Here is a 69,122-nt window from a genome sequence, read left to right as displayed (position 1 = left end):
TTGCAGAGGATTCGTGAAAGGAAGCTTGTTAACTTTATTGAGTGGGGCCCTGCAAGTATACAGGTCTTTTCCTATAGTACAATGAATAAAACCTTTTTCTTCATTCCATTTACTCTTTTCCTCTTCTAATCAGATTATAATATCTGCTCATGTTATATTTTTTCCTTTTCTTTTTGAAGGTTGCTTTGTCTAGAAAGTCTCCTTATGTTCAAACTGCGCACAGGGTAGGAACAAAATCTGCGCCCTTACTTTCTCGGTTTTGGTTTATTTTTCATTAGAATCTTACGAAAAACATAAATCTTTCTAGAGATTATGTTATTCAGTTTCATATGTCAATTTTGAAGATGTTGAATTTCTCATGTAATGTTTAGCGTAACTGGAATGTTATGCAAATTTTGTGAAAGAATAAATGAGCAAACTGCATTTGTAGGTAAGTGGGCTCATGCTAGCAAGCCACACTAGCATCCGCCACCTCTTCAGCAAATGTTTGAGCCAGTATGAGAAGCTGAGAAAAAAACAAGCTTTTCTTGATAACTATCGAAAATTTCCGATGTTTGCTGTAAGTTGCCTTTCTCATGTTTCTCACATGCCTCTGGTCAGTTGTCAATACATGGATTATACTATACAGTCCCTGTTTTATCTTCAGCTAGTAATCATGAAAAAGGAACCCATCTTTTCGATCAGAAACATTACGGTTTTATTGTTCACAATGCTCCATTTCAGATCAGCAACATGATTTTGTTAATCTCCACTAGCCCTTTTTGGCTGGAGTGTAGAATGCTTCGAGATAAGGTGCACTAGCTTTGTAGACTGCTTTTTTATTATCTGTTGCAAAATGTTTTTTCAGGACAATGATCTTTCTGAATTTGATGAATCACGGGACATAATTGAGAGTTTAGTTGATGAATACAAAGCCTGTGAGTCCCCAGATTACATAAAATGGGGAATGGAGGTACATGACTACTGGCCCTGACTTTCCCCAGATTACATCTTATCTGTATGCTGCTGATTTTATGTTATATTGCAGGATCCGGACAACCTTTTAACAGAAGAAGGTAATGCTAAAGGAACAGTGGATCCAAAATTGGCAATTTGAATTACCAAGTAAGTTAAAAAGTTTATGCTTCTAGGTAATTGCTATAATTATAGGTTCTATTTGTGTTTCCTCTCATTGAGAATTACTTCAGCGAGTTGAATTTTATCCGACGTATAGTTCAGTTAGATTTTTTTGCAAATTTTTTCTATATAGAATGCCTTTCTGAAGCATGTTTTTGTAACTTTAGCATGTATGAGACTGCAGGCTGTAAAATAGCACCTTTATGAATGTTTATGCAAAATAGATTGGAAGATCCTGTTAGCTTGTGGTAGTTTCACATTGAGTGAGTTGTTTGTGTCTTATTTTGTTCTCGGATCCCTGTATCTTGTATTCTTGTCTCTGTTTCCTTTCTGCAAAAAGGTGACTAGCTTTGAATTTTACTCATTTGCAGATTGTAGTTATGATGCTGAAAGCACAGTTGAAAACTGATTGTAAGTAAATATGACAAATTTATGGTTTGAGATCTTTTTTTTTGGGTGTGAAGATTGGTGATTTCGTGGTGTGTCGATTGCTTGGGTGTTTGATTTTGTTAGTCTTCAAAAAAAGAAAAGGAATCCCAACCCACTCCTTGCAGATTTTGAGTTTTGTTGGATCAGGTTTTTCATTATCTTTCAATTATTACTAAATTTCATGGAACCTAGAGGACAGAGACTACATTTGCAGTCAGATAATGAGATTTCCTGCTTGGATGTCTTTGATGCTTTGCAGGTGTTAATTCTATTCGGGACTAAATTTGCAGTATTGACAAGTAAAATTATTTTCGTGATTTATCACACCCTTTTTTGTGTAATATCTCAAAACATGGCATGTGAAGCATTTTCTGTGGTCCCGTCCACATGGTAGGTTGGTAATGGTCCAACAGTGTTTATTGATATGGTGGTTATCCATGCTACCGGGTGGCGTTGTGATTGTCCTGTACGGTTTGTATAAATTATGAAATTTATCTTGTGGTGTCAAAATTCCAGATGTGGTGTTTGGTGTTCCGTGCTTTCTGAATCCATTGCATGTGTTGTTATGGTGGTTTATTTCATGTGATTTTAAATCACCCGAGTTACAACTTACCCATGAATGGTGTTTGCTTTCTTCAACCTGTGCATATATGACTAGCATAGGATTGATAGAAGAAGGGAAAACAGATGTTTGATGATTAATTGCAGCAACCAGACTGGAAACTTTTGCCTTGAATTTTGGGCTGATTCCAAGTTTGTTTGCATGCAAGCAGAGCATTTATAACAGCATATACTAACACGATAATTTTTTTTATTTATGTAACCATCTCCTTCTTCATATTTCCTAGGAAGGTGAGAATATCCTGCTTGACATTATTGCTGTTGACTCAACATAAAAATTGAGTAAAGACCGGCCGCTTGAGTTTAGTTCGAAGCCAACTCTACGGTTTGCCCACCCACAAATTTGTGTGGCACTATTAGCTTAGCGCTTCTTTAACCACATACGGGCATGGTTCCGAATAAGCCAGTCAATTCCCTTTCTTTCAGTGTTAATCCGAGTAAAAAAAAAAAACATTGTTTTCCATTTAATTGTAGTCTTAGAATGTTGGATTCTTCCTACGTACATTCAAGTATTTTCGGTTTCAATTTCATATTTAGTAATCCACCCATATGTAATTAATATCCTTGTCAGAGTTTTCAAATTTAATATTGTCAGATAGAATACAAATCTGTTGTCAATTATTATTAGCTAATGAGATTCACAAGTTTTAAAAGTAATATTTTTATCCCAATTTCAAAAGTCATATCTAAAATTCAAATTTCCACGCTACCACATGTCAATATTAAAAAACCCCTCGGATGCCTCGCCAACGTTTCAAATCAAATTTTACAGATCTATGTATCTATCATAAATTCTGAAATATATATATATATATATATATATATATATATATATATATATATATATATATAAAAGTTGAAGAAATTAGCCGTTAAGTCCGTTACAAATTTAAACAACAGAAGGTGAGGTGGGGGTGGTTAGGTAACACAAACAAAAGGGTCAAGCGACAACTCGACTGACAGGCTGTTAAAATAAAAAGAAGTAGAAAGGTCCGACCATCACATGGCGCATTGTTAGCAAAGCCAAATTTAAAAAGAAAGATAGATACCCTCCATTTCTATGGACCCCGCACTCACTGCCCTCAATAGTAAACACTGCGACATGCCAATTCCGACTCTTATTACCAAATAGTGGCTTCCCTCTTTCCTCTCTCTCTCACACACTCACCAAGCCTTCTTTGTATTTATACTCTCCTCCCTCTATTCTCTCCTTATCCTCCCCATCTCTCTCTCGTAAGGACGAGCACATTGTTCTTTTTTCTGTTCTTTCTCTCTTTGCGAAGCTAGTTGTGGCTAGATCTCTCTGCTTTTTTCTTAGATCTTAAGAGTTAAAAAGCATAGCAATGGCAGTTTGTGCTTCATTCAAGGCTTTTATTGCCGTTTTGGCTGTTGTTTCTCTTATTTTGGCTGTTGTCTCCCCTTCTGTTGAGGCCCAGTCTCCCGCTCCCGCTCCTGCACCTACCAGCGATGGTAATCTCCTCTTCCCTCCGCTGGCTTTTATTTTTGTGGATTTTTTCTGCTTGGATTCAAAATTACGAAACCCATTGTAGTTTCCTTGCTACCCTCCCCTCTTCTTTTAGATTCTCCTTGGGGAGAGATTCTCATAAATGCCAGAGATTCTCTTAGATGGTCCATTTAAAACCTAAACAGGGAGGGGTCTTCCATTAATTAAGCGTGATAGTAGTTCTCTTTGAATGGTTTTTTTATATAGATTTTGCTTAATGTTTTTGCAGGGACTTCAATCGACCAAGGAATCGCATACCTGCTGATGCTTGTGGCTCTGGTGCTCACATACCTGATCCACCCGCTGGATGCTTCATCCTACACTTTCTTTTGAATTTTCTAGGACTTGTAGAGATGGATTGTGCTCACTTATCTGGTTTCAGAAGGAATTTCTTATGAGTGATTGATTGTGGTGGCGGCATTGGTTATCAAAAGATTGATTCAATTTTATTTTTTTCTCGAAGTTTAGTTTTTATTAAAGCTTTCAATTTGGTCTCTAAAATGTAAATACTACTCTACTCCATTGATATTAGACCGTGTTGAGTGGCCGCAAGGAACCCACTCATCGGGCAATCCATCTCATTATTATGCGTAAAAACTTGTTTAACAGGGTAACCTTTTCTCCAGATCTTTTTGCCCATACGATCACATCCTTCCAGTCCTGTATCTGGTAAGTGTTAAAAGAGGACAAAAACAATAAAACAAATCAAGGCATAGTTGCATCACTAGAAATAATTGTTGTGTGAATAAAAATCTATCCCTGGATTCCCAGGCCCTAAGAAGGGGATTCTAATTCTTATACTCTGTAGCTACCCTGTTGCCTTTTAAGCACTCAGATACTTGCCAAGTTGCCCAAGCTCACGAAATCCTTTCAATGGAGCCAGAGGATGACTCTTTTCCTATTTTTTTTTTTTTTTAAGACAAGACAATCAATGTCGTACGCTGCAATCACGCGTGCAAACGTTTCTTGCAAATGGGAATCACAACATTCTCAATTGACGAACAGAATCAATGCCGAGAAACGCGGGAACCAACTCTTGCAAACAGTCCCTTCACTCCCCCTGTTCTACAAGGAAGCTAGCAAGCTAATATCTAGAACACTTATCAGTTAAAAAGATTTCAATGAGCAATTTTTCTTCTTCGGCTTAGACTATCTGGCTCATGCACAAGTGGAGCCTCGGATACCAGGCAAATGTGTTCCGGGCAGACATTTATCACCACCTTCTCCAAATTACCTCAGATAAATCATGGATTTAATTGAATATTTCACTTAAAAGAAATAAAGAAATGGAAAATTGGCCATATGACAGTCCAGGCAGATTGTATGATATAATTGCTGCCATGAAAATTCAAAGGCAATAATTGATGGTAGACGTGGAGCATTCCAGTCAGCGGGAATGGACAAGGGAAACAAAACAAAAATGATCGGACCACTTGGTTCAAATTTGAAGTAAACTGGGAGGCACGGTTTACATCTGATCGTTCCTGCGAAACTATCCCACAGATGATGCTCTCTGCAGGTGCCTATGGTGTTTTTCACGTCTGGAAACATCTGGAATAACAATTTTAGATCAGAAATTAACACTGTTCAATATGCTATTTATCAGACTCCTCATTAAATCCAATTACAATAAAATAACAGCAATGAGCATACCGTATTCGATTCAAAACACGCCGTTCCACATAGATAGACCTTGGTAAGGAACTCCTGCTGCCTGAGCTTGCAACCTTGTCTACGAAAATACATAATGAATAAATCATCAATTAAAACATTATCAGTCATAGAAGAAGATTTAATTAGAAAAATGAAGAAATGAGTGGTAATAAAAAAAAAAAAAGGAAAAATTGGAATACAATTATCTGAAACTTGTGAAAGTATAACAATATCTAAAAAAAAAAAACATAATAATATCTAAAAGTAATGTATTATTCATCAAGGAAAAAAAAACATCAAATAAATTAAAATTATCACTACAAAATGATCATGTATTTGGAGAAGCATTATAACCAACAAAGAAGTATAGTTGTGAAGACAGATGTTTTTAATGTTTTTTTTTTTTACACAGTCTTACCAATCATTTCTAATTTTTTTTCTTTTGAAATATTTCATGTTTTAAATAATATTGTTTTAATAAAATAATATACCTAGATTAATCCAATAATTTCTTCTTTTTTTTCAGATTAGTCCTGAGTCGATGACAACTATATGGTTGTGAGGTGTGGAGACCATAATAATAGAAAATAGAAAATAGAAAATGACTGGCTCACAAAGCCGCATTAGTGGACTGGACTAAAGAAAGTGACCAGGAATTCTTTGATAATCTGGACTTGGCATTGGTTTGGTCTGTACAAGGAGAACACCGCTTAGCCCAGAAAATAAAATGCAAATCATTACATTCCGCTCTTGGAAGCAAGCTGGTCTCAGGAAATACGAATATTTTTTAAAATTACCATAGTTTTTGTTTTGTTTTTTATTTTAGCCGAATAATACTACCTTGTCATACTTTAAAATAACAATATTTAATAAATATTGCATTTCTAAAACGTGACAAGATAAAACTCCAGTTATCTGACTCAACCGGTTGGATCCAGTTATATAAACCAATCAACGGTTTCACACAAAAACCATAATTTTATGAACTTTTCTTCCAAACATGTTTTATGAGTAAAAATTTAAATATTTGTCCAACTTATAGACTAAAAAATAAATTTCAATTAAAATCTCAAAAAGTTATTGTTAACGTAATAGTTGTCCTTTATTTTTTTAATATCAATAATATAGTCAAGCTTGCGATAAGGGGTGATTCTGAGTAGTTAGGTGCGAGTTTACCATAACTAAATAAGGATCTACTCCAAAAAGATTACTTGAATGGCCTAACAGATGCATTTATCGACTAACAGAATAGATTTAGGCCTAAAAGAAGATATAGGCGTGTCTGACCAGAATAATAGTTCAAAAAAGCCATAACTTTTTTGTCTAGCTGTTGGATGACGTTCAAATTTTTACAAGAGTTTCCGGAAGTCATTTTCTCAATAGTAGCCACTATAACTCTACGCGGACTGTTGAATTTTTAAATATAAAAATTATCGCTGAGCGCCTTCAATTTTAGCACTTTCGAGATTTTTCTTGTTATTTTCAGAACTGGTCAACCGATTTCATTAACCGTTACGAAACAATCAATCGGTTAAGCTAATTAATTTGAGTTTCACCTTATTGCACTTCAGAAACACGAAATTTATTAAATATTCATATTTTAAAGTGGGACAAGATAAAAATATACTATTTTACCAAAACTTTTTTTTCCTATGTTAATTCTGTTTTGATTTTGTGTGCTGATTTTACAATTTATCCAAGATATAGCCAACTTTCTTCTCCCCAACTGAACTCCTGTAAATTCCCTAAAAACATGTTTGATACCCTAATCTCGTAAAGAAAGAAATGCTGTTGCATTCTGATTGCTGTTGTGTGATTTGTTTGGCCGACGTAATTGGCTAATTGCCGTTCAATCTTCACTATTTTATTATTTTTATGGAGGTCAGTGTTTCTAATTGTCTATCGACTAAAGTTTCAGCTGTTTTCTTTTTCTTTTTGCTTTATTTAGCAATGAAAAGAAACACACAGTTAATTACGTGTAAAGAACAAGGTGCTAAAGGAGTAAAGCAATTTCAGAATGCATAAAAGTGGAATGTGCAATAAGCACAACAACGTGATCCATGAAATTGATCCTATACGAAGTTTTACTTTCTGTTCGATTCTAAGGAGATAAAATCATATACTATTGAGGTTGAATCGAGTAGTGGTTAACCGAATTAAGCATAATAAAATCATCCCCTGCCATAAAAAACATCTAGAGGACTGTTTGAGGGGGATAATGCTGTACTGTTTTCTTTTGTTCTTGAATATACTGGTTCAACCAATGAAACAACTTTCCTTTGCGAACTGCAACAATGTAGCCTGCAATGGCAGAATTTTACTGTAGATGAAACGCTAGTTGAAACCAAAATCAGTTTTGCTGCAACTCCAATAGCTTTTTGCCACCTCCACTGGTTGAATAACATTCTAATCCAACAAACAACAAAACCTGCAGTTGCCATCCTCTTTTCCTCTTGAACATTGGAACCATCACCTTTGATCTTCCTTTTCTCACTCAACTTCCAGTCAAAAACAGTCTTTCCATTGCTAAAACAGGCGTTCAATTCTTCCACCACAGCAAGTGGTCTTCCTTGATATTGTGCCACCTTTTCCATGAGAATTAACCAGCTTCCTTCTAATCGTGTAATTGCCTCTTGCCTATCAATCGGTTGCCATGATCGTAATCTCTGCATAATGGTATTAGGGGAAGGAAGGTAAGCCTAGCAACTTCATGAGAAAAGGATATAGAGTTGTCCGCTGACATTTTGTGATTTCCAGTAAGGGAAAACAAGTAACGCTACTTTGCAGTTCATTACATCAAGAAATTTCCATAAGTATTCGATCTCAGTACCTTGACGTAGTCGGAGCCTGAAAATCAATTATGTACTCTGTATGTTTATTTCTTGTGCAGTCCTTCAAGTTCGAAATAAACAAGAAATTATCGAGTAGAATCTGGTTTTTGAAAGACTGCGCCTTTATTTATGGGACCCTGGTCTGCCTGGCTAACAATTTTTCAATAGTAGTTCAAGCTGTAACTGTTAAGTACGGTGCAATGTACAACTACTATATATGAAGAATGCCAGAGGACTTGGGTGCTGTATATACAACTATCAATATTAATTACCACAGAATTTTCATTTAAGTACTTGTTGATTCGAGGCGTAATGTCTCTAACATGGGATTGAAATGTCAAATTCTGATAAATCCAAATGAAACTATCTGAAAGACTAATTTCAGCACGCTAATTCTGAGCTAGCTATCTCGAAATAAGAAGAGGAAAAGAATGATCAACGTACCTGTAAAATCATAAGCACGTTCCCTACTTCCTTCAATGAATCCTTAATGGCAATCAATCCTTCCTTCTCCTGAAATGGGGTCTCCACTATGCTATAATAACGACCATGTTCTGAACAGAACCTGCAGAAGTAGATGTTAATGTTTTTGATTTCTTCAGCGAGCCCATCATGCAAACCCCATGCTCTCTCAATGAGAGTCCGCAGGTCCCTCCTTGATTCCATCGAAGAGGAACAGCAGAGCAATTAAAACCTTCTCTTTTAGTTTTTCCAGCAATGCTCACTAACACTTTTCAGACTTTGCCGGCTTTGGTTTTATTAGGTTTGTCGTGGGAATGGAAAGCTTGAGACTATATGATATAATGGAAACTGGAAGGCAGGCCTCTTCTTATTTTTTGTATGGTTGGCGATTCGGTTTCTTATCGAAACAAAACAGATCATACTGTTCCTTTTCCTTTCCTTCTTTTTTTGCGTGGGTTTGCTTTAAAGAGAAGTTTTGTTTGTAAGCGAGAGGCTTAGTTGTTTATACCCCACAACCTTGCTTTCCAGCACATGGCGCCAAAGCAATGCATCTGTGTCATCATTTGCATATGCACCATTATATATATATATATATATATATATATATATATATATATATATATATATGGATGGTTAGGGCCGAAGGACCATTAGCCAAGAAATTTGCTGTGGCAGTGCGAATTGTTCATTGGAGATCACGGAGTGTCAGCAGCAGGAGCATGCTAAAATTATGGCGTCCCATCATCGATCCCTCATCATTTAACCCGAAGATCATCCATAACATTGTTCTTTTCAAAGATTTGAAACACTGGCATCTCTTACTGAGAAGGTTACTCAGATCACTCGAAAATCAAAGGGTAAAAAACGGGTCCAATCCTATAAAGCTGGAAGCAAACTCATGACAAAATGGGATGGGCTGCACTTCATTGACAGAAAATTATGAAATCTTATTACCTACTCTCTCCCTTTACGTTGAGATTATCTTAGCAGTAACTGGCTCTTCGCAACGCCATAAGGCTTGGATTCTTAATTTATCATTACTAGCATTTCTAGATAAATCCTCGAGATTAATCTTATACTTAACCAACTCCAGTAACTTCACGGGATAATTGTTATCAATCCCAAACGAGGAAGATGGACGGAACGTTAATCCCTTGGATCTTGGCAGCCGGACAAGCCGATGACCAATAGCGGGACCACAACTATAAGGAAAGCGGACTTTAGAGTCATTGAAAACACCACGCCCATGGGCTGCGTCTGAAAATTGACTAGGCCCAAATTTGTACGACGCCAATAATTCGCGTCTAGCTCAGTTTACTCATTTGAATTTTAAAAGATAGTATTAGATGTTACAGTGATTATTGCAAATCAGCAAGGGCATAGAATGCTTAAACAAAATGAGGAAAACAGAATATTAGCCAATATGCTACCTGTTGTAGCAAATTCACTACGAGAAATAATTTAATTTCTGCACTTTTTTTTATATAGTTATCATCAATCTCACATTCTTAACACCAAGTCCTTTTGCAATTCGACAGTTGATACATGCGTGCTTTTGATTTTTTGTATTATCTATGATTAGTTGGTTAATCTGCAATTTGTTTATTGCCTCTTTGTTGTTTGGAAACATGCAAATGAGCAGAAATTGTTGCTTGCTGCCATGTTGTGGTTCTTTTTCCCCCTTTCTCTAGTGTTTTGAGGCATGATGATGAGTACGTACTAGGGCAGCATCTCTTGACTTGAAATAAATAAAAACAAATTTGCATGATCATCAAGCCAATTTCACACATGAGTATATATATACCTAGGTAAGATTTGATTATTATCCATAAACTTTTTTGACTTGTTATCACATGAAATTGAAGAGTTCATTAGGGCCGCTATCCACTTCTTTACGCATCACTTGGTGAAATGTCCCTTATGATGTCTGCTACGTATCCGGCATAAGGCTCAAGTCGTAGATTTGTGAAATTAATCTCAAAACTATATCATTTTAGCTTTTTTAAATGAAAATGCTTTGTTCAATTTGGACACAAAAAAAATTAAAAGATTTTGGGAGTTGATGTGGTAAAGTCTCACTTAGATTAATTTTAACGTACACGACGACTCATGTTTGTTGAGTGTTATTCTTTAAGTCCATGAGAGTTTTTTCTTCTTATTTAGATATCTATATTAAAAAACTGAATACCAAATTTTACTATTTTAACCCACTCTAAAAGTTGAACTCTCATAACTTTCTATGTTCAACTACATTTAATTTAATTTTTAATAAAAAAATGTATAAGTTCACACAATATTTAACATATCTTCTTAATTAATACGTGAAGAAAAAATCTAATAGAATTATTCTCAAGACGAGAGAGAGTGTATTAACTTTCTTACCCCTCCATTCGTTATACGATCAGTGTGATGGTTTGAGTACTTTTGCTAAGCAATGGGTGGCTGATTTTCTTTTCTATTATTCTAGATAATTGACCTTGCATTACGTTACATGTTGTATCAAGCTTTTTAAAATATAAAAATAAATATTTAGATATTGCTAATATTTTTTTCTAGTTAAAAAAATTGAATCGTGTGAGAGTTGTCTCGATATGACTCGGTTGACTTTCTGGATACAAAAGCAACACGAACGACCTATAAAAATATAATTTAACTAAAATAAATTCAAGATTACATCATTTTTTAACATTAAAATAACAATGTATTGGATTGGCTTGGGTCAACCCGGTTAACATGTCAAATCTACGACCCAAGTTGAGAGATTATAATAACCTTATAGAAAATAAATCAAATTAAATTATGAAGCTTAAATTTCAATCAATCCAATCTTGAATGATGAAATTGAAAAACAAAACTCAAATAAAGAAAGGAATTTGAAAAGAGACCAAGTTAACATGTTAAACCCGCAACCCGGGTCATAAGGACCGAGATAACCTTATAGAAAACAAATTAAAATAAATAACAAAATTCAATTCTTAATCAGCTCAATGTTGAAGAATGAGATTAAAAAAAACATAAAAAAATAACTTGAGTTAATCTATCAAACCCATAACCCGAGTCATGAAACCAAGATAACCTCGTAGAAAGAAAAAAACCGACCTGATTTAACCCGGGTTAACCTACTAAATATGTGTTTTTTATCATGAATTCAGATAACCCTATAGAGAGCAAATCAAAATAAATTATGAAACTCAATCCTCAATCGATTATGTCAGATCCAATGTTAAATGATGAAATATATAAATCAACCGGGTTAACCAGATAAACCCGAGATCCGTGTCATGAAAATAAAATAATTTAATAACAAAATAAATTTAATATTAAATAATGGTTTTTTTTAAAAAAAAAATAACATTGATAGAAAAGAAAATCAAAGATAAGGAAAAAAAAGCACTACTCTTGAATAGTGGCGAGGAATACAGTAAAAATCCCACGTTTTTTAGGGTTTTTTTTTTTTTTGTTAATATAACTTTTCCTTCGGCACCTTTTTTTCCCCATGATTTCCATACAAATGATGATTATTCACAGCAAGAAATTCTCGTGTCCCCATACCCACGCGAGAATGTCCAGAGAATTAATCCGAGTGCTTATTTAAAACTTTCTTTTATAACGGATCCAAGTTAGTTTCACCGTTAAAAAATCCTCATGCTAATACATGCGGCGGCCATCCCTGCAGGGTCAAAAAGATATCGAGCTTCTTTGCGATGTTTGTCGATATTATGTTTCTCCCACTTTTAAGTTTTCTCCTCTTCTTTATTTTCCTTGCCCATCTTTTTGTTTCTCGTAGTGGATCCTTTGAATTCTGTCTAGCCATTTGAATTCTTGAAACAATAATACTGTACATGGCTGTGTCTGTCTGTTATTAACCTTCCTTAACACCATTAATTTGAGAAGAAAAGAAAGTTTAGAAAATTAAAAAAAAAAAAAATTGAGAGAATCAGAAAATAATTAAGAGAAGAAGAAGTTATGTAAAACTTCGTAGAAATGTCAACTCATACTACCTGCCACTCCCGGAATTACACATTACAGTATCCATGCTATACATTCTAATTAACTATATTAACTTACTTTTCATTCCGACCACCTCTGATTGCCAGCTATCTACAAATCACGTGTAAACTGCTAACTCTGTTAGTGGGACCGTTTCTTTCTTCTTTGGTAGCTTCTTGATTGCTATGCGTGCCCACATCCTTTCCGACTGATGGAGTATTCAAGATTCCCTTGAAGTTAGCTCCAACTTCCCTCCCTGCCATCTGATTATTTTGCTCCATAGTCCATCAATTGTTCTTGCTATCGAGTTAATTTCATATCTAACTTTCAAATTCAAAATTACACTCGCTGGACGATTCTGTTCTTTTTTCTTTCTTTTTTTGCTTATAGAAGAACATTTAACACGTGTATAATGCCTCCTGTAGGCACAAAAAATAAACCCAGAACAAGCACATCGTCCGACAATGTTTGATCGTTACCATATGCGGGGAAGGGTTTTTTTAATCTGTACGGACTTCCGAGTCTAGGACAGAATTTGACAGATTATTACGGGTTGATTAATGATAAGAACGCAAAGAATCCATGGGTTCTAGCAACACGGCTTCACCCGTGACTCTGCCTTTTGCACAGAAACATTTGGACCAATTTTGCAGTTGCACTTAAGGATTGACTTCCAGACCAATAATTAAGTTCTTCTCCTTGCGCAGTGATTTTTTCTCAACAAAAAAAAAAGAATTCGGATAATCTAAGTAATGGATTTGTGGTCGACATTAAGAAAATCCCAACGAGAAATGAAAAGCAGTAACTGAAATCGTCAAGATACCATGTGATATACACTCGGCTACTGTAGGTAACTACAGTCCAGATGTCATGATAACCAGTACATAGTTTTGCCTTGCATGGTTAGGTCCTTCACAAATATCTCACCGCCCCAAGCATTTCACATGGGACGCCAAAATCTCAAGAAGCTAGACGATCGAGGAGAGAGTTTCCCACTTTCGACAACTAGACAATGTGTCAACCGCAAGAACCATAACTGCTGGTAAAAGTTGCGGGGAGCGAGGACTGTGACGTGAAATAAAACTTGGGTAAAATTATTTCCAGAAGTGACCAAAGACAGACTTGCAAATTGCTAGTGGGTCTGAGTCTGATTTTTTCACATCTTCTTTTAGATCTCTTGTTACAGGCTTGCAAGTGGGTCTCTTTTGTACACTAGAGTAATAAAAGCAAGCCTGCAATGCCAAATTACCTCCCGAAACTTTTTGCAATCTTTGACCAGTGGTACGGTCAGAAGATCCCTCTTGTTCAGTAAGGAGATCCCTATTTTGGGAGTGCGGTTTCAACGCAATTTTTAGATTTTTAAATTTTTTTAAAAAAGAATTAAATTAATAATCTTTTAGTTTTTTTATTGTTTTGATATACTTAATATTAAAAAATAATAATAATATTTTTTAAATAAAAAATACTTAAAAAAAAAAACAATTTACAGTTTTACACCACGGAGTCGAGGCACGCCGGGTCGTGATCAACATAAAAATAAAGCAAGTTAGAGGTGGCATGTCTTGGAATTTCTAAAAAGGCCACTGCTACCCTAGGCACCTACACCTTCCTTTCCGACGTGTTTTGTGGGGAAAGAATTTATGGTTCAATTAGTGCCTCGGACAGACCAAAGCTCCCTCCCGTCAGGAGAGAAGACAGTCTGTTGGTGGTTCTCGTCCAAGGATCACAATTGACCATTGTGTAATTTCAGTGGGCTCAAGTCATAGAAGTAAAAGCCAGGATTCTGTATTTTGAATTCAAAGTCCAAAGCTTGGTTTAAGTACACTGACATGTTTTATGTTTTTTTTTAAAAGAAATTATTAAAACATTATTTTTTTATTTTTAATATTAACATATAAAATAATACAAAAATACCTAAAAAATTAATTTAAAATTTAAAAAAATTAAAAACATGGGATAATCTGCTAGTACGAAACTATAGCTGGCATGCTCAGCTGGACAGTCACATTTTTCCCAGAAGGATTGTTAATAAATAAATGCCTTGTCAACAATCAGTCAATAAATTATATTATTGGAGACGTTACAAACAACATACTGATTTAGACCCCAACCATATCAAATTGATGCATGATATTTTTGTAACACTATCCACTAGACACCAGGAAAGGCAAAGCACGATTATAGGCAGGAATTTGGACTTGTTATCACTACCAATGAATGGTTAACAAAACGCAGAAGGAGCGGGTGGCTCTCGAGAGTTCAAGGTGGCCAGCCGTTGAACATGGAAACCACTTTAGACACTTGGTAGGCTTTTTTTAGTCCAGCAAGTAAAAATATCTCACTCTCCAAACCCATAATATTAAATCATGCACAAAAACATACAAAAAGTGACATAAAACAGTCAAAATAAACTCCCAATCTTGCCTGCAATCTTCGCAAACGAACACTTACCATAAAGAAACACTCAAGAGATTTAAAATCTTGAAAACATAAAGAAAGAGGAAAGGATTTACATATATTTCCAAATTGTAAGCTAAACCTTACAATCTTTAGACACAACCACTATAACTAAAATTGAAAACAGTACTAATCCAAAACTCCCCTCGGAATTTACCAAATCATCGTATCATTATGTAGATAGCTTGACCTTAAACCCCAAATAGAGAGTAATTAAGGTTTTTATGATCCTGGAATTATGCCTCAAAATACTTGTCAACATCCCATAAACAGGAACCAAAATCACAATCTAAATGTACCGGCATATCAGCATAATCTTCTCTCAAAACAGTACCCGGTACACTGCACTCCTCAAAAAAAATCGGTGCAGGACTTTCAAAGTCCCAAAACTCCTTCAAACACAGAGGATCCATCACCAAACACTCATCATCACCACCCTTCAATATTTCTTCTTGAACGACCTCTTGATTTTGTCTCCAGCAACAGTCACTCTGTACAGCAGCCTGTGACTCTGGACCCGGTTCCCCAGTGGAATGAAATCTAAGTACAGAAGTTGGAGAGCATAGACTATTATGAGACTCTTTACCAGAATCATACCCAGAAATGTTAACATTAATATCAACATCTGGGGTATGTTGTTTGCTCACCAGAGTGTTTGTGAAATTGGTCTGTGCATCAGGTCCTTTAATACGAATAGCAGCCTGATCATAAACCATGGCTGCCTCCTCTGCTGTGTCATAAGTCCCTAACCATACCCGGGTTCTCCTATAAGGGTCTCTGATCTCTGCTGCCCATCTCCCCCATGGCCTTTGTCTCACACCACGATACTTTTTCCCTTCTGGATAATAATACTGATCCCTTGAGTTTTTTTTCACAACTTGCTGTCCTGGTGATTTTTTCGCATCCTCTGCTTCCCTGTCGCTGCAATTTGTCATTCTTATCTCGTTGATATGCTTTTTAATTCTTGGATGTTGGATCTTGGGTTCCTCATTTTCATCTCCAGAGGAGTCCGTTGCATTCCCGTCAGTCACAGAAATCCTTACAATTCTTGTGGCTTTTGAGTCCTCCCATCTCACCAGCTTGTTGGTCACGGTTTTATGCTCTGTGTATTTGGTAGAAAAGCGATCCATTTTTTTAATGCAATCAAGTCTCTTGTGGGTTTGGTTTTTGGGTGAAAACATCAAAGGTTTTTAAGAGAAATTTATTATAGGAAACGTTAGAAATAGGAAATATCAAGGGGGATTTTATAAACACTTGAAGATATAACTGATCTGAGAATTAAAGAGTATAAGCAAAAAGCAGAGGGGGTGGAGAGAGAGTAGGCAAATGAAGTACCAACACAGAGAGAGAAGAGGACTGAGGAGATATTAGAGAGAGTTTCAGTTCCGAGGAAGAGTCAAAATGTCATTAGGCTTGTGAATCCCAGTTTTATAGGACGATAAACCGAAGAAAGCCCAGCATTTTTTCCTTTTTCTTTAATTTCTCAGTTTTATATATATAAATGAAATCTCAATTAGATTTATGATATAATTGGCTGATTTTTTGGATTAAAAATGGTGCAGATATTTACAAAGGAGGAGATTAAAAATGAGGGCAATCCCTAACGACTCGCCGCATTTAGAAAATTAGATGTCGGGTTGCTTACACGTGGCAAATCTGGTTGGCCTGGTAAAGGAGATGGACGAGAAACGGAGTCACCGATTGAACTTGTTCTCCAAGAAAGTCACGCGCCAACGCATTTCGTATCGAGCAAAGTTTAAACTTTAAATCAGACCACCCCAAACAGACAGGCGGTTAATGCTTACCTGAGAGAATGACAGTTGTTCAATTCTCAGCCTTTTTGAATTTTGATAAGAGCGGGTGAGACTGACATGTAACAGTAAGTGTAAGGTTAGAACTGGGCAATTTGCTAAATTATCACATAAATTTAAAAAATAATTAACACAATAATAAAATATATATAAAATAGCATTTTTTTTACTTGTCATAATTAAAAACCATGATATTTATTAAATATTATATTTTTAAAATATAATAATTAATTGCTCACATCTTTATTTTATTAAATATTATTTTTTAAAGTGTAATAATTATTTTATTATATTTAAAAATAATAATATTACTAAATATCATGTTTTTCAAGCATAACAAGGTAAAAATGATGTTATTTTACAGAAATTTTTAATTAGTAAGGTAATTTTTTTAAAAAAAAAGAAACCGTTAGAATTCTGGCTTTGAATTTAAGTCACGTGGGTTGAGAGTTGAGAGAGACCAGATCTGTTGCAAACGTTGGTGAGATCAAGTGCTGGGTCACAGACATGTCAGATGGGATATTTATGACTGTCGAGTTAATCAAGGTCAAGCAGTTTTAATTCTCCAAGACAATTTTGCTTGCCAATGAAGCATCAAATATTTAATTGTAGCGATTTTCGTAATTGATTATTGAATTCATTCACCTGCTATCATGGCTGCTGTATCAATTTATTTTATTTTATTTATTTTTGAGAGGATCCTCAGTGGATGTCTGTCCATTGAATATTATGTCAAGCTCCACTTGCATTGACTACAGTTTGGGGATAAATAAAAAGTCAACAAGCATCCACCTTTTTTTATTTTACAATTCCAAAGTACTTTTGCCGTGTGTGCGAGCCCATACCTGTTGGTATTTTTCTTTTTTAAGTTTGAGCTTAATTAAACAAATTAATTACAGATATTATTAATAAATTTAAAATAAACAAATATTTATACGTGAAAGAGTACGTAAATCGGGGTAAGGTAGCGACATAAAGAAGGAGGTTAATTAAAATTAATAGATTTAAAATAAACAAATTAATTGCAGTTTATGGCTTGGGGATCAAGAAACATCAAGGCATTCAATGAAATAGTTAGGTCGATAAGGAAACATCTTCTTCCTTGTTTCTGTCACCGTTTGAACTTCATTTCATTCACGTGACCTTTACTTAATTCTCTCGTCTGTATCTGTGTCGCATGCTTTTTAAAGCTGTTCAATTTGAAATTTCAAGGATAAAAATAAATAAAAACAAAAGGATGCATTACCATTTTTTTATCGTTGGAATATTTATAATTAATATACTCATCCTGCAGATATTAATGATTTGAAAACACTGATAGTCTCTTTATTGGAGGGGGAAAAAATCATGATCAACTCAAAGCAGTTCATTTTTTATTTTTTTTTTAATTTCGATTTTGAGTTTTATTTGAAAAAATCTATTATTTAAAATATTCCAAACTAGTTTAATTAAAAGATGTGTGCTTAAAATTATATAAAGACTTAATTTAATTTTGATTAGCATATAAATTAAATAAAAAAAATCTCTTAGATCACATATATATATATATATAAAAGATTGCACCCACTCCCCTGAATTCTCCTCAACTAAAGCAATCACCATGCTAGGCATACATAAATAAATAAATAAATCACATTTATGATTTAATATGTTGGGTCAACGAATGATGCTATGAAATAGTAAACTTAGGCTATAAGTGTTGTTGTCTCGTGCAAGGCACGGGTGGATAGAATAGTAAATCACAGGTCCCATGGTTAATGCGAGTGTATAAAAAAAAACTCTATGTTATAAATAAACAAGTAAAACAAATATTTTGATGATTTTTTGGTTGAAGCCAGGTAAAAATTTCTCCGAGTTTGATGCTAGATCTTATATTTATTATTCAGCAGTGTTATAATTACTTACAAATCGTAATTTCAATTACTTTTTTTTCTATGTCAAAATAAGAAGGGAAGAAAAGTCTGCCGCAGGTGGTATTGGGGTGAAAAAATCATGAATTTCTCACTCAAATATTCACGTTTCTTTGATTGAATTTATAATTTCTGTTCCATGAATAAAACGATCATCAATTTCGTATTTCATTACCAAGTCATGATTTTATTTCAAGAACAAGAGAATATAAAGAAAAGAAAAATCCATTGAATCTAAAAGGCACGGAGGAACACAAGTATTCGTTTAAAGAAGGAAAGGATCTTGTGCCTTCTAATATTGCTCCATTTGTAAGGCCACGATTTCACTGCCGGGCATAACAAGGCCCGACTTAAACCCAGCCAAGTTACTCAAGAAAAATGCCCAGCCCATAAATTCGTCAGCCCACGATCATCTGCCCTTAGATTTTTTAATATATGCTACTCATGATCCCACATCAAGAAGGATTGTGGACGAGAACCGTTCTTTTAAAATGGAAAGTAGCCTCTGTGTTAACGGAGGGGTGTTTGGAGGGCCGGTGGATATTATTTTTTAAAATAATTTTTTATTTTAAATTTATTTTTGATATCTATAAAATTATAAAAAGATTAATTTAAAAAATTCAAGAGTTAGCAAAATTACAATGCACCAAAAATACCCAAGTTGGGAGGAAACATGGCTGTAAATGAGGCCATTGAGTATGTAAAATTCTTTAGAAGGAGTTTTTAAATGAGGCCACTGAGTTTGCCATCCTGAAAATAAAATAACATCACCAAAGCTAGTGTTTGGCAATTGATTGGCTCTTGAAACGTCGCAGTATAGTACTGTCTTACTTTGGATCAAATATAAGAGGTGTTATACCATTCCTTTTAAAAGTGATATTTAATTAGCTTTTATTAATTTTTTTATTATCTTTGTAATATTAACTTATGAATAAAGCATAAAAAATATTTAAACGTTGTTTAGCCCTTGTGCTTGTAAGTTAATCGGTCGTTGCTATAGGCAAAAATGTTAAAAAATAAAGTTGTATTAATAAAAATTGATGAATATTTGGTTACAATTGTTGAATTTAAAAATAAATACTGAGTGTTTGGTTAGCTAATATTAAGAGTGGGGTTGAAAACCAATAGCAAATAAGGGCGTAAGGTAGATGTGAAAAAAATGATATGTAAAATTCAATAAAACATGTAAAAAATAACATTTTTCAACCATTTAATCAAAACATCCAAGCTAATAAAAAAATAAAAAAATATATATATATATAGTTTGCCAAATAATTTTTTTTTAAAAAAAAACAAAGCTGCCATCAAATGATTGTTAGTATTTGCTTTGTAATTATTTGAAGATTAATGAAGGATAGTTTTTTTCATATAAAAATAAAATTAATTGTTAATTAGGACAACATATCCTGTTTTTAAAATAAGCAAGTAATCTCATGCTTTTAAGAGTTAAAGATGAGAGGAGAGCTGTGATGAAAACACTGAAGAGTTTGAGGACCAAAATGACTAGAATGTTAACATTCAAATCCACTTAAGAGGTACCATAATGTTAATTCCCTACCAGGTAATTTAAGATGCAAACAATATTTGTGCAATTAAATCTCTATAAATTAATATTTTGAGAACTATGAAAATTTATAATTAATTAACTGAGATATTAATTATTTGATAAATTTTAATCTGTATATTAATTAATAAAAATAATAATTTATCAAGGTATCCTTTATTTTTTTTCTAAAACGTTATACGAATATTATCTATTAATTACCGAATCATTAATATTTGCAGAATAACGGGTTTCATCTCTCTCTCATGCTATATGTCCTGACTTAGCGAGGCATAAGCTGTCCATCCACATTATTTTTTAACTCCTAACCTAACTTCGAAAAAAATAAAAATAAAAAGTTCACACGGTACGCCTTGTTTCAATTATGTTTATTTGTTTTTCTTTTTTTCTTTTTTCCTTCAAAAAAAAAATTCCAACTTTAAGTATGGCAACCTGTCAGCTCAACCAGGAATTCAGATTCTTCAGCAGAAAGAGAGAAAAAAAACAGTGAACAAGATATAAATAGAAAACTGAGCGGGTCCAGCCACCAAAAAACAAAACAAATAATTTAAATTCCACCCCATTTACGTATTTTTATGTATCCTATTACATCATAGAAGGAATCAAAGTCTAGACGAGGACCCACTTTGACTGTTGAATGATGCTCTTTGATCTTCCTCTTCCAAGTAAAGAATATGTGTATTGTAAGCATTAAAGAGCATAAAACTAGCATGCTGCAGAATCCGATATAGGTACATGTGTTTGTCTAGAATCATGAATTGCCTCGTCAACTTGATGCTACCAGTCTTTTTAATTTATACCATCAATCCTTCACACACAATAAACTGTCAGCGGATGATGATCCTGCACCCAAAGCAACAATCTTAATCAGCAATGTCAATTCATTAACCAGAATAGTAACTTCAGAGAGCAAAAATGCTGTGGTGAGGACAACTGTCGCTGTAGGCGCATTTTTGAAATGTCTACTTCCAAATGAGAAATTAGGCAATTGATACATATTGATATGATTAATGGTATTCAGTAAGTGAAAAGATTCCTGATCCTAACTTAACCTGTGTATATGGGCAAGGGGTTTAATCCTTTACCATGAAATATAAACATAACCTTGCAGTTTTTGCAGCAGATGGATGTCCAGCAAGTGTGGTGACAACGTAAAGCCATTGCCTTATCATTTCAAGGGAAAAAAAGGAAACAGAAAAAAAAGAGCGCTCCATGAAATGCCTTGAGAAAAACCAACATGACTACATCCTGCCCTAACAAGAAGACAGGAAGATGAAGAACATCTAACTTTAAGACCTGACATTTGGAGCTTTCTTGATGCAACGTGCTCCAAAGTGTCATCACACAAAGGTGGCCATCATCATTTCCCAGATTCTATGAGAATTTTATGCTTCAAGTTCGACGTTAGCAATTATCTAGTAATAAACAATCTCAAACAAATTGGGTTTATGCGGTCTAAAAAACAAAGAACAAATACAGGGCCATCCTATTAATACTCACCAAACGAATTTTTTTTAAAAAAATAATAAATCAGAATGAACTAGAAGTGTTACCATTGAAGTATTTTCATGACGCATCTTGGCATCTCACCACTTTCAGTCTCCTTCAACGTTACACCTCCGCACAAAACTTCCGCCCCCAGCAACCCTGTCTTCATCCCCGCAACACCAATTCCAACTCTTGTTTTCACATTCATCTTCACCTTCAATTTCTTGCTCGTGAACTGATGAAGAATCTTGGATCCAATTCGATCCTCAATCAGCTCATTGTTCACATTAGTCACGGTTTTCAAACTCGTCGCATTCCCTTTTTCCTGTGTGAACTTAGGCAAGCTCGTCGATCCCAAATTAACTTCTTCGTCTCCCGTTGTAGTTTCCACCTTAGACTCTCCGAAATGATATATAATTTTTTCATTAGGATTCCTAACTTCAATTCTTGCAACCATCTTGGCCTTAAGGTACGTGCCATCTGATTTCTTGGTGACGCTAAAAGTGGGGAATTTAAAAGACTGGAGGTGGAAAACGGGGAGTTTAGGTTCGAACCAGATGTAAAATAGACCACCTGAGATTATCAGAAGAAGAATGACAATGATAAGGAGAAGGATTAAGCAGCATAAGCATAGACGACACCAATGCCTGGACCGTCTTTTCCTTGGCTGGAATGAATGAGGCACTAATGTCTTTGTAGGTAGCGGTCTCCGGGCAGATTTTACCGGGTGATTGGGGTCTCTGTAACCTGGTGGTCTTGGGAGAACTGGCTTCATTGGTTTGTCTGCCATTAATTATAATGTTGAATCTTGATTCTTCTGTTTGTCAAGAAATTGACCATTAATCGAAAGAACGATTTACCCACAGCAAGAAAGACTAGCTAGGACTTAAATTCAAAGTCCAAATAGATTAAGCAATACATCGTGAAACTGAAGCAGTCCCAGTTTCTAAACAAGATTCATCAGAGTGAAAATGTGCTAAGAATTGAAGATGAATTGTAGACATGCAAAGAGGCAAAATTACCTTGATAGAGAAATGGCAGAAGTAATGTTGATCAAGTTAATTTCTTGTTGAGATTTCAAAATCTGGGGCATGGAGAGATCTGCAGTGGGATCTGAGAAAATGAATTTTTTCTGAGATCATTAATTAGAGAAGGAAAGTCGAATTTTGAACATTGGATCACGAGGACAGAGTCACTCTTAAATATGGAAAGCGAGAGAGAGGGAGAGAGTGGGATGGGGATGTTGTCTCTTGTTGAAGCTTTGTGGTATCGATGGCAGGAATTCAGCATGCAAGATACACGCGCGGCGTTGCACGTGCTGACATGGCGGGAAGGTTTTTGACATTTTGTAGTTTTTACTAAACTGGTGGCCGGACTCTGCGTGGGAAAAAAAAGATTAATATAAAAAAATGCTCAGTTACTGTGAATGTATTTTTTAGAAGCAAGAAAAGTTTGTGATTCTGATTCAACTTAGTTCACTCAATTTGTTTTATTGAATTATATGATATGATAAAAAAACCATGGTAAATAAATTAATTTAAAAATAATAATAATCATGATGACATGCTCAATACAATGCCTATTAATATTATAAAAACATTTATATAATCTTGCTTGATAAGAAAGCAAAAATCAAATGAATTTTGATAAATAACATATAAAACATATCTTTAATTAATCTTAAAATATATAAAAAATACATTAATTAATAAAATATTAAAGGACAAAACAATAAAAAATATTCATTTAAAAAAAAAAAACAAAACTGCATCTGAATTTTAGATTGTTTTAAATGAGCTATTGAAATTAATTTTGTTAAATCTACCATCAATATTAGATCTTCACACCATGCTAACCAGGACTAGTCAAAAAGTCTAAGGCTAGATCAACCTAGTCACGCATCTAAAACTGTTGTTGGTGGTTTTCATTTTAGCTTGCTTGGAGCATCTCCTACGAAATATGTTACTTTAAGAGCTAAATTAATAAATTAATATTTTAAATAATATAAATATAACTTTTTAATTATGTATATTCTAATAAAAAAAACTATTTTTAAAGCTAATTGTATTAGAGTGAGAAAAATAAGTGTTTTATTTTTTTAATGAGTTTGATGTTTTTTTTCTACATGACTATATTAAATTGGTTTATTTTTTTGTTGGCCTATCTTGTTGATTTTAGATTTTTTAAGAGATATATAGAAAAAATATTTATGGAAGAGAAAAAATATTTTAGCATTTTTTTAACATAACATATAAAACAAGCATAAAAGAGTTAAATAATTTTTTTTAATTTTTAGCTTTTTATTTAGCAGGCGAGTTTCTCTTAAGATTAAACGAGCCAAATTACTTATATCCATCATGAAAATTTTGTCTGGAGGGTGATTGTATTAGAATCTTGATTTATAATTATAATTGATGATATTTGTTTAATAGTTAATTTAAAAATTTAACGATGCTATATAATATTTAAATTGTTAGTGTTGATATAATTAATATTTAATTATTTTAAATACATATGGTAACAACGGATATAGATCTTTGTTAACTCTCTCTCTCTCACACACACACACGTGTGTGTGTGTGTGTGTGTGTCAGTGTGTGTGAAAGAGAGAGGGGGGGTAGATGTGTTTACGATAAAAAGTGTAATTCTCACTATATAAAATCCTTTTTAAAAAAAAAACTCTCCCTATTTTACTTAGTCTCTTTTATATTTCTATACATATTTAAATATATTTCTTTTTATATATTCATCTCAAGTTTGAATACACTTTTTTTTATATTTTATTAACTCATGTAAGCAAAAAAAGATGATTAAAATATTCAGGGAGTTTTTGTTGCAAATAAATTATTTTAAAAGAATAGTAATATATTTAAAACTATCCTGGTACAGAGAAAGTGTTTTCTCTCTAAAAATAGCATTATTTTGTGCTACAATCCCAAGTTTTTTCTAAACTTTTACTCTTTCTAATATTTACTTTTAATTCTAATGATTTTTATTATTCATTTTGGTTGCTGATTTAATAAAAAAACAAAAATCTAATTAGTTTCATTTGGTTGTCTAATTCTTTCCATTTAATTTCCAAGCAGGTTGTCCATGTGGCTTTTCTCTTATTTGTAAAAGAATACTGGATATGCTGCAACATTATACTGGGACATTAATTAGGATGTGCTTCAGCTAGCCTATAGCACCGTCGGATTTAATTTGTTGGTGCTTTTTTTTTATGTATATATATTCCATTCACTATAATTCGATCAATACTATTATTGTATGGATATCAGTATTCTATAATATATATATATATATTGAAAAGGCACAATAGTAATGAAAAACCACAAGCAATAATCTCTCAAATGTTGAAAAGGAGGGAATTATTGAGTAGTAAAACAATAAATAAATAAAATATATAGTTGATAAAAAAGATAAGAGAAAATAGGTATGGTCCAGGTCAGGGATCGATTGCCGCGGAAAAAGAAATCTAATATTTATGACCAATTCACTCTAATACCGTGTAGAAAATTAAAATAAGAGAATTGTATCAATTGATTGTTGTGGGATTTGCTACGGTTTACGTAGAGAATACAAAGAAAGACAAGGTAACAAATCAAATCAAGTTATAATCATAATTAATTTATTTTTTTTAATCTCTTTTTGCTACAATCCCTGACTGTGATATAAAAAAAAAAAAAAAGTGTCAGGCGTCTAATAAGGCGAGTGTGCTGGTACTAATTAGTCAGGCATAAATTTCCATGTAAAGGATATAGTTGTTACAGAGGTGAGTCGAGAAAGCCTGTTTCGATTTTAATATCGGCATAGTCGACGTTGAAGCAGTCCCAGGCGCATAAATCCATCATATTACGATTCCAGAATTTGCGATGATTACATGCTTAGCTTTTTTGATTTACACGATAATAGTTTACTGAACTGCGTTGTGTTACGGTCTAGTAAAAAAATATTTAACATGAAAAAATATTTATGTTATAGATTTGATGGATCTAAAAGCAATCCAAATAATCGGTAAAAAAAGTAATTTGATATTTAAAAATATCAAGATGATATTTTTTTTTATTACTAAGATAACAATATATTTGATCGATTTGGGTTTCGTCACTTAACCCACCAAATTCATAATCTGGATCATGAACTCCATTGGATTTAACAAATTAATTTTTTAAATTAATTTTTACTTGTTGATATGATAGAAGAAATATACGCTTGTAAAATTAAACATCAATCAAATATCAGGATATTTGCTTAAAACTACAATAATTTTATAGATAATAAACCAAAATTAATTAGAAAGATGAATTCAAAATAAATAAAATATTAAAGGATAAGATTAAAAATAATAAAAAGGATTTAATTGAAATAGGTGATTACATGACTGAATATTAATTAAATATTGAAGTATTTGTTTAAGATTGTGATAATTTTATAGAAATTAAAATAAATTATAAAAATATATTTAAAATTAATAAAATAATAAAGAATTAAATTGAAAATAAAAATGTTAGAGTGGATCCATTAAAAAAAAGAGAGGATAGGATTTTTTAAAAAAATAAAGAAAATGGGTAGCTCCTCGTATGAACATTTAATGAGCTGAGTTGCCCACTTATTTTAATTGAGTAGGTGATCCATTTAATGTCACAAGGCATCTAGAATTTTTACAATAATTCAAGATTCAAATTCACGTTTACCGATCGTAAGGAACCGCTATCAAGAAATGAATTGAAAAATCATTTCACTCCCATCGGCACTGACATGGCCTTGTGCTTTGATCTATTACAAAAAAGCTACCATATAAGAAAATCTAAACAAATCATATTTATATATTAATTTAATTGCTAGTTAGCTCGTCGTTTTCAAACAATGAAAACATTTTCATGTTAATTTTCATAAATTTAGATTAAATTCTTTTCTCAGTTATGAAAACTCAAAACTAAAACTTTTAAACAGAACATCCAGTCATTCAAATCTCACATATTCATAAAAAAAATAAAAAAATTAACCTCTCCTAGAATTCAAATGATTTAAATGATAGCATGGGATGAACTTATTTATCAATTAAGGTTGACAGAAGTAGATACTAAGTGTTTAGTATGGTAATGCTTAAAAATATTTTTTAATTAAAAATATATTAAAATAATATTTTTTCAGAATTTATATTTATATTTTCTATATTCACACATTAAAACCATCAAAAACACTCTAAAAACCTATTAATTTGATTTTTTTTCATACAAAAAATAATTAAAAAAACAAGTTATAGCGTAAAAAAAACTCTCGTTAATGTAAAACTAGAATATTCTATTATACTCTATACTAGAAGAACTGGGATGCAACGCACCTGTTTTGTTATTCATGTGAATAGTCAAGCATGTGTTTATTTTTTTTAATTTAATTATTTTTCCCAATTTCATCATCAAATTTCTTTTAACGGTCGTTTGGATTATCTTTAGACCAACCAAGTTGATTGGATCAAGTTAGGTTAATTATTGCACGATTTAATTTTAAACTAGAGTTAAGTAAATAGCTAGGTCATGAGGCTTTTTTTTTTTGTCAATTTTTTCTCAACTTTATCTCATATTTTTTTATTGGTCTTTCAAATTGTTTTTGAACTAGTCAAGTTGACTAGGTTACATTAAAGCAACACCCAAATGATTTGATTTTTAACTTGGGCTAGGCAAGAAATTATATCAGGAGATTTTTTGTCAATTTTATTATTTTATTTTCTCAATTTCTTCTTTAAACTTTTTTTACCAGTCAACTGGACTGCATTTAAACCGACCAAGTCAACCAGGATATTTTATGACAATTTTTATATAGTTTAATTTTAACATTGATCTAGATAAAAAGTTGAATCGAGAAGTTTTAAGATTGATTTTTTAAATTAATTTTAATAACAATATCAAATAATTTTTTATAATTTAATTATGTTTAAAAGAAATTCTATTCAATTTATAGTGTAACGGGGCGGTCGTTAAACTACCAGGTTACATTGAAATAATTCTTAAATGATTTGATTTTTAACTTGGGCTAGGCAATAAGTTATGTCAGGAGATTTTTTTGTCAATTTTATTATTTTATTTTCTCAATTTTTTCTTTAAATCTTTTTTACCGGTTAATCGGATTGCATTTAAACTAACCAAGTCAACCAGGATATTTTATGACAAATTTATATAGTTTAATTTTAATCTTGATCTAGATAAAAAGTTAAGTTGAGAAGTTTTAAGTTTGATTTTTTAAATTAAATTTAATAATAATATCAAATAATTTTGTATAATTTAATTATATTTGAAAAAAATTCTATTCAATTTACAGTGTAACGGGCTGTCGTTAAACTAGAGCGTCCTGTTTATACAAGGCGAGGCAAAATTGAATAGTATATCTACAAGAGTGTCATTTAATAATCCTAAAAAAGCAAAATTCCCTTCTCCTTTTTTCACAAGGAGACAGAAAATTTGCTAGAAGGTGGAACAGACTGAACAGTACACATACAAGACTGTCATTTTATAACCCTAAAAAAACAAAATTCCTGTCTCCTTTGGATCCATGCATGAAAAAGAATTTGATAAGACAACGCAATGCATTATCGGCATTCTACGTTTAGGCTTTGTCGAGTTCAATATTGCATGTTCGTCCATGTGGGATTCGAGTCTCCCCGCCGTGGTGCCTATACTAGTATTGTATGAAATTGCTATTCAATCATGTTTTTTTTTTTTAAAATAGATTTTTTTAATTTTTAATTAATATTTTTTGATATTTTTAAATTATTTTAATGTATTGATATTAAAAATATATTTTTTTTCTAAAAATTTATTATTTTAATATTTTTTTTTAAAAAAAAAACATTATAAAAAATATATCTCATGTCGTGTTCACCAACCACGTTATTCAAAAAGCAAGAAATATTAGTTAGACTTGCATCCTTGATTTAGTGTGTATTACATATTGCTATTTAAAATGGTTTTTAATTGAAAATATTATATTAAAATAATATTTTTTAGATTTTTTTTTATTTTTTATATTAACACATTAAAATTATTAAAAAAAACTTAAAAATATCAATTTAATATATTTTCATATAATAAAATAATTTCAAAATTTTTTGAAAATAAATTGAACCACGTTCCTAAACATAGATTTAATTTTATCAGGGCTCGGTGCCACCACAAAATATTGCTTGCAGTTGAGGTGCCCCTAGAAGTTTGGTGTTGAGGGAGGCCTACTTTGTTTGGCGATTTGATGCATGGTTTTAAAACAGAGCTTGAGTTATGGGTTAGGAAGATAGATTAAGTCGATCAAAAACTTTTTTATATAAAAAATTAAATTAAAATAATATTGTTTTAACAAAAAAAAAAAGTTGATAATCAAATTTTCACAAGTTAAGTCTGAATCAACCCAAGATTTTTATTTAATTAGTTGAGCTTTTTTTTTTAACCTAGATTAATTTAAATTTCAGGTCGCAGTTTATCTCACTTCACTATCCAGGTTTTAAAACAATGATTTGGTGAGGTTGGTGTTTGAGAAGTGTTTTTTTTATTTTTTATTAATGTAATATTAAATAATAAAATTTTAAAAAAATATACACGGCAGCAAAAGTCCAAATACAATGCCAATCTTGGAACGTGACGGTGCCAACAAAACTTTCTGTCCAATTATAATGGCTACGATTTGCCCTCCTTAACTAATAATTTGTGTCGTTTCACTTTCACTTGATTTCAAATCCGGGCAAAAAAGAAAAGGAAAGATTGGGCCATGCAAGGCCCACCATAAGTTGGCGGTACTGAAAATCAGTGGTTGTCAGGAGCACGTATGAGACACGGAGGGCAGATATTGGGTCCGAGGAAATAACTTGCTAGTAAAGTAAAAACGAAGAGCCCTCACCTTTCTCCGTGATCATTTCTCAAACCGTTTCCTATAAAAACACGAATTATTCTGTCAATAATACCACCTATTGTTATATATTATTCTAAAAATATAATTATTGAAAAATTAATGTTTATAAATGATTGAAATTTACAAAAAAAATAAAATTGCGAGATACCTTTATTGTATTTTTTTATTAAATAAATTTATTATTTATCCTTTAAACTTCGAGTATCTAATTTGTTAATGTGATTTTTTTTTTATCTAATTGATAACAGCTAAATCACTGTAATTACATTTATAAAATATTATTCGTTCAAATAGTATTTTGTTTTTTTTGTTTAGTTTTTTTTTAATATTATATTATTTTTGAAATTATACTTCGTAATTTTTTTTATTTTTTTTGTTAGGTTATATACCGGTCTCTCGATTTTATCATTTTTTTTTATCATTTAACATAATTTAATTAGTAAAATGATTAAAAAAATCAAAAGAATAGGGATCAAATTTATTATAAAAATCAAATGAAACTAAATGATGAGGAACTAAATTGAAGAAACAAATAAATTGAAACAAGATAAAACGAAACAAATGACAATGAAAATAACTATATTAATGAAATTTATAATTGTTAAAAAAAAATCAGATGACACATTATCCAGATTTTAGCTACCACCCTTAAAAACTCATTTTATATCCCATTTTAACATAGAAAAACCTCACAAACACCCATCTAGAACATTTATAAATCAATTTATCAACTTAAAAAACCCTAAAAAACACAAAACTAAACCAAGTTGTATTTTTCTTCCTTTACTTCAATGTACTTTTTAGATAATTATGAGATTTTAAACAACCACTATCAAGCTACTTTTATCAAATGGTACCTGTGGATACCAAGATCAACCAATTCAGTGGCTAGGATATTCAAAAACAACAACTTTCTTTTTTCATACTGGAATATGCTGAAACTTTCTCTCTTCTTTACAAAACAGAGACATAAAAAATAATAAAAATAAAGTTTTGTACTAAACTAAATTTAAAAAAACATTAAAAAAGTTATAATTTTAAAAATTAGAGAATCAAATTAAATTTAAACACACCACTTATTTGGTGCATTTTCTAAGATGGTCTTCCTTTTAATTTTGTCTTTAGCCAACAAATACAAAGTAATTGGCTATTAATTTTAAAATTAAAGAACTCAATTGATAAAAAAAAGTCAATGGATAAAAAAAAAAAAAAACCACTCCTCTCCATAGCGCATTCTGAATATGTAAACATTGTTTAGCATGGTTACAATTTTTTGTTTTGTGTTTTAAAAATATTTTTAAAAATATTTAAATTTTATTTATTTATTTTAAATTAATATTTTTTAATCATTTTCATACGTTAATTTTAAAAATATTTTTTTAAAAATAAAAAAATATTATTTTAAAACATTTCTAAATAAAAAATATTTTAAAAATAAACATTCCTAAACCTTTCCATTTTGGTTTATTTTGGTGTGTGTATATATATATATATATATAAAAGCAACCGAGCCTTTTTTCCTTACTTTTTTTTCCTTCCAAACGGCGCCGTTTGGAACAAGGGAAGAAACCCCTAATTTCCAACACAAGCAGCCACACGCAGAAGAGAATACACACTCCCCTCTGCTCGTCTTCTCCTCTTCCCTTCACCCGACCTGCTTCTTCTCTCTAATCCACTGCTACTGCGTACTGACCTTCAATTTCAGTGCCCAACAGATCAAAGAGCTGCTGATATTTGCGAAAGCGGTGCCTACTTTCTATCAGGTTGGTTCATCATTCTTATTAACTTCTGCTATATATCTTGAACAGATTTTCATCATAGGTTGTTCCCTTATTGATTTAGACAAATGTGTGCCTCTTTCTCTGAGAGAGACCATGATGTACATAAACGCTCGGTCGGTCGATTCTTTTTTTTTGCTGGGCACACTTTCGGTGAACTGACACTGAAAGGAATTATTGACAATTTTTTTCCATTTATGTTATTTTATTTACGTACAGATTCTAATTGTTTTAACAAATTGAGAGTTATCCAATCACACTGGCAATCCTCCTCTACACTTTTTTGTTTGACAAACCTGATCCCAGTAAATCAAATATCGTCTTTATCCCCACCAAACAAACGTTTCCTTTTGGAACTTTCGTAGATTGCTTAGTATAGACTGCAATTGCTTAGTATAAACTGCGAACAGGAGGATCTGTAAGCCCTAAGCACTGACTGACAATACTTTTAATTTGTCAAGATGAAGGAATAAGACGTGCCGCCAACGGGTTACTCTAGGAAATGGGCCCTATCTCACTACCCTCATTAAACTATCACTCTGTCCCCGGAAAACATATTGATACTGATGTCATTGTACAATAACAACGTCTAATCTGTTCAATAATTAATAATCAACACAGGACGCAGCTCTTGCTCATCCAATCTCGGCTGGCTTTTGGCAAAAATGGAGTTCGTGAACCCTGAAGGTCTTCGTCTGGATGGTCGCCGCCCCATGGAAGTACAATCCACTTCTCTACCTTTTTGCTTGATTCCACTGTTTCTTCTCTGTCTTTGCTTATTTTATTTCCCTTTTACCTATTGCAGATGAGGCAACTTAGAGCACAAATCGGTGCTGTAGCCAAAGCAGACGGGTGTGTTTAATATTTCTAACCTCGGCTTCTTAAAATCAAAACAAAAATATTGAAGTAAAAAAAAAACTATCATTTATTTTGTAGCTCTGCTGTTTTTGAGATGGGAAATACTAAAGTAATTGCTGCCGTTTATGGACCTAGAGAGGTAGCTGCTACTCCTTTTATATTATCTTTTATCTCTCTTTTTTAACTACTTATTTGCTTTGGTTACTTCTATTTTTATTTTTCAGGTTCAAAATAGGAGCCAACAGATTAACGACCAAGCACTGGTAAAATTCTTTTATTACGAATTCAGCTAGTTTAATTCTTTTATTAATAAAATGCCTTTGTAATGATGTGTATTTTAGGTGCGGTGTGAGTACAGCATGGCTAATTTCAGTACAGGAGATCGGAGGCGAAAACCGAAGGGTGACAGGTACGCTATTCTTTCTTTTTTTTAATTTTTTGAAAATCTCTTGCTTGACTGTGCCTTTTTTTCGAGTTTTGGAATTGGTTGTTGTATGAGATTTTGAATGAGTTATTTGCTAGTGGGCAATCCAAATAACTTGAAGTTGACATCTTTGTTATTTCTGACACTGCTCTTTGGATTTTTTTGTGTCTGTCATTGTAAAGTACCAAGATTGCCTGTGAAAATGCCATTTTCAATTGTACAGATCGTTGGTTTATGTTTGAGATGTGTTTTCGTCGTGGCTAGTATTTTTGATTGGCTCCAAGAATCACAATATATTCTGCACTTCAAATCGATGTTACAATACACATTGTTGGGGTATTTTGATTTGTTATAGATGAAAGCATTCGCAGGCGATCAACAGAGATTTCGTTGGTTATTCGTCAGGCAATGGAAGAATGCATATTGACGAATCTAATGCCCCGTTCTCAGGTCCTTTTGCGGTTGCTTGAGATATTATCCCAACTCCAGTGGATGCTGATTCTTTTTTTTTTTACCTAAATTGTTTGCATATTTTGCAGATTGATATATATGTGCAAGTTCTCCAAGCTGATGGAGGTAACTTCGAAATCATTTATGAAAACCCAGCACTAACTCATTGATGTTTGCTATTCTTTTTTGTATTTATGTGCTTCTTTGACCTCTGTGCATAAGTTCAGATTCTGTTCATTTTATTGGTACATTAGGTATTGCTCCTCTTTTTCAAGATTTAAGAGAAAAAGCTCCTTAAATTCAGGCCATTATATATAAATTGCAAATATTGTTGCTGGTTTTTCAGTACATGGTCTTTATTGTAAGCTACCTACCTGCTAGTTCATGATAATAATGCCTGCAGAATTGTTAATGGTTACACTGCAACAACTTTGAAGGAAATTATTCTTCGTTTATTTTACTTTTCTTCATCTGAAAAAGAAACTTAGACAGGGTTAAATAAACAGGAAGTATTAAAGAGAGCCAAGAGAAGAAAATTGGAGCAAGTCGGACCTCTTCTCCTTGTCTCCAATTGAAATAGAATACATGCTTGGATATATTTGCTCTCTCCCTCAAATGTTTTTCCCTCACTCCCCAAACTCTAAAATGGCCAAAACAAATTATATGAGTCAAATAAATCAATCTTGTGCTGGTGCTAGTGCCGAGAGGCATGGACTTCAGAAACATCCATTGCTTTCTAAATAAGCTAAGCAACGCTTGAGGAGCCTGTTTCTCTAGTATTAATTATCGCACCACCACTGGAAATTTCCAAGATGCTTCACTATCTTGTAATCAATAAATTTCCATACTCAATAATGGAAAATTTGTGTCCATTAAGCCATATGTTGTCTGCAGGAACTAGATCTGCATGCATCAATGCTGCAACTTTGGCCTTAGCAGATGCAGGTATCCCCATGCGTGATCTTGTTACTTCTTGTAGTGCTGGATTCCTCAATAGCACTCCTCTTCTTGGTGAATTCTTCATGTCTCTCATTTGAATGTGCAGTTTTCTGTTTTCTACACTAATTGATTTTTATCATATTGAAGCTAACTTTCATTTTGTTGACCCAGATTTAAACTATGTTGAAGACAGTGCAGGAGGTCCTGATGTCACTGTTGGAATCCTACCCAAGTTGGACAAAGTGACACTTCTTCAGGTTTTTACGTGAATCTCTATTTCATATAATTGTCTCTGTTAATGTAAAACCCTTTGTTTCTTCCATGGTGATTTTAATCGTGAAAGTTATTGATCTGGACAAGTATGACTGGAAATTTTCATCATGGAAGTTACTCTTGAGTTGTGACAACAAGAATTTGTGGTGTGCAAATTTTTATCAAAAGTTGCCGTGTCATTTCTTTTCCTTCTAGCCACCTTTTGACACCCTCCTATCCCTCTAAATCTTCTTCACTGGTAAAAGGAAAAGTAAGATGAAAGTAAACACCAAATAGCCCTTGCTCTCATAGTGTGATCTGCCCCACTGTTTTGAATACAGCGTCCAGATGCTTCTTAATACCACTTCTATCACTCTTCTAATACAACTCTACAATGTTTTCAAACGTGAGAATCTATCATTTGTGTTCAGCATGATCCCGGTCTTTCAACTCCGCTGCAAGCGTGGGAATTAGAATTCTTACTTTTAGCAAAGCTTTAACTCCTAGACCCCTCATTTATGGTGTTTTTTTAATGCAGATGGATGCTAAGCTGCCAATTGATACCTTTGAAAATGTTATGCAACTTGCTGTTGAAGGCTGCAAGGCAATAGCAAATTACATTCGTGAAGTAAGTGATTGTTTGAATATGATTGAATGACCTATGCATCTTAACCATGTCTTAATGAAATCTATATATTGGCACGCATCTTAAACATTTTCATTATAGCTGAACTATTTATTGTGCACCTTTTGGAAGGTTTTGCTAGAGAATACCAAACAGCTGGAGTATCGACGTGGCTTGTAGTTCATAAAAAGGGTAAGAATTCTGGGCCACGTACTATCATATGCTTGTTACTTGACAAAAACAGACAGGGTTGACCGTATCTGCGTTTTTGTTCTTCAGGTATCGGGGCTCATATCCAAGCCCCAACCTTTGCCTGGTTATCGTTGGACTTTCAGTTGTCAAGTCATCACTTGAAATTTGTTGCATATACCGGAGTTGCCATCTCTTAAGTGAATTCAACTCCGTTAATTTGCTGAAGTCGTAGCTTACCGGGATGAGATAGTGGCCAGCATGTTCGTATTTATATTTTCATTTGTTGCTGGAAGTGCTTGGTTTGACCGGAAACGTTGAACTCATGATGCCCTGTACCATCATTTTTGAATTGTTGATACAATGCAGTAAATTTTGCAAGGAGTATGACATGAGGTGGTGCGGTTGTCAGTAACCTAGTAAAGGAGTTCTTGTAATTACCAGCTTTTTGACCCGCTATTCACCACGGCTGGATAAGTTTTTTTCTCAGTAAAAAAAATTTAAATATATAGGCTTTGGAAATTAAATGAACCACAGAGGTAAAATCAACCTTGTTTGGAAAAATATCTTCTTTTTTCCCACTAGCTTGCAAATTTCTATCCCGCGTTAATGGAAAAGAGGGAAATAACATGTTAAATTTGCTTGTCATTTCATCCCCTCTCTCCACCTAGAAATATATCAATATCAATCAATATTCATTATCTTTCCCTTCCAACAAATAATTTATTTTCCTTCATTCCATTTGTTATTTAATTCCAAACAAGTTAGATATAATTTCCCCCAAACAAAGACTTGGAAGCTGGAACTCGTGGCAAAATAATGTCAAGAAGCTGCCACTTGGGATTCTAAAAGATGGGGTTATAAGAAGAAGCATCTTTTGCCCTATACCTGAACCATGCTTACCACTTTGAATTGATTTTTATGATTGGATTTTTTAACAATTAGTTTTTTACTATAATGAATTTTTTAAATTGATTTTTTATATATATAATTTTATTTTTTAACATTAAATTGGTTGAGAATTTAGCTTTTTGATTGAACTCGAATCTAGAATTTTACAGTTACGAACTTAAGATATTAACCTGGGTTTTCTAGATATCAATATCAGATTTATCTTAACTAGAAATTTAAATTCTGTTGCAAATATTTTTAGACTCATCCAGTCCTGTACTAACATACCTCAAGATAGGCTGACATATATACATACATGCTGATTGACTTATCATCTTAATTAGCAACTGAGATGCGTTGATATCAAAAATATTTTTTAAAAAATAAAAAAAATATTATTTTAATATATTTTTAAGTGAAAATCACTTTAAAAAACAACCGCAACTATACTCCCAAACAGGTCAACACTGAATAATTTTTATGTTTTATTTTTAGTATACTTAATCTTAAATAGATAATCTACATTGAAAAATGATTTGTTGGTAAATTATTAACTTTTAATGACACGATTAATAAGAATAAATCTCAATCATAAAAAAAATGGTTGGAGAATATCTCCTAAATAATCACCAAGATGAATGAATATTTTAATTATTTATTTGAATTTAATAATTTGACTTTTACAACCAAAACTCAAATTACAAAAATCTTTTAAGCAAAATGTATTAATTGTTGTCTTAGTAACTTTTCATGCTATTATTCTGTATGGACGATTTGGATTTTAACACTCTCAATAATCTAAGGTAACATTCCATACTTACATGATACCAATAAATTAATCTCACTGCTGAAGAAATTATAACTTCAAAGCACATGAACGTTGACAAGAAAGGAGAAGAGACGTGTCGTACAAGGGTAAGCAACCAAACTAGCAATGGTCAATCAAAGGGGAGACAATCAGCAGAAAGCGAGCGATTGTTCGCCTGAAGATTATATATGACGAGGGAGGGGCCTGAGCTGTTCTGCCAGTACCCAGTCCATATGCGGAGTCAACTTTCTAGCTATGGAGCCATGGATTCAAATGGCCCGACCCGTATTACATGACGGGGCTTCACTTTACCTTCTTACTAGGTCCAAACCGGTCCTGAGGGCAGCCGCCAGCACTATGATGTCGGTGTTGATTCGTTGAATCCCATATAATTTCCTGATTATCGGTCTTTTTACGGCTCTGGACTTCAATCCCAAAGCTTTACTTTTACAAGAACAGAATACATCATCTGACCTTTTATCTGCGCTGACATCTCTTCCTGTACGCAAGCAAAAGTTTCGAGCCAATGGTGCAATCCTACTAATCCATCCACTAGAAACAAATATCAGCGTATGATGCTCTAAAGTTACACTTTAAATTTGTATGGACTACAATGGTGTGCGAGCCTGGTACGAACGGCGTGGAGTGGTTGACCATGTTGCCTAAATCAACTCTGGATGAAGTTTAAAAACTATAGATTGAAACCATTCCTGAAGAACTGAAAACTATAGATGGAAACCATCCCTGAAAAACTGATTTGAGTTTTTATGTTTAAAAAGTATTTTGAAAAAATTAAAAAAAAATTATTTATTTTATTTTAAATTAATTATTTTTTAATATTTTTAAGTCATTTTAATGCGTTGATATTAAAAATAATTTTTTAAAAATAAAAAAAATATCATTTTAATATATTTATAAATAAAATACACTTTAAAAAATAATCTAACCTTATTTTTAAATACCGTCAAAAAAGAACTCGTTAGGTATCCTAAAAAGTTTCCCAAACATTTTCTTTATTTTATCGCAAAGCGAGGCAAATAAGATCGGGGGCATTTCAAGCAGGAGCGAGTTACTTGTTTAAAATCATCTATTGTGAATTCTCTAGTTTCTCCGGCCCGCAGATATTATAACCCTACCGGGCTAGTTACAGGCAAATCAATTTCTCAGACCAGTGATCCGATCCATTCAGGAAAACGTTTTTCTTTCCTTTTTATCACTTCACCGCCTCAACTAAGCATATCCGTTTTCTAGCTAAACAGTTCCATGCACGGTCATCAGGCATGCCCACAAGTTTTCATTTTCTGTACCTCGTATACATCCACTGCACATGCCAGCATGCACGTTATGAAGAAACCCTCAGTTGGCAAGTTCTTGAAAATTTAAAATGGTGAGCCTTCGGTGACTCGCGCCACTTCAGGTTTCCAGCAAAGATGCGACCAAGTTCCACAGAGGATGCTTTACATGATCAGACGCCCAGTACCCAAAAAAAGACAATCGATTTCCTGCTGTATATAAGCATATTAATGGACATCTCAAATTTCAGTCATAATTCATGATGTAAATGAGATAATAATAGCAAGAGCATGTCTTGTATAGAAGCACGATCTTCTCGAGCTCATATCAAAGAGTGTCCACGTCACTATTTGATACAATTGCACAAACAGAAATATTTATAAATCACTAGTTCCCAAACCTTCCCTGAATGAGTTTCTAATTCTCTTCAATGTACATTACCTTTCAATGGCCATCCCAGCACTGAATATTGATAAAAACGCATCAGTTCTGCCATGAGAGAGCTACCTTAACATGTTAAAATTAAGAGTCTCGAGGATCGGCGCCAATCCTATTTAGATATTCTATCAACAGCTAAACTATTAACCGTAATTTTGGGCTTGTAATTATGCCAAAACTACATGGTTGCTTTGAAATATAAGATGAGGGACTGCAAGCAAACTACTTTCATCAGCCAGCAGCCACAGCATCAGCTCTGGGGCTTGCATCCATGAGTTGATGTAGCTTGGCACCAGAGTTGGAGCTTCGCTGCTCATCAATGTTGTTTAAAATTATTTCTTGCGTGGGTCCTAGTTGCGCATTCTTGAGTTTCTCCTGCTAATTGAACCACTCTAGAAGTTACAACATCGATAATTAAATACCAGCAAAAAGCTAAATAAATAAACAAACGACCTCCTGGACTAAAGGATTGACAAAGGGCTGAAAGGGCGTGTACCGTTAATGCTGCATTTTCAAGCCTTAGTTTCTGCGATTTCTCTGTAAACTGATCTATTTCTGATTTGAGTGTCATGTTCACTGTAGTCAACGTTTCTACTTTGTGTGCGAGTTCTTCAGCCTCGGCCTAGAGGGTCGAATACAAAGCACAATTTCAGTGATAAATTGATAGTCTAATGGAGAGATTTAAAATGACAACAGGATGTCTAGGGGGGGAAATGCAGCTACAAATCTACTCTACCTGCTTCCTTAATCTTGACCTTCTAGCAGATTCTCTGTTTGATTGCTTCCTCCTCTCTCGTTTCAGCTCCCGGTCATTCTGAGCATGCCACCAGAATTCATAAGAAAATGCTCAAGACAGGGCATATATACTATTCTAATTACAAACAAAAACTTTTGACAATAGCATATGTTCAGAGAGGCACAGAAGAAATGGTTGGGACAAATTAAGAGAGATTCGACAGCATATATTATACCGGTGACCAGGCTTCAGAAGGCAGCATGGCACCAGGTTGAGGAATAGTTGCAGGATTTGTCTTAGCAACATTCACACTAGGAGGGTTTCTGAGCTCCAATGCTTTGGTCATACCAGGATCAACAACTGCACCCAAAACCTTGTCAGTGGATGGATTCACCTCTCCAAGAAGAGGGCTACAATGTGTCTCTGTTTTTGTATCTCCACCTGTGGTATGATGATCTGAGTACAAAAATGATGCCCTATTTTTTGGTACACCGTACATAAATGAAGCTTAAAAACATTAAATTCAAGACAGAATGTGGATCGGCTATATTTGGTCCATTATCTATTCCCATCCCTGGGTCGTTTCTTTTGTGCTAGAAGCCTAGAATTCATTGCCATGCATGCATAAGTTCAATCACATGGAAAGTTTCCTCATCTAAGCATGCTGTGAGGCTTATCAACTATTGCCCTCAACAACATTGGTCATTCCTAAATAAAATATCATTATTTCAGTTTCCAAGATTTTGCCTAAAAAGAAGTCATTCTTCAATTGACACTACCATATTGAATGATGAAGAGCACTACAACACGGCCCTCACATCTGATAACCATCCCTTTGCAAATGAACACTTTTTGGTAAACTGTTCTGGTCAATATAGACACTAGCTTTGTCATTTCACAACTTGCAACGTGGTCAAATGCGATGCACAAAACAGGAAAAGAACAAATGCTACTAAAAATTGAGTTTCTAGGTCAACACTCTCAGTGAAGGATGAGATTATACCAACAGTTGGTGTTCCCTCACGGCTCCTTTTCTTTCCCTAACAAAAGAAGCGGTAAAGATTACAGTTAACATTCAGAAACATATTAAATTTTGAAGCATGCAAACACTCATGAAAGATAAAAGGGCTCACCCTAGCTGTATTCCCATCACTTCCATCACTGGAACCTTCTGTCTCCATGCTGTACATGGCAAAACAATTGAAAGTCGGTCAAGAAAGTCTCTCAAAGACCACCAAATTGGTCACCCAGACAAAAAAGCTAAGCTAAGCTAAGCTGAAACAAAACTTGAAAGAAAATTTGGAAGGGGGTGAGTCGGTGCCAGTTTCAAACCTCTGAGGTAGCCTACTCCCACCCTCTGCACTCTCAGCATCACCATTGCCTATTGACATTGCAAGCCCATCAAACCCTTTCAACTTCTTCATTAAACCCTGATCAGTATTTCCTGAAGATTTTGTAGGTGTTTCTGCACTCAAAGGGGTATGAGCCTGCATAATTGTACAAGAATTACATATGCTTACACAGTGAAGGCAAATCAGTTTCTGTATTTCCAACTGATGCATTTCTATCTCATTTTGTTTAACTGATATTGAATACAGATAGAATTGGAATTGGAAGAGTAAAAAAGGAAATTTCCAAAGAGCAGGCTTCACTTACAGCAGGAGATGACAGAACCCCAGGACCATGCGGATGGGATCCCTGGGAATTGAATAGAATGGAACTATAAGCATGTTATAAACTCTCCAATAATTACACTACAACTTTGAGTATTCTGTTGAAACTTTGATCATAACTTATCCAGCCATTCTCTAAGTTAGAAAGCATTGTAACACTCCTTGAATAATATCAACAACCAAGTTGTTGAAAAAATGCAGACTTACAATCGGAACAGCCGGATGTGCATACACTCCTCCATGTGAATAGATTGCTGCATATGGTGCCCCATAAGTAGCCATCATAGGCTGGAAGAATTCAAAGTTAAAAGTCCATATCAGTGCTCAAGTCTTCAATTTACTTCATTACTTCTGAAGTACCAAGAAGAAATAGAAAATTGCTGGCAATCTTGAAAGAAAAATACATCCCTTCAAGAGCTTTGAGTAATACCTGCGGCGGGCCCCACATATAAGGATGGGGGGCATGGCCAGATGCCACACCCGAGTTGTAATATGGTGGGAGAGCCACTCGGGATCCATAATATGCCTAAAGATGATACAAATTCACTTAGTATCACAATTGAATTGAAAGTGTCACAAAAAAGAGAAGGCATAGCTGAATATGCTGGTGATGTCTCGACTCTAAACCACTAAATGAAAAGGCAGAAAACAAATGCAAGCATTAAGTAGATAACCTGAATAGCTGCCCAATCAGGATATACATGAATGCTGGTCTGATCCTGCCAACACAAAAGGATTGACCAATACTCAGAAAAAAAATTGCACGTAAATCACAGCAAACTAATCAAGGCCTTATTTGTTTGGTGGAAAGTGTTTTCCTCGAAAACATGACGTTCTCATGTTTAACTACATTATGAAAAATTGATCAATGAAATACTTTCCAGTTAAAAAAAAAAACATATGTTTTAGATGAAGGAAAGTGTTTTCTTATTTAAAATATTGGAAAACACTTTTCATGAAGGGCCCAAAAACTAAAGTGGTACAATACTTTATTATTATTATTATTATTACAAACAATAATATATTAATAAAATAATAAAATAAAATAATTTAAAATATAATATTATTAGAAAATAATAAATTACTAATATATTTATATAGAAAATAATATATTAGGATATATTAATATACAATATATAAGTATATTAATTTGATATATCAGTGCATACAATACTTTAATTTAGATAATATTGCTAGAAAATAAATTTGAATATAAAACATATTGTATTATACAATAATCATACATTTAAATCATATAAATTGCTACATAAAATTAGGATATAAAATTAGGATACCATACAAAAAAAATTTATTTTCAATGTTCTCCAAACAACAAAAATTAGTTACAAGTCTATAATATTATATTTAAAATATTTATATTATATGTATAGTTACATTTTGTAAAATAAACTATAAATAAATATATTACATAATAAATAAATTTTTTCTACCATTACACTTTTTATACCTTATTCTTTTAATGTATGTGGTCAAATAGTTAAATTGAATGTTTTATATATGTTAGATAAACTTAAAAAAAAATTAAAACATTAATAAGTGATTTTTCAATTCATTTTTCATTCCAATTTATTTTTCATGACATTCTTGGACATCATAAACTAAGATTTTTTTGCTCAAAAAAAGGTAAAAGAATGTGACGATATCAATTTCCACCACTGAAATGTAAATACTTCTCAGCTTACTTGTTGGGCAGGAGAAGATTTATCAGACGCAGAAGACTTTCCCTCTTCATTGTTTCCCATGGTAAAACACCAAAAAAAATAAAAATCCTTACTTAATTTGGAGATGATACGCCAAAACTGCTTTAACTCTCTCACCTGCAACAAAAGGAGACAGGTTAGCAAAGGTGTGGGAGCAGAGTGTGAACATATTGAAGAAAAACAGAAGATAATGATTGAATCATGACACATCTAATCATTCAAATTGAGCCATTGCACAATTTCTAGATTCACTAAAGACCCGCAACTTCTAGAGTCAAGGTCTGTCAAAAAAGTCAGAAACCAGCTATCCCAATATGAAACAGCTTTGTGTCGGGGGGAAGACACCACTGATTTTCACTTGATAAAAACTAATTTTATGTACGAATCCGGTACAGTGAAAGATAGGGTTTTCCTCAGCTCTTTTCAGACAAGGGAAAATGAAACACTGTTTAAGAAACTGTGTAATTTACAGATAAAATCATAAAACTTTGAAAGATAATCCATTCACTGGCTTCTGTTCAGTGATACATCGGATCATTAACTATCGACAGCTGAGCACACCATAAACATCATTAAGGATGTGTTTCTGAACTTCTTTCATGAATTTCAATATTTAATTTTGTAAATATTTTCACCCTCGATTAAAAAGTTCAACTCCGTTGAAAATTTTTATGGAATCTGAGGGTATTAAAGTCTTTCCACAATACCATTGGATCACAAGAAAGTGACGCACACAAACACCAAATCCTTCACCAGGGGTATTATCCGTGAATAGAATGACTAAAATACCCCTACAAGTTTAGCTGGAAATCTAAAATCTTTCTACACCTGCACGATCAGGTTCTGGCTAATAATTTTATCGGGACAGCTTCAGTTATAAACTATTTCGATTCTTTCTCGCAGATTTGGAGAGAAAAAAGGAGAGAAAGCAAACCTTAGAAGTACAAGAATTATTAGCAAATTCTCTGTTTCGACCCTAAACAAAGAAAATTGTGGGATCCAGAAAGTTGCTAAACTGATTCTCTGTTTGGATGATACGAAAAGGAAAGAAAGTTTTTCCAAAAACATTTACAATTAACAAAACAAAATTGATTCTATGTTTTATTCGTTCCCAGACTCGAAATGGAACAGCTATCAGTAGTTTTGATTTTTCATGCTAACATGTCTCGAAACTTTCAGTTTCCTCGCCTTTCTTACATTTTCTCACTAGCCAAGCAAAAACTTACACCATTAATAAAATAAAAAAGAAATCTTCAAAACACCACGGGATTTTAAGAAAAAGAGGAGAGAGAACTCCAGGTTCTACATACCTTCCAATTCTCAGATCATAAATCTCCTTATCCTTACAGATAACAAGCTGTGAACTCCGGAGACTTGAAAAAATGCTCACTCTGTATTCAATTTTACACGAAGAAGGAAGCAACATAGATTAGAAAACCTGTCACTAGCTTCACAGACTCTGCATTTTTTTTTTCTTCTCTTTCTTAAAAAACAGAGGGGGAAATGCAAGTTCAATTTTTTTTAGACGGAGAGAAAACAGGGAGAGAGAGATTATGGAGGGGAGGAGAAAGAGGGAGCTCCAGGGCAACATCCACGTCATGAGACACGTGTAACATGTCAGGGAAGCGTATTAGTACAGCAGGATATACGATGGGGGGTATGGTGGTTGTTGAGCTGGCCCATTGATATTTGTGCTGGCTAAACTTATTGTTTATTTCCAACGTCACCTCCGGCCGTAAACGTGTTAGCAAATGACTCGATGTACGCGTCTCTCTAATTTAGGGGGCCCACCCTATTCCACCCGTCATGTGCCTTACGTGGTCTCTTTTTTACTTATTTAAATAAAATAATCTTTCCTTTTTTTAATTTTCCCTAAAAGAAAAGATTTAACTCTATTGAATAGATCCTTTGGAATCCACGAGTGGCCATTCATCGACGGGCTAATTGGGGGGGGGGGGGGGGTTACACCACATTTCTCAACCGGGCCCACATTTCTTTTAACTATATGCATAAATATGATATATCATATACGATTTGCTTGCAACTTTTCCTGTGATTTGGTAATTAATTTAATCCATGAAGCTTCTTCTCTCTTATTTGATGTCATCCTTTAGCTGGCCTGTGCTTTACCATCTGTAAATCAAAATATCATGTGATAAAATCAAAAGTGCATTCAACCTGTTTGATATTTGGATATGGGTTTTTTTTTTCATTTTCAACTTAATTGAAAGTTGAAGAGAGCCAAGGGAAATGGGATTTTTTGGTTTTGTTTGGAATCCTACTATCCCTGTGCTCTGTGTTTTCACCTTGTAGTTATCTTCAAGAGGTGCAGCAGAGGATAAGTCATTTACTTATGAGGTACCTTTTGTTCTTAAAACATGCTGGATCTTTCTTCTTCTTTTTCACAGCTAGTGATGAATGATAGGTTATAGTGTGTATAGTTGTGAGAATCATCAAATGCATGAGAGTTCTTTGACGGTGGTTTCTGGAGCATCGTTTTGGTGAAAGCTACAGTACTGTAATTGGAAAAACAAGAAAAGAGAGTCCTACCAGGAATTCCATGAAGATGTTAGCTTTTATCCCTTTCATCTCAAAATTTTAGGTGTACTAATCTTTTGTTTAGCGTGCTGCTGTATTTACAAATCGAGAGCTGTATACTGATTGATGCTCTGCCGCTTGTGTTGTTACTGTTATGGATGAGCTATGTGCCTATGTTCCTAGCATTCTCTTCATCTTTTTTTGTCTAGATAAATGAGTTTCTGAACAGGTGGCGGATCGGATAAGAGGCGGATCGGATAAGAAAACTTGAACGTAATTTTTTTTATATATATATAACAGAGAACTACATGGTATTATTATTAAATTCAATATAGTGATTCATCCCTAAATCTTTCAATTTGATTTGTTGTTTAACCAGGATGAGTTAGTTGACATCATCTAATCATCTTGGTTTGTCCAAAAATAATTTATTTAAATAAAAATAAATAAAGATAAAATTTATAATAAAATTAACATCAAAAAAATATTACTAAACTTCTTATTTAACACGGGTTTAATGTAAAAGTTACATAATATTATATAATGAGCTTAATTTATCAAAAAACAACTTGATCAAATAAAATAATAAAATTAATAGAAAAAAATGTATTGATCCAATTGTCTGACCACATTCTAAAAATAAATGGTGTGACATGTATTAGTATACAAAATTATTGTAAATATAGCATGTTGTGTAATGTAGTATATTTTATAGTAATACTATCTAAATTAAAGTGTGATATGAACTAATATATAAAATTAATATAATATTATATATTGATATTTTCTTTCTTGAATGATTTATTTTCTAGAAATGCTGTATATTTTAAAATATGTTATTAATATGCTATTGTGTGCAAACAATTAAATGTTGTATCATTTTAGTTTTAAAATTCTCCATGAAGAGTAATTTTTACTATTTTAAATTATAAAATACTCTTCTCAATCCATATTTTTTTCCTAGAAAATTAAGTTTCATTTACCAGTTTTTTAAATAATGTAATCAGATGAGAAAAGGTGAGGAAAGTATATTTTTTAATGGACAAACAAATACCTAAAATTAATAGTTTTATGACATTTTAATGAGAAAAAACAAATATCTCAATCCGTATTTTTGCCCCTTGTTGTTCAGGCAACTAGCTGTTACAACATGAACTAATGTTCTCACAATTAGTCTCTGTCCTGTCATAAACTAATGGTGTGTGTGTGTGTAACGTGAAGAAAGATTGTACTGCTCTATTCTATTTTAAACAGGTACAGTCTGCCCAGAAGAACAACATACGAAGAAACAGCTAAACGTTTCGAGATTTATTCTTTTCTTGCACAAACTTGACCTTTCGGGCTCGATTCCGATGATTCTATTTATTCAATACCAAGCAGTCCCTTTATATTTTCGTTGGCTCATGCAGATTCTTTGTTTATGGTGCATTCGTACGAGACTTGTTGCTGTTGAATTTTAAACTAAAATTTCATGTTCAACTAAAACATGTTTTAGGATGTGATGTATTATAAAAGATTGATTACGAGAACCCTTCTTCCTATTATCGTTTTGTTTTTAAATTGTGACCGCTTAATTTTAAGTTTATGAGACTCTTTAGTTCTCTTCATGAACCTAAAGAAAATATTTTAATTTTTCTTCTTTCTAAGAAATATTTTTACATGAAAAAATTAAAAATTAAAATATATTAAAAAACTATTTTCATATTTTTTATTTAAAAAATATATTTTATGTAATCGGAACGTTTTAATGGTTCGTTTTCTACCCATCTAAACAAGGAGAAGGAAAATTAAAATCTGTCCTCTTTTTTTTTGGTTCCGGTCCCCCCTGGCTTGCTTATTTATCTTTTGTTGGATTAAAAAAATCGGGTGTTCATCTTTATGGACGAATCCACGACGCCAGCATCAGTGACGATTTTGAACCGTTGGATTTAAATAAAACGATAAATAGTTCCATTAAATCCAACTGTAATGACTCAACCAGTCTGATTCTTTACTATTAGATAATGTATTAAATAATTTAAATAATTTAGAAACAAGGATAATTTTTTAATCTTTTAATTTTAATAATCTAATTTATTTTTCCTTACTAAAATAGCTGATAAGCAAATAGTTCCATTAAAGATTTCACCAATGGTTGATGAGGAGATATTAACTTCAAAAGGATATACATTGATGTGCTTATATAAAGGATTGAAGATATTGATTTTTTCTAATAATTGTGAAAACCGGTAATCATGATAATGTAATTACTTGTAGTGATTATATTGATCTTATATGTTATATAGGTACCTTATTTTGAAGGCATCAATCCTCAAAAAACAAGTTATTGATGATATATATATATATATATAATGACCATTATAATGTTATAAATTTAATTTTTATTATGACTCTAATATAAATATATTTTAAAGTCAACAATATAATTTTTTCATGATAATTTTAATAAAATAAAAAAAATTTATAATTATATTATTACAAATACATAATATATTTAATTACTATAAATTATAATTTTGATTTTTTAAAGAAAAAAAGTGTAATATTCATGCATTTCTTTTTGAATTTTTTATTGAAAAGAAAAACTAAACAAACATAGTTTTAAAACTCGGCCCGGCGGGTCGACACGGGGCTGGAACCAGGTCGGGTTTAAGAAAAAATCAGCTTGGGATTTGGCCCAGCAAAACCCGGTCGACTCGGAGGGTTGACCCTGGACCGGTAAGACCCGGGTAAACCCAGATGAGACCCGACTGTTTATATATATATATATATATATATACAAGTAAAACGTCACCGTTTTAGCCTTTTATTGTGAACCCATTTGCAACATGAAGATAGAAAACCTAAACTCTTCAATTTGTAAAGCCACATCAGTTGCAAAAAAAGAGCTGAGGAATTTAAAGTCTGAAAACTGTTTTTGCCTTTGCTTCCTCCTCAAATCTTAAAATCTTCTCGGCATGTAATGGGGAGAGAGATGCAAGTCGGGTGGTGGTGGTAGATGTCGTGAGTTGGTGGATGGATATGTTGGCGGTGCAGGGAGAGTTTGTTGAGCGGTTGTTTAGAAGGGGTCAGATCTTGTGGTGATAATAGTGATCTAGTTTTGATTTGTGTGAGTGTGGATTAGGGGCTTTCATGGTGAAAATCGACGCACGTTGGCAAAGGAAGGATTTTGAGGGCGAAGAATGGGGAAGATTAAAGAGAAAATGAAATAGTGGGTTTGTTGTTATTACGTGGAGGTGGCAAATTAGAGAGATTGAGGAAGTAGTGCACGTTAGCCAGGCAATTATCTTGGGGATAGAGGATGAGAGAAAGAAAAATGATGTTTTTTTAGTGGCGTGGTTTTGTGGATTGCTGAAAAAGTAGGTGCACGGGACAAGAGGTGGTGTTTACTATTAATGGACAGCTTTTGGAGTTTTATCAGAGAGATTTAAAGTTAGTGGAATTTGATTTTTTTATTGACTCGGATCAACCTATCGGACTTGTGACTTGATTATTATAATGGGTTGATAACCAGATTGAGTTTAGAAACTATGTAAACAAATATTGAAAATGAAAAAGAAAAACATTTTTTTGTTAGTGAACCGTGTCTTTTGCAAAAAGTTGGAGAAGAAAACATAAACCGTCATTATTTTGCTAAACAACTTGCCAAATTTGGCTCCACGACTTACCATATAAAACAAACAGCACGTGGATTTGCTTCGTGATATCCTTCGTTCACTTTTACGAAAAAGGACAGCACTAAGGTGGCCTTGTGACTAGCCTTCTTCTCCCAAGATGTAATATCACTTTGCTGATATGGCAGGCTATTGATGGCGTTTTGGCCGTCCATTATTTTCTTTTACTTTCTTTGTTTTTGCGGTGTAATTTTATTTCTGAAAAATTTTATTTTCATTTTATTTTAAATTTTCATTTTATTTTAATGTTTTTAGATTATTTTTACGTGTTAATGTGAAAATAAAATTTTAAAAATAAAAAATATTTTCAAATTTTTTTAAATAAAAAAAATAAAAAAAACAATTTATATCATAATCTTAAATTCGCTATAATAATCTTTTTTATACGCTACAGTGCCAAATCAGGACGAGCACAGAACCACGTGTATCCCGAAAGTTCATTCATGGTGCATAGATGATTGGTTCATATGTAAATAAAATAATTATATAGTTTGAGATTTTAGATGAAGCATCCCTGTGATCGAAATTGACTACCAACCATGTTACAAAATTAAAAGGCTATTCTACCCCTTTTTTTATATTTTATAATAGGGTATTTTTTAAAACTCATGAAGATCTGAACTCTTGGCATGCTTGCACTAGTAGCCGAAGTATTTTGACTAACATAATAACGACATCTTTATAATACTATTTGCGATGTTAAAACGCACTGTTAACAATGACAATTTTTCGGCGGGATACCCTTTTGGGTTGATTTTAACTTAGTCCTTGTAATTTTACAAGATGAACTAATTATTTTAGGTAGTTTCAAAATTTATATTTTAACCCTTGTTTTGTTAAATATAATAAAAAATCAAGTCCTTTTTCTTGTCAATATTAGGACTCTTTCTTCAATTTTTGTAGGTTCATTGAAAAGAGAGGAGTTTTTTTTTTGTTTTTATCACAACAAAAAAAATAGTAAAGTAACATAGTGAAAAAAATAATTTGAAATCTAGCACAATTTCACAAGTTGCGGATGCTATATATGACACGCAAGTCACTTATACCATTTGCGGCACGCAAGCCATAGATGACATATGTGACTTCACTTTAAATTTAAACTCAAAGATCCTTTTATTCCTATTCTTTTTTTTTCCCCTCATTTCTCTCTCCCCACAACCACCTGCCCCCCCTCTCAAACCACCATTTGCAACCTTTCTCTCTCTCCCCCCACCACAAAAAACACACACATCAGCACTACATCACCTGTCTTTCTCTAGCCACATATTGGCGGCCATCTTTCTCTCTCCATAATGATGACTCTTTTTTTTTTCTAGCCAAAACATTCATCACCGGTCACCATCACCACCTACATTTTATATTTAGAGGTATATTGAACACTCCCTCCTATTAATTTGATGTAATTTATGTTTAATGTGTGTTAATTTGATTTTATAGAATGTTAGGGTTTTGAATTATGGATTGGGTCAATTAGATTTAATTTAAGTTAATAATTAGCTTGTTTTGTTAATGATTTTGAGTTGTTGTTGATTGTGAATTAACAAAATTTTGTGATGAGATAGTTAGTGTTGATTTAAGTTAAATTATGGATTATACTGAATTACATATAAATTAATAATATTAGCTATGAAATACATGAATTTGATTGATAATTTTATCATGATAGCGAAATTTGATGAATGTAGGTGTTTGCCGATTAATTTAATGATTTTAGGTTTTAGATTATTATATTATCGTTATGGTTTTGTTGATAAGTTATGCACTTTGATTAACTCTATAATATAAATAAATTAGAATTGTATTTTATTGTGTTGTGTTGTTTGACATAATATTTGATAATTTAGGAATATTATGCTTTTATGGTGGTATCATTATCAATGCCGATAATGCTATCACTTATAATGGAGGAAGTCATGAATTCCTAACTGCTACCTCATATATGTTATTTAACGAGTTATCTAGAGTGTTATATGATTGACTTGGCTGAAATATATTTGAAATAGAAGTTGAAATTACTTTAAGGATATTGCAAACCGAGGTAAGTTAAGCTCGTTATGTCAGTGTACCAACCTGCAGTGACAAGAGTGTGAATTCAATGTTTGAGTTTGCGAGAATTAATGAGATTAATATGGTGGAGCTCTACTTGAATAGGAGACCTGGATGAGGAAACTCTTTTAATATAGGGTGGATCAGGGTTCCAAGTAACTCTCAAAGAACCACACATGCATTATGAGCAGTTGATTCATTTAGGTTAGGTGTCAATGCTAGTAGACAAATGTCGGTACATGAAATTGTTAATATGGAATATCAGTTGGGCATGGTATCTGTTTTATATTGCTATAGAGAGTCCAAAACAAGTGATGATGAGATGATCATCGCATTGATAAAGTTGAGGTTGAGGGAGAAAATGGGTTAGTTGAGTTTGTTAATAAATACATGGCACCTCCTACCTTTTAATTTGAGGTTGTGAGTGTGAATGACCAATACAGATGCAATGATTGAGCCAATAGTTGTAAGTATTCGGGATTATCAGTTGATGAATTGAAGGTTAGGATAAGTAATTAGAAACAAGTATGAATGTGTTAATATAGTAAAGCGGTGACATATAAAGAATTCATTTTAGTACAATGTTCATCGTTCAACAAAAACCTATGTTCATTTGTAGTGTTTTCAGGAACTAGTTTGTAGATGGTATTTGTGTGGAGGCTTGAAAAGCATCAACAATTATTCGTGAAAGTGTCAATGAGATGAAATGTATTGTAACCAACACTACGCTTAATTTATGCTATGACGGGCTTCAAGAGCTTGCGGAGGACATTAAAGAAATATGATATTGCTTATCTAGTATGGTATCTGCGACTCTAATGTTGTAGATGTCAATTACGACTCAATCAATTATGCTAGATCTCTAAATATTTTTTTTACCTGTATTATTCTACTAAAATCTTTTTTTAACTATGTTAAGTTTCCAAAACACTCAATAAAAAGAGGTGTTAGTAAGATGGAAAATCTTAATTTGAAAAGAAGATATTTTGAAATCAATACGAGCTTGTTAGTGTGATTGCGGTTACTTTTCAAATAACTTTTTGTGCCAAAATGCATGCCAATGATTTTTTTAATTTTTTAAAAATTATTTTTGACATCATCACATCAAAACGATTCAAAACATATTAAATTTTAGCAAAAAAAAATTTAAATTTTTTGAGAACACGGTTTGCACTGCGTTCCCAAATGGTATTTTAATAAACTATCATGTATTTTCTTACTATGAAGACTGTTACTAATTTCAACAAATTACAAGTACTGGTAATATTTAATAATTCTTTTATTGTTTTTACCGTCATCAATTCACAGGTGGTCGCCAAAAAAGAAAAAAAGAATACAGGGTAGTCCAAGGAGATTCGCTAGTGGGACCGAACTTTTAACACGCGGAGAGCACTACAGCCAGCTTTGACCGTATGACACTTCCCATTTCCAATCTTAACTGCCCCATGTTTTTCCATTCGCTAAATCCTCACCAGTCACCACTTTAACAACTCACCTCACAAAACGCCACGTGTACGCACCGCACACTGCCTCACAAATCACAATTACAAAATATCAGAAACAAGAAAAACATTCTTAAATCAAATCCTGGGTCCCATTCTGAAGTTACACATCCCGCGGCCACGCAGGCATTTAATCCAACAGACAAAAACAGGCCACGCCATCTTAGAATAAGAAGGTATCTTCTGCCAACAAGGCCTGCCGTTGCTTAAAAAGCATCTCACCACGTACTATCGCACATGTCCGTGTAATGTGGTCCGTGCTCTGACGTGTCCCAAGCAGGCGAACTGAGAACCGTGTGGGACCCATGAGTATCCAGAGATGGCGTTACCATCTCACGTATCACTCCCGTGTACTTTCGGAAGATCTAAAATTGTCGTCGCGAATACTCCACGAGGAAGGAGGAGACGCGGTTGCATTTTATTGGATCCTGCCGTCGTCTAGCTCATCCAATAAGTGATAGCTACAGTGAGGATAGCCCGATTAGGTATACCCATACTCGAACCTCACCACAACCCGCCTATGCTCGTGACTCATTGAGTGCCGGTTTGTCTACTGGTTGTATACGTTTCATGTAAAAAAAAAACAGATATTTTGGTTTGAATTACATTTTTCACCAAAATTGTTAATTTCATTATTTTATATTTGGAATAGCCGGTAACTATTTTAAAAAAATAAAACAACTCATAACAAATTTCATTTTGTTCTAAATCTTGGTCAATTGTGGATTTTTCAACCTAATTTTGCTGAGATATTTCACTCTCATTCCATTTATTTTGTTTTTGTAAATAGTGCTTTTTTCACTTATTTTTTAATATATATATATATTTTTCCTTTAATTTTATCATTCAACACTTAATTTATTAGAAATTAAACTTTATAATTTATTATGGATTGCTTTCTTAGTGGTTATCTTAGTCATATAAACCATATAACGGGTTTGAAGAATTAACCCGGTTAAATCAATTTTTTTTTTAGTTCATCATTCAACATTTGGTTGATTATGAATTAGGTTTTGTCATTGATTCTGACCATTAAAAAATTTAATCTCAGTATTAATGAGTTTCATTCAATGAGAGGGTTTCACTTATGTGTTACTTGTTATTTATTTTGCTTGAGATGGTAGATTCAACCTATAAATTGTTTAGATTCTAGTTGATTTTAATTTATTTATTTTTTATTTTTTTAGTTATTTGGGGCAATAAATGGGCTTGTCAAGGGTTTTAGAGTGTTTTCTATTTTTTTTAAAATCAAAATTTGGTTAAAAATTGAATTTTAAGACATAAAACACACATGACCGAACTTTTCAGACTCACTATATCTAAAAATTGGTTCAACGAAAGACACATCATCTCCAATTTTTTTTTTTTAAAACAAAGCGAGAGGTTTGGCGTGTGAGTCATGCCTCTTTTGAACAGGTCAGATGCGCAAGCACGTGTCTGACATGTTTTTTTTTTGTTTTTTTTTATTTTCCCTACAATTTACACTTTGGTCTATTCAAAAAGATTAACTAAAAAATCATTGGGATTTTTTTATTAGGTGTCATTCAAATTCAAATTCTTGTTTTATAAAACCATAGCCTTTTTTATACAGCCCTTTGTTGTTGTTTTTTTAGATTTTATTCGACTACTGGGTTTTTTTGTTTGATTAAATACTGTTTGATCTTTTGTTTTTTTCATGAAATCTTTAAAATTATTATTTTTTTAGTTTAACATGGATGTTCGGATCAACTTGCGTGCACCTTAACATTATTTTTATAGCATTAGTTGGTGTATTTTATTTTTGCAGCCCTCCAAAGTGGCTTTGACTTATGATAAAATAATTGATTCATAGTTAAAAAAAGATTTTGCTGCTAATGGTTACTCGTTCTGTTTTTGCTAAAAAATATCAGAGATTTAACAACACCTTTTAATATTTATTAACTCATATAATTCTTGTATTATTTTATTATATTTATAAAAGGATTTTTGATTTATAATTAATTATTTTAATATCAAAAAAATATATTAACAACATCTACATATTAATTTTTTATATTAAAAAAATTAATCCTACCCACAGCAAAGCATATGTCGACTGACCAATGACATATCAATCCAAATATTAATTGGATGCTGTAATCAAATTTTAAACGTGTTTGATCGGATTGGTACTGGATGGTTACTTGAAAATTGCATGCCTACCAAGATATTTTTTAGGTGCATAGTCTAATGTCAAAAGTTTTTCGTAATAAGAATTTGAATTGGTGTTTTTTTCACTATTTATATTAATAGAAAAGCACCATAAGTTTTTTTCTCACAGCCTCAAACTTTTTTGTCGCTTTAATTACATCCTTCAATGTCCTAATTAGATGAGATTGACATTGAAATTAAGGTAAAAGTACTAAATCAAAAGAAATGAGACTAAACTGTAAAACACAATAAACAATAAGTCTGATCTAAAATCTTTGCCAGCGTTTATTATTATCAACAAGTTCATTTTATTTGATTTTAGGTCTCCAGATGAGAGAGTTGTCAAAATAAAATGATAGAGAGAGAAAATAAGTAGTTATCACGATTCTAGCCATAAAAATAATTAAGTTTCTAAAAGAGAGATTTTGCCTAGTTTTCAGCCACCTAGGCTGCTAAAAATTAGACACACGAATAATGCATCTTTCGCATTAATTTTTTTCAAAACAAAATAAGAGGTGGTTGACATGTCATCCGCTTCTTTATCTTCTAATTTCGTGTTAATTTAGATTTTTTTTTAATTTTATAATAAAATGAAATAAAAATTAATTGAACTCAATAAATTCCATGAATTGATTTTTAAATTTAACAACCTAACCCGGATTAACATGAGCCGTGTCACTTTTTATCCCTTTGATTTTGTGTTTCCTTTCACCTGCCAATTTAACAAAATCATATATGCAATTCTCACACAATAAAATTTGAACTGGTTTAAGCAAAGCGTCAAAATTATAAATGTTCAAGTTAGATCCAATTGACTAGATCGAAGTAAGTTTGTTTGAGTTAGTGGTTCGGTTTATACTAATATTTAATAATTATATTAATTATAGTTAATATAATAATTCAAATGAGAAATATTTTCTTATGATATAATTAATACCAGAAATATACTAAATGTATAAATGTTCAATTAAATTTGAGGTTTGCTCACCAAAGAAGGAACAGCATGCGCGTGCCGATTCCCGTTGATATTAATAGCGCGCACGTGACTGGGCCTAATGGGGTGTGACGTAAGAGTCAGAAAGCCACGTCAGAGGTAAACTTGAGCCGTCGATTACCTGTCAGGACTAACGTTGATGCGCAATTTTCGGTTAGATTCGGAAAGAGATCAGTGATTGGAGGGATCTGACGTGGTGCCCTCCTTTTATATTTTCTTTTAGTTTTTTTTTTCCCAATCGGACAAGGCATTCTTACAGACAAGATGACGTGTCTTGCAGTCACATAGACTATGCGTAGGTGGCGGGTCCCAGTTGACGTGGACCTGAAGCAATATTGGAAGATCAGATCTGGATTTTGAGTTTTTCTGCTCATGTTGCCTTGCTTACAGATGAGTTAGAAAATCCATCAACGCACGCCATTATAAAAAAAATATTTCTTATTTATTATAATATAATTTTAATTATAAAAATAAAAAACATAAAAGTGACCGTCAAAACTTCGAATTTTCTTTTGAAGCCATCTTGCTAATGTAGATTTCTTTATTTTCCAATATGTATTGGATTAGTTGGCCTTTATAGCTCAAGTGGATAGATTCTTTTTTTTTTTTTCTTTCTTTTTTCAGCCTGGACATAGAGTGTAAATATGTTTTTTGTTTCATATTAATCAAGGAAAGTAAGTAAATAGGAGTTAAAGTGGGCCTACCAAGACCAATGTTTTATTAGTATCAGCTGACCCTGGCTTCTTGTGGCCCGGGATTACTGAACTTAGGCAGCACTGCTTCTGTGCTGGACACATGAAAACTCAAGCCCATCAAGCTTTATAACAAATTCACAGAATGTAAGGGCCTAAAACACAGTCCCCTTTTCAGGCGCTAACCAGCTCAAGCCCATCAAGCTTTTTTCATACGATTGAGGTAGCGGGCATTTGTCTTTGATTAATTCGGCCTTCCTCTTATGCTAACCATAGGAACACATGTTATATTGGTTAGAATCTTGATTTAAAATTATAATTAGCAATAACCTGTTTAGTAATTTACAAGATTCGGTGCTGGCTTTGCCGTGTGCTGGACTATTTTCTTTACACAAAAAAACAATCGTGTTTTTTTTTTAAATGAACAACAGGGGTGATTGAGATATTTGAGGAATTTTTGTTGATTTAAAAATTATAATGAGTTATTGTATTTTGAAAGAGAAGTATATTATATACAAAATTAATCTTGTGCGAAGAGAGCGTTTTCTCTCTAAAAATATTGTTACTGTGTGCTAATGATACCAATTTCTTCTAAGCCTTATTTTTTTACATATTTATTTTTAGTTATAATTATTTTTATTATTTTTTTAGTTTCTGATTTAATATTAAAAAATAAAAAAAAATCTTGATTGCATTTATTTTTCAAATTCTTTCCGTTTTTTATTTCCTAACAACAATTGGTCTAATATTGCTTTTTGTGACATCCACGTGCCAGCTACCTTACAAAAAAAAAAAAATCACATTTGGTTTCCTCACCAGATCAATCATTATTTTTAGCAGGCCGCATCATCAAAATTAACAGGATATTCATATGCCAGTTGTCTACACTTTCTATACAAGGACAAGCCATATACTTCAATAATTATCTACTCTCACTCTAAGGACAGGAATCATATCGCGCAAGATAATGAGTCTCTGGTCGTCAAAATGCAGCACTGTCATGTTGCAACAATTTCTGGTCGTTTGGGTGGTGATGGTGGCAATGTGGGGTAGTGCAAGTTACTCAAAATGCGATTTTGAGGCAATCTTCAACTTTGGCGACTCAAATTCGGACACTGGTGGGTTTTGGGCAGCTTTTCCGGCACAGTCCGGTCCTTTTGGCATGACTTACTTCAAGAGACCGGCTGGTCGGGCTTCGGACGGGAGGCTCATGGTTGATTTCTTAGGTAATCTCTCTTCTATCATTTTTAGGCCTTGTTTGTTTTATCTTATCATATCTTCGATATCTTGGAAAGACAATTTGAATATAAACCACATGGTAGACAAACAATACCCCATGTATGGGTGTCGCTTAGGACTTGTTTGGTTGATTGTCTCAAACAATTTGAAATCAGAGCTCATCCATTTTGAGATGAAAAAGAACAAGTTAGAAGAAGGATTGTTTCTGTCGCGTAATCCAGCAGCCCAAGATTTTTCCTTTTTTTTTCCTTTTTGAAGGAGCCTTCAAGTTCAAGGCTACAGTCGCTTGCGCGGAACTGGAATTTTTAAAGTTGAGGTGTCAATGTTTAGAAAATAAAAATTAAGACGAGTATGAAAATAACATAATAAATTAAAAATTATAGAGATAATACATAATTTCTTGAAATGAAAAATACATATTTCTTAAGAAATAAGTCTTAATTTTAAGGGAATAATTAAAAAATAAAATGTTTTAGAACTAAAATGTGAAGTTTCTCAAATGTTGAGAGTGCAGTGGCACCCTTAGCTCTAATTCCTAGCTCCGCTCCAGACAGAACCCGTTTGCGCGATGATCTTTATTTGGCAATTTCTCACCACAAGACAAAACAACAACGTGGGAGATTTTGGATTCCTCAAGTTGCCGACAATAACAGCCACCAATAATATACCGACGGCTACATGATATCACTTCTCCGTTTCTTTTCCTTGGGATCTTCGGCCCATGGTATATGGCTCTAGGAGTCTAGATCTCCAGGTAACACGGGCCAAACCAGAATGAGCTTTAAAAGTATATTACTGTATAATTATTTTGAAGTTAAATTAAATGATTGTTCTAAAAAGAAACTGGAAGATATAATTATCAATTCACTAGCTATGTTATGGTACATAATCATAATATTAAAAACTCGGTGCATTACGTCGTGAAATGACTTGCGATATTTCACTTGACAGCACAAGCTCTGGGATTGCCATTTCTGAGCCCGTATCTGCAATCAATTGGATCTGATTATAGACACGGAGCCAACTATGCAACACTGGCATCTACTGTACTGTTGCCTAATACTTCCCTATTTGTTACTGGGATCAGCCCTTTTTCTCTGGCTATTCAGATCAACCAAATGAAGGAATTCAAGGCTAAGGTTCATGAATTCCACTCCGCTCGTAAACAAGGTGTGTATAGCGCACTCACCATAATTCAAGCTTCACAGTTGTGTTCTAGACTAGATTACGAAACTAATTTTGGCATCTTGTCTTGTAGGATCAACACCTCTCCCATCACCGGACATTTTTGGAAAATCTCTCTACACGTTTTATATTGGTCAGAATGATTTTACTTCAAATTTAGCTGCTATTGGTATAGGTGGAGTGAAGCAATATCTCCCTCAAGTGGCTGCACAAATTGCCGGTAGTATCAAGGTTAGCTCTTCTGCAACTACGAACAAGAATGATGGCCACTAGGCCCAATAAACAACATAGCCTCAAGTAGCACTTCTGCGAACATGGCTTAATCTCATGTTAATTTATATAATCTTGAAGGAGCTATACGCATTGGGAGGGCGTGCATTTCTGGTTCTCAATCTTGCACCGATAGGTTGTTATCCTGCGTTCTTGGTACAGCTTCATCATAACACCTCGGACATCGACGCCTTCGGTTGTTTGATCTCTTACAATAACGCTGTGGTGGACTATAATAACATGTTGAAAAAGGCTCTAAGCCAAACTAGAATGGAACTCCCAAAAGCTTCCCTTATATATGTGGACATCCATGCTATTCTACTGGAGCTCTTCCAGCATCCCGGTTCTCATGGTATTTAACATACTTGGCAATATATTAATAAATCACTTATTTGTTTAAACATCTGATAAAAGTTGTTTGTTTTGGAGTAGGGCTCAAATATGGTACCAAAGCATGCTGTGGCCATGGGGGAGGCCAGTACAATTTTGATCCTAAAGCTTACTGTGGAAATACCAGAGTGATTAATGGAAGCACTGTAACCGCATCAGCTTGTGGTGATCCATACAAGTACGTTAGCTGGGATGGAATACATGCCACAGAAGCAGCAAACAAGCTTGCTACAATAGCTATTCTGAAAGGGTCCTATTTTGATCCTCCTTTTCCTCTTCATCATCTCTGTGACCTCCAACCCATTAATTGATGTTTTCTCTTTAATTTTAGGAGCTAATAAATAATTAATCCATGATGTTAGCCAGGCTAACGATCTCCTAAACTTTGATTTATTATGTTTAACTGGATCCTTAAAGTTCAAGGTCGTGCCCGTCCTCCATGATTCAGTTGTTGATGATGAAGCGAGAGTTATGATGGGAAAAAGATAGAAATACATTATAATGTTATAATATGTACATATCATATAGATTTTTTGATTAATTGAAAATTATAAGCATTGAGATTTATACATAAGATGTTGTGCAGTTTAAAATATCTGTACATATCATCCTCATCAATCATGTTTTGAACCATTTGCCCAAAGGCAATCGAAAACAAATTTCAGTTTCAAGCATCGATGCCTCAACTCATCACAAATTACAAACAACCAATTGAATAATAATAATAATAAAATCGAAGGTATCATGTCTAGAAAATTAAGAGGAGTGAGAAATGTGCAAAGAAACTGAAATGTAGTCAAGGAACATAATCTTGCTCAAGGGTTGGCTGGGTTCTTACCATTGATGATGAAGGTATTTTACTTCTTCCAATCGAAGTTGTATCAAGGGCCACCCCATTTTCAGACTCTGCCTCCATCTCTCTGAATCTCTCACTCCTCACTAGTTTAAAAGTGGTGAATCCAATCACACCCAGCAAAACCAACGCAAGAATCGCAGCTCCAAATCCAATCACCCACCATATCCAAACTCTGTTATTCTTATCCACGTCAGAGTTCTTAACAGCAACTGAAAAATGACCATCACCTTGTGTCATGCAAGTATTTTCGTTAGTTATGTTCCTAAAGTGGACCAATCCATCTGGACCAAGCTCGACGCATTTTAATAACTTAGGATCACCTTTTGTCATTAGGTTAGGAAACTTGATCGAAATGGGGTCACCCAGAACGTTAAACTTGAGTGCCTCATTACCCAATGCACTTAAATTTGAAGCATCATAAGCCATGAAGCCAACAACAGGAGCAACTAATGAATAATCAGGCACCCTGTAATAAAGAGTTGACCAATTTCCCAAGTTTTGATATACTAAAGACAGTCTCTTCACAAATGGGAATGGAGTAATCCTAGGTGGGATAAAAAAAGAAGTGAAATTGGCTCCTCTTTCCCAGAAATGACCACTTCTTAGCCTAACAACCGAGACTTCCATTCCAGAGAAATTAGCAGGGAGAGGAACTTTTAATGAAGTGCCTGTCCGTTTCTTTGCTTGTGCCTTCATTGCGTATTGGTGAATCAACGCATCTAAAGACTCAGGGTCATAGCTTGTTAAGCCATGAACAGGTGAAATTAACAACAAGAACAGAGGAAAGATGTGCCAGCTTCTGTTGCACCCCATCAAGATCGAGCCCCTAAGCCTCCTGATTTACATGTTGAATCCCCCCTGATAAATCATCAATTAATGAATGCCATAATAATAATAAATCATCAATTAATGATAAATCATCAATATTATATATACAGTGCAATAGGAACCCAGAGAAATATGTTAAATAAAGGCAATGTGTGTATTGACAAAGCAAACCAAATCACCTTAATTTAACGAAGGAAAGTGGCTTCACAATGAGATCAGAAACTCTGAATTCTTCAATGGATTGCCGGGATATCTAGGATGAGATTAGGGGCCTGGAGAAAAAGCAGCTGTGTTATGAGGGGGGATGACAGGTTAGACTGGCACCACCAGAGAGAAAGGGTCCTTCTGAGTTGTTTCAAGGTCCCTTTCCAGTTTCTTTAGTGTCTTCGTGATTCCTGGTCAATTGGATTGGTTGATTAGAAATAAAAAGGTTTAGTTATGGCAAGCAACCCAACGAGGTGTTAGGGTGGATTAGCCCCACAAGGGAGGATGGAATCTGGTACAATTCTAAAAATGGATGATTGTTGTTTATAGCCAAAGTTATTTCTGAAGCTATGAAATATAGTCACTTAAAGACCCACGACCTATTTCTATGCTTGTTCTTATACGATTTAGTAGTACTAATTTTTGCAACTTTGAAATTGAAATAATGCAGGTTTAGATGGGCAACGCCATTGATGAATGTTACTTTATAAAATCCAAGGTGCTTGAAAATAAAATTTATGTGGTTGTATAATAAATTAATCATTTCTTTTTTATTTAGATGAAAAATTGCTAGTTTTTAGTCTTGTTTCGTCTATTTCTTTTTCTGTCCTTGTTTGTGTAGATTTCTTCTCTATTTATATTGTTTGAGCTCATCTCAAGACAAAATTTTATTTTATCTTCTTATTGAATTATGATCATTTTATATTATTTTCCCAATCTCAACTTGATTCCCTGTTAATTTTTCCAAGAGCTTGTTCTCTATTTATTTTTTCCTCATTTAATTTCATCTCCCATTATATATTTTAGCTTTCGGTCATCTCAATCCCCTTATTCTTCTTTTCCTCTCAATTTGCACCTTATAATATATATATATATATATAGGATTTTCTATTTTATCACAAAAAAAAATAACAAAAGTTAAATGATTGAATTTTCAGTCATGATTAAAGGTAGAAAACACTTTCATTGAGTTATCCTCTCAAAAATAAATTCATAAATATTAAAATCATAGTTATTAATAGCTAGAATTTGATCACATGAGAGTTTTATCTTTTTTTTTTTAACGATCTTTTTTTTTTCTTAGCAACTACCAATGATTGAAATGCAAAACAATAAAGCTTCATGAATAAAATATGCAAAAGATAAAATTTGAGGGATCATATTAAAGTTTCTCAAGCCTTTTGAACAATGTAAATGAAAAATGCCCATTTTTGTCATTATTATTTTAATTTATGTTTTAAAAATAACCTAAAATATAATTTCCAAAAATTGGTCTATAATAATTTAATGGTGAAGTATTCAAAACCAGGTTAGGGGTACACGAGAGCATGATGATAAAAAATAATTCTAACACATAAAATCATGTTAACAAAACTTGCAAGTATGAAATAAAAAAAATTAAAGTTTAGTGACTAGAGTGTAATAAGGAAACAATTAAGGGACTTAGAATAAAAAAAACTAAGGAGTACAATAATATATGAACAATTAAGGACCCGTTTGTGAATAAAAAGATTTCCTTTTTGACAGAAAAAAAAAGCAATGGCATTGGTATTTCAATTTTTTTTTTTATCTTTGTATATTTTTTTTTTGGTGATAATCTTTGTATTGTTTATTGACTTATGGTTTTAACTTCTCCCTTTTACGAAGGGCGACCCTCACACAATAAAACCAACCATCCATGTGGGAGAGCGCGCGCGCCATAAACGTGGATTTTCAGATAGGGAATCGACCAATCAAAACGCATACCAAATCCACGTGTTCTCATCTAATTCAATGACCGAAACACAGCACAAAAAATATCATCACTGGATAAATATACAATTAAACAAAGAACAGAGCGGATAGAAAAATAAAGTAAACCAAACACAAGAGAAAAGTCGAAAAACAGAGGATAGGAAGCAAGAGCGCCACACATCGAAAATCCAAATGGCATCGACGGTGATTGCGGCGGCAGCATCTTCCTCCATGGCGGCCACTGCCATCAGAGCCACCCGCTGCTATGCCTTGCCTTACCTCCCTCCTCGCTCCTCCTCATCTTCCCAATCCTTTCCCATCAAACAAGTCTCACTCACAGCCTCAGGTATATCATTATTCTTTACTCAAGTTGAATGCATGAATACACACAAGGAAGACAAAGCAAAGCAAAGAAAATCCCACTTACAAACAAATGTAAAACAAACGCGGTGCCTAGTAATCATAGAAAGTTTTTAATGATTAATTGCGCGTTACTCTTTGGTCATTTTTGGCCCGCAAGTTTCACAATTTTCTATTAGGAAATGTCTCCTGGTAGAGTTAAACTAGTACATTATTTATTTCCCATATGTCTATAAAGTGGTAGGTTTGAGCTTACTTAAGTGGGGTTTCTTTCTCATTTGCGAAACAAGTCCTGAGAGGAAGCAATTTAGCATGAAGTATTAATTATTGCTCCAAGCAGAGTATTTTGTCGTGGAATTTCCAGGTAGAGCAATGTCCCTGTAGATTATTATCATAATATTTTGTTACGTAAAGGGAAAACAAGTATTTTATTTTGAAAGGGATGCAGTTGGTTCCCTGAAATAAAAGCATCAACAAGTTGAAATAGGAATGATTATATCTTTGGTGGCTTAATCATGGTAACTCTAGTATTGCTTTTGATTTCCCCACTGTGATTCGTGGCATTTTTTCGGAGAGTTGGGTAGAAGGAAAAATAGGAGGTTATGTATAGTGCTGATAACTAGTGAATGATAATGGCAGCATGAAAAAAAAAATTATAAAGTGGATCTAATTCAATTTACCTTTCATAGCTGGTGTTCATCAATGGGGCTCAAGTTAGGGACGGAGCGAGATATGCACCTGGAAAACATATGTGGCTTTCCTTTTTGTTTCTCTTCTTTTCTAGGATATACGGCATCTTGGATTATTTGGATGTTAAAAATACATTTCAGGAATATGCGAGGGTTAGAAACACATTCGCAAACCATGTTTGGGTGGCTTTTCAGTGTCTTGCATTGTTCCTCATCTTGACTACTTGTTCCTGTTTTGATTTTGAAATTATATACCAAGGTTTCTTATTCCTTTCAAACAGAGTCCCGCAGGTTTGCTCCTTTCCAGACCAGAGCCTCTTCTTCAGAAGAATCCCCAGTCGATGCTAATGAGATTTTCACAGACTTGAAGGAAAAGGTAAGAAACAAGCTTGGCACGCTACTCCCATAGACAGCTTGGCATTCTTCAGTGGTGTTTCTCTTTCTGAACGATCCCATTTTGGCCTGGCTTTCCATTCCTTTCTCGAATCCCCTATATAGTTGGACTGAAATGAATTGCATCTGTTGTCAATTCTAGTGGGATGCGGTTGAAAACAAATCCACAGTAATTATCTATGGAGGAGGGGCAGTAGTTGCTGTTTGGCTATCATCAATTCTAATTGGTGCCGTCAACTCAGTACCTTTGGTAGGTTATTCTTGTAAACAAGTATAGAGGAGACAGATGCTTTTCCAGTTCTCATAGTTACTGACTTTCCACTTTATTAGCTTCCCAAAATCTTGGAGCTGGTGGGGCTTGGATACACTGGATGGTTTGTCTACAGATACCTTCTCTTCAAGGTAAGAGATTCAGCATGTTTAATCTGTTCGTGTGGTGGGTGTATGTATGCTTTTGAATGTTTTCGTGCAATGTGCTCCTGTCCTAGCAAGCGTCAGGTCAAGCAAAAGAAATATATATTAGGCAATACGAGCTAATAACATCAATGCCAGCCCCTTTTTTATTAACTATAATTTGAGTTCCATGCATTCTGCATTCTGGAAATTGCTACAGGTTGAGATAATGTTGGACAAAACCGATGATGGTCTTTAATTAGGCAGATCTTATTCGATTAAAACCCAACATTGAATAGCAATTGGTTTTTGAACCATGTCCTTCGGGCACTTGGTAGACATTCTGCCAAAGAAATGATTATACAATGCCCCTAACCAACAAATTGCTGATAAATGAAACATTTTACTTCCTCAGTCGAGCAGAAAAGAACTAGCCACGGATATTGAATCATTGAAGAAGAAGATTGCAGGAACTGAATAAATTTGCATTGCTGGGCAGTGGATGTATCTTCTCCAAAAACAAAAAAAAACAATGTATTTTGGTACTCTGCGTCCCTGCTGTAAGATGTAATTGTATCTTGTATTCTGTAATGTAGAATAGGCCTTGTATGAGTTCTATTACTCTGTATTTCCCGGTTCATTATTGTAATAAGATTTGGCAATTTCATCTGTGCTTAAAGATGGATATTGATTATACCACTTACATAGTGATGATTCACAAGAGGTTACGCGCGCCCAGGTCCACACCATAAAGCTACTTCTCTAAAATGTGACAGGACTTGCAGAGTACTGCCAACGTTGTTAAATCAGTTTACCAGGGTGCTAATTTTGAATGATGACAGAAACTTCACCAAAGCCAGCACGCCTGCTTGATAATAAAAGAATATTATCGTGTTCATTCGGCCAAATAATATGTTTCTTGCAGAAAGACGAACACGTGATCAAGAAAGCGAGTTGGATTGGATGGAAATATCCTCCAAAAGAGTGGATCAAGCTTAATGTTGATGGTTGTCTTGTTAAATTTAATCTAGGGCTGTTTTAGCCCCGAATTTCCAAAAAAGAAAAAGAAAAAAAAAAGAAAAAAGAAGAAGAAGCAAGCAGGACCAAGGTATATAGAGGGCAATATTGTAATGTTGCATCATGTTAGCCAAAGACAAGCCCGAGCATACCCCTCAAGAAACCTCACGATATTATTCTTTTCTTGATAGAAGAATTACTTGTAGAGCCATCTACCCAAATCCGTGAAACACAAATCACACATTGCACTAATAATCTAAAATATTAGCAGTGATTTTAGTGCAATGCAATGTAATATAATTAATTATATAATATAATATAATGGAATGTGATGATTCATTATATACTATTGTTTAATTACGAGGAAGTTTCATTTAAATCTTTGAATTTTTAAATTCTTTTGTTAATCTCTATATTTTATTTTATTTATAAACTAATCCTCATTTAATTTTTTTTTGCTCTTATATTTTCTAATAATATAATTTTAAGAGCTACATAATCAGATATAGGAACTATATTTCATTACAATCAATCAAATCATGATAATTATCTCAAATCTTTAACATCAAGCCTAATCATTTCGCTCATCAGTCGCTTATCGAGTCAAATGCGAAAATTAATATGCAAAAACCATATGGAACAAATCGTTTAGCTTATACGTTTCATAATTAGGTTGAAATCTAAAAAATGGGCATTACAGCATGTAAATCAAACTGCCATGATGTAGAAAACACAAAAAAAAAAAACCCCAGAAATCTACCTTACTATTTTTTATTCTCATGCTCAATAGAATCAGCCCTATATACAAATGACATTCCACATCCCCTGCCATACATATATCGTTCAAGAACTAATAATTTTATATTCATATGACCATCATGGTAAGATCCCACATACCTAAAAAGCATACCACAATCCTCGTCTTGAAAATCAATATTATCATCAAGTTCTTCATTACCACCACCACCACCATATGTTCCGCCAGAAACCGGATCATTCAATTTAATTTTTACTGGCAACTCTCCATAAGCTTTCAACAACATGGCTTCATCAGGCATGTGTTTCAAGATAACGTCAACCTTATCATCTTGATAATCGCTGAGCCCAACAAGAATAATATCACCAGCAGCAATCCATACTTTTTTATCATCTTTCTCTTATATGACCAAGCCTTTGGAGTCCATCAATGCAACAGGTTTCACAACGACCGTTTCCTAACACACGTATTACTTGCGCATATTCTTGTTCGTCTTCTTTGAAGATTAACTCTCTTTTCTCGTCGTCTGCATCGTTCTTTCCTCTCTTTCGATTCTTGCCTCCCTTCCCCTTGTTCTTCTGCATCTTTCAAAAGAAAGTGTTTGAAACCCTAGCTTGGTATTTTCGGCAAAAACCTAGAGCTCGATGGGTGTTTTTTTCTCTCCAAAATATACTGGCGTTGGGTTTACGGATTTTTAAAGAGGGGTGGATAGCCGACTTTCATGGTATTTAGGCGGTTTGCCGACTTAAAACTAGGCGATTATGAGCTAGGTTTGTTGTGATTGTTCTCAGATCCAAATGGGCTCATCTCAAAGCCCAATAAGAATTTATATAAACTATATAACAATGATAAAAATACCCAGATGATTCGCCAAAAAAAAAAAAACATTGACTCCACAATTATCGTGCTGATTATCCTTGGTTAATTTAGAATTATCCTATATTAAATTATCAATGGTGTTCTGCAGCATTTTAGCCGTATAAAATAAATAGGATTTTCTTTTTCTTCTTTTTATTGGTTCATCACGAGAACCATGGAGCCTTGAAAAATCCAATAGGACTAGTCATCCCTCATTGCATAATATTAAATAAATTAGAGCCATTATAACTCAATCCGCTTCACTGGAGGAAGCTAAAGATGGAATAAATTTCTCGTTTTCCTTAATTAGAGAAAAAACACAGAGTGAATTTACCTTCTTTTTTTTTTCTTTCTCTCATTCTTTTTTCGAGAAACAATAAAGTGAGTCTATCTTGATATTTACAATAGAAGAAAGAAAAAAAAACGTATATGCCTTAATTTTGATGTCATGTTTCCACATGAAAAAAGAAAAAAGAATAACTCCCTCTCTATTAAAAGGATTAGAAAGAAAGAAAGAAAGAAAGAAAGAAAGAATATATATATATATATATATATATATAAAATAATAATAATAATAATAATAATAAACTCAAATTTAAAGGGCTAAAAATTCTCATTTAAAAACCTAAAAAAATATTATGAGCTTGGGCTACCATGCTCGAGCTCAAGTACTACCAAGTGCATAAGCTCAGATATGGTAGACCGAGCCCATGTTGGGCACACACCCAACATGGGCTTGGGCATGACATGCCCAGTTGGTGTAGAGTATACACCTCAGCACCTTTATGAGCTCGAGCTACCACGCATGAGCTTAATGTATTTGGATCCAATCAGTGCATCTGGACTCATTCTTCATCTCTAATGGGTTTCAACACCTTGCTTGGGCCCAACACTACCATGAAAATTTTTTCAAGACCCTACGCAGGTCCCTCAGTATTTTATACTCATTCAATGCATATTATTTTAAGTAAAATACAACTCAAAACATCACAATGGTGAAATTACACTTTAGGCCATCCTTTCAACAAAAAGACAAAACTCATGAACTACAAATACACCATAAATCCTTCAAATGTCAGGTTCATATTTTTTATATTTTTAGCACATATATTTTCAGAGTTTCTCTCTCTAAAATATCTTTGTACTTTCTCTCTTTACAAAGTTACTTACTTAAACATAAGAGAGTCCCCACATCTACAAAAAAAAAAAAAAAAAAAACTGTTTGCAGGTATTAGCTACCAACCACCTTGGTTTACTAAGCACCAAGAACCAGTTACTAATACCATTGTCTAGAAAAAATAGACCAGACTGCTAGAACTAAGAGATTAACCGATTATCTAACACATAAGCATTCTCCCTAAGCTATTTGGATGTTTTGGGACATCATAAATTGGTGTTGTTTATGGAGAATTGATAAATAAAAAAAAAAACAAGCCATCAATTTCTTTCTAAAACTCATTTTTGAAATCTTCATGTAATTTTAAGGTACACAACTAAGACACACTTGGGCTAGGACACTTAATGGAT

At 33.4% G+C, this 69,122-nt stretch overlaps 10 protein-coding genes and 1 long non-coding RNA gene across 26 annotated transcripts in view; 5 read left to right on the top strand and 6 right to left on the bottom strand.

The window, feature by feature from the left end:
- The window catches only part of LOC7494134 (tubulin gamma-1 chain), a 5,501-nt gene extending 2,776 nt beyond the window's left edge, over window positions 1–2,725 (top strand). The window contains exons 7-13 of one of the 4 annotated variants that reach the window (XM_024585387.2): window positions 1–63; window positions 180–224; window positions 431–559; window positions 848–952; window positions 1,028–1,104; window positions 1,488–1,527; window positions 2,394–2,725. The exon at window positions 1–63 is cut by the window's left edge and continues 12 nt beyond it. In XM_024585387.2, coding sequence (XP_024441155.1) covers window positions 1–63; window positions 180–224; window positions 431–559; window positions 848–952; window positions 1,028–1,096 — 411 coding nt within the window. In that variant the 3' untranslated portion in view covers window positions 1,097–1,104; window positions 1,488–1,527; window positions 2,394–2,725. Of the gene's footprint in view, window positions 64–179; window positions 225–430; window positions 560–847; window positions 953–1,027; window positions 1,105–1,487; window positions 2,080–2,393 lie in introns of those variants that run through there. The other 3 variants (XM_024585386.2, XM_024585388.2, XM_002320811.3) reach the window with 3 other exon arrangements.
- Window positions 2,726–3,299: 574 nt separating this feature from the next.
- On the top strand, window positions 3,300–4,132 carry LOC7492758 (arabinogalactan protein 20). The gene is made up of 2 exons (XM_002320810.4): window positions 3,300–3,636; window positions 3,900–4,132. The coding sequence occupies exons 1-2, from the start codon at window positions 3,510–3,512 to the stop codon at window positions 4,001–4,003; spliced, it is 231 nt and encodes a 76-aa protein (XP_002320846.1). The 5' UTR covers window positions 3,300–3,509; the 3' UTR covers window positions 4,004–4,132.
- A 949-nt stretch (window positions 4,133–5,081) lies between these two features.
- LOC127904303 (uncharacterized) lies at window positions 5,082–5,481 on the bottom strand. The gene is made up of 2 exons (XR_008057321.1): window positions 5,324–5,481; window positions 5,082–5,221 (listed from the first exon to the last, which is right to left on the bottom strand). It is a non-coding gene; the product is annotated as an uncharacterized LOC127904303 (long non-coding RNA).
- A 1,843-nt stretch (window positions 5,482–7,324) lies between these two features.
- Window positions 7,325–9,085, bottom strand: LOC7492756 (uncharacterized). Its single transcript, XM_024584971.2, has 2 exons — window positions 8,599–9,085; window positions 7,325–7,989 (listed from the first exon to the last, which is right to left on the bottom strand). The coding sequence occupies exons 1-2, from the start codon at window positions 8,818–8,820 to the stop codon at window positions 7,495–7,497; spliced, it is 717 nt and encodes a 238-aa protein (XP_024440739.1). The 5' UTR covers window positions 8,821–9,085; the 3' UTR covers window positions 7,325–7,494.
- Window positions 9,086–15,038: 5,953 nt separating this feature from the next.
- LOC7492755 (pathogenesis-related genes transcriptional activator PTI6) lies at window positions 15,039–16,473 on the bottom strand. Its single transcript, XM_002320143.4, has one exon. The coding sequence runs from the start codon at window positions 16,242–16,244 to the stop codon at window positions 15,300–15,302; it is 945 nt and encodes a 314-aa protein (XP_002320179.2). The 5' UTR covers window positions 16,245–16,473; the 3' UTR covers window positions 15,039–15,299.
- A 4,350-nt stretch (window positions 16,474–20,823) lies between these two features.
- On the bottom strand, window positions 20,824–23,064 carry LOC7494133 (NDR1/HIN1-like protein 6). 2 transcript variants are annotated; one of them, XM_024584787.2, is made up of 3 exons: window positions 22,859–23,064; window positions 21,902–22,650; window positions 20,824–21,191 (listed from the first exon to the last, which is right to left on the bottom strand). In XM_024584787.2, exons 2-3 carry the CDS (start codon window positions 22,624–22,626, stop codon window positions 21,176–21,178), a joined length of 741 nt encoding a protein of 246 aa, XP_024440555.1. In that variant the 5' UTR covers window positions 22,627–22,650; window positions 22,859–23,064; the 3' UTR covers window positions 20,824–21,175. The 2 variants fall into 2 exon arrangements, with proteins under 2 accessions (XP_024440555.1, XP_002320178.2); XM_002320142.4 differs by having other exon boundaries at window positions 21,902–22,653; window positions 22,859–23,062.
- Window positions 23,065–31,275: 8,211 nt separating this feature from the next.
- Window positions 31,276–35,662, top strand: LOC7492754 (exosome complex component RRP41 homolog). Of its 2 annotated transcripts, XM_002320809.4 has the most exons (13): window positions 31,276–31,495; window positions 32,132–32,229; window positions 32,316–32,362; window positions 32,447–32,507; window positions 32,593–32,631; window positions 32,710–32,777; window positions 33,164–33,242; window positions 33,332–33,368; window positions 34,137–34,253; window positions 34,353–34,438; window positions 34,972–35,061; window positions 35,191–35,250; window positions 35,338–35,662. In XM_002320809.4, the coding sequence occupies exons 2-12, from the start codon at window positions 32,176–32,178 to the stop codon at window positions 35,236–35,238; spliced, it is 726 nt and encodes a 241-aa protein (XP_002320845.1). In that variant the 5' UTR covers window positions 31,276–31,495; window positions 32,132–32,175; the 3' UTR covers window positions 35,239–35,250; window positions 35,338–35,662. The 2 variants fall into 2 exon arrangements, with proteins under 2 accessions (XP_002320845.1, XP_024440159.1); XM_024584391.2 differs by lacking the exon at window positions 31,276–31,495 and having other exon boundaries at window positions 33,148–33,242.
- A 2,854-nt stretch (window positions 35,663–38,516) lies between these two features.
- LOC7494132 (common plant regulatory factor 1) lies at window positions 38,517–44,429 on the bottom strand. Of its 11 annotated transcripts, none has more exons than XM_024585481.2 (13): window positions 44,118–44,427; window positions 42,790–42,924; window positions 41,761–41,805; window positions 41,517–41,612; window positions 41,294–41,374; window positions 41,070–41,111; window positions 40,746–40,900; window positions 40,547–40,595; window positions 40,417–40,453; window positions 39,649–39,869; window positions 39,414–39,491; window positions 39,174–39,299; window positions 38,517–39,069 (listed from the first exon to the last, which is right to left on the bottom strand). In XM_024585481.2, the coding sequence occupies exons 2-13, from the start codon at window positions 42,847–42,849 to the stop codon at window positions 39,028–39,030; spliced, it is 1,032 nt and encodes a 343-aa protein (XP_024441249.1). In that variant the 5' UTR covers window positions 42,850–42,924; window positions 44,118–44,427; the 3' UTR covers window positions 38,517–39,027. The 11 variants fall into 11 exon arrangements, with proteins under 11 accessions (XP_024441249.1, XP_024441242.1, XP_024441244.1 ...); XM_024585474.2 differs by having other exon boundaries at window positions 38,517–39,055; XM_024585476.2 differs by having other exon boundaries at window positions 38,517–39,055; window positions 39,649–39,854; window positions 44,118–44,426.
- Window positions 44,430–57,271: 12,842 nt separating this feature from the next.
- LOC7492753 (GDSL esterase/lipase At4g01130) lies at window positions 57,272–59,928 on the top strand. Its single transcript, XM_002320808.4, has 5 exons — window positions 57,272–57,648; window positions 58,613–58,831; window positions 58,920–59,077; window positions 59,198–59,468; window positions 59,549–59,928. Exons 1-5 carry the CDS (start codon window positions 57,390–57,392, stop codon window positions 59,815–59,817), a joined length of 1,176 nt encoding a protein of 391 aa, XP_002320844.2. The 5' UTR covers window positions 57,272–57,389; the 3' UTR covers window positions 59,818–59,928.
- Window positions 59,929–60,117: 189 nt separating this feature from the next.
- Window positions 60,118–61,696, bottom strand: LOC7494131 (uncharacterized). Its single transcript, XM_024585780.2, has 2 exons — window positions 61,370–61,696; window positions 60,118–61,220 (listed from the first exon to the last, which is right to left on the bottom strand). The coding sequence occupies exon 2, from the start codon at window positions 61,173–61,175 to the stop codon at window positions 60,303–60,305; it is 873 nt and encodes a 290-aa protein (XP_024441548.1). The 5' UTR covers window positions 61,176–61,220; window positions 61,370–61,696; the 3' UTR covers window positions 60,118–60,302.
- A 1,531-nt stretch (window positions 61,697–63,227) lies between these two features.
- LOC7492752 (protein CURVATURE THYLAKOID 1A, chloroplastic) lies at window positions 63,228–65,642 on the top strand. The gene is made up of 5 exons (XM_002320807.4): window positions 63,228–63,474; window positions 64,459–64,553; window positions 64,713–64,820; window positions 64,901–64,972; window positions 65,379–65,642. The coding sequence occupies exons 1-5, from the start codon at window positions 63,321–63,323 to the stop codon at window positions 65,442–65,444; spliced, it is 495 nt and encodes a 164-aa protein (XP_002320843.2). The 5' UTR covers window positions 63,228–63,320; the 3' UTR covers window positions 65,445–65,642.
- Window positions 65,643–69,122: the final 3,480 nt, after the last annotated feature.

This window comes from Populus trichocarpa, chromosome 14, assembly GCF_000002775.5.
Source record: "Populus trichocarpa isolate Nisqually-1 chromosome 14, P.trichocarpa_v4.1, whole genome shotgun sequence".
Taxonomy (NCBI): Eukaryota; Viridiplantae; Streptophyta; class Magnoliopsida; order Malpighiales; family Salicaceae; genus Populus; species Populus trichocarpa.
This window is presented reverse-complemented; position numbering and strand designations above follow the sequence as displayed.

Excerpts from the sequence above, each read along its gene's own strand:
- LOC7492758 (XM_002320810.4), top strand. The coding sequence starts at position 3,510 with ATGGCAGTTTGTGCTTCATTCAAGGCTTTTATTGCCGTTTTGGCTGTT. Across the intron at positions 3,637-3,899 it reads TCCTGCACCTACCAGCGATG|GGACTTCAATCGACCAAGGA; the intron begins GTAATCTCCTCT and ends ATGTTTTTGCAG.
- LOC7492756 (XM_024584971.2), bottom strand. The coding sequence starts at position 8,820 with ATGGAATCAAGGAGGGACCTGCGGACTCTCATTGAGAGAGCATGGGGT. Across the intron at positions 7,990-8,598 it reads ACGTGCTTATGATTTTACAG|AGATTACGATCATGGCAACC; the intron begins GTACGTTGATCA and ends ACCATTATGCAG.
- LOC7492755 (XM_002320143.4), bottom strand. The coding sequence starts at position 16,244 with ATGTTTTCACCCAAAAACCAAACCCACAAGAGACTTGATTGCATTAAA.
- LOC7494133 (XM_024584787.2), bottom strand. The coding sequence starts at position 22,626 with ATGGCAGACAAACCAATGAAGCCAGTTCTCCCAAGACCACCAGGTTAC.
- LOC7492754 (XM_002320809.4), top strand. The coding sequence starts at position 32,176 with ATGGAGTTCGTGAACCCTGAAGGTCTTCGTCTGGATGGTCGCCGCCCC. Across the intron at positions 33,369-34,136 it reads AGTTCTCCAAGCTGATGGAG|GAACTAGATCTGCATGCATC; the intron begins GTAACTTCGAAA and ends TGTTGTCTGCAG. Across the intron at positions 35,062-35,190 it reads TAGCAAATTACATTCGTGAA|GTTTTGCTAGAGAATACCAA; the intron begins GTAAGTGATTGT and ends ACCTTTTGGAAG.
- LOC7494132 (XM_024585474.2), bottom strand. The coding sequence starts at position 42,849 with ATGGGAAACAATGAAGAGGGAAAGTCTTCTGCGTCTGATAAATCTTCT. Across the intron at positions 40,596-40,745 it reads GGGAGTAGGCTACCTCAGAG|CATGGAGACAGAAGGTTCCA; the intron begins GTTTGAAACTGG and ends TGCCATGTACAG. Across the intron at positions 40,454-40,546 it reads GTGATGGGAATACAGCTAGG|GGAAAGAAAAGGAGCCGTGA; the intron begins GTGAGCCCTTTT and ends TTCTTTTGTTAG.
- LOC7492753 (XM_002320808.4), top strand. The coding sequence starts at position 57,390 with ATGAGTCTCTGGTCGTCAAAATGCAGCACTGTCATGTTGCAACAATTT. Across the intron at positions 57,649-58,612 it reads GCTCATGGTTGATTTCTTAG|CACAAGCTCTGGGATTGCCA; the intron begins GTAATCTCTCTT and ends TTCACTTGACAG. Across the intron at positions 59,469-59,548 it reads CCAGCATCCCGGTTCTCATG|GGCTCAAATATGGTACCAAA; the intron begins GTATTTAACATA and ends GTTTTGGAGTAG.
- LOC7494131 (XM_024585780.2), bottom strand. The coding sequence starts at position 61,175 with ATGGGGTGCAACAGAAGCTGGCACATCTTTCCTCTGTTCTTGTTGTTA.
- LOC7492752 (XM_002320807.4), top strand. The coding sequence starts at position 63,321 with ATGGCATCGACGGTGATTGCGGCGGCAGCATCTTCCTCCATGGCGGCC. Across the intron at positions 64,821-64,900 it reads CCGTCAACTCAGTACCTTTG|CTTCCCAAAATCTTGGAGCT; the intron begins GTAGGTTATTCT and ends CCACTTTATTAG. Across the intron at positions 64,973-65,378 it reads ACAGATACCTTCTCTTCAAG|TCGAGCAGAAAAGAACTAGC; the intron begins GTAAGAGATTCA and ends TTACTTCCTCAG.